The sequence below is a fragment of the Oncorhynchus kisutch genome, linkage group LG10 (genome assembly GCF_002021735.2).
Source record: "Oncorhynchus kisutch isolate 150728-3 linkage group LG10, Okis_V2, whole genome shotgun sequence".
NCBI classification, from domain to species: Eukaryota; Metazoa; Chordata; class Actinopteri; order Salmoniformes; family Salmonidae; genus Oncorhynchus; species Oncorhynchus kisutch.
The window spans coordinates 34,901,954-34,974,042 of NC_034183.2; the positions used below are offsets into that span (position 1 = coordinate 34,901,954).

A 72,089-nucleotide genomic window follows, 5' to 3' on the forward strand; every position below is an offset into this window, starting at 1 on the left:
CATCCAGAGTGATCATGGGCCTCTTGGCTGCATCTCTGATCAGTCTTCTCCTTGTATGAGCTGAAAGTTTAGAGGGACGGCCAGGTCTTGGTAGATTTGCAGTGGTCTGATACTCCTTCCATTTCAATATTATCGCTTGCACAGTGCTCCTTGGGATGTTTAAAGCTTGGAAAATCTTTTTGTATCCACATCCGGCTTTAAACTTCTTCACAACAGTATCTCGGACCTGCCTGGTGTGTTCCTTGTTCTTCATGATGCTCTCTGCGCTTTTAACGGACCTCTGAGACTATCACAGTGCAGGTGCATTTATACGGAGACTTGATTACACACAGGTGGATTGTATTTATCATCATTAGTCATTTAGGTCAACATTGGATCATTTAAAGATCCTCACTGAACTTCTGGAGAGAGTTTGCTGCACTGAAAGTAAAGGGGCTGAATAATTTTGCACGCCCAATTTTTCAGTTTTTGATTTGTTAAAAAGGTTTGAAATATCCAATAAATGTCGTTCCACTTCATGATTGTGTCCCACTTGTTGTTGATTCTTCACAAAAAAATAAAGTTTTATATCTTTATGTTTGAAGCCTGAAATGTGGCAAAAGTTCGCAAAGTTCAAGGGGGCCGAATACTTTCGCAAGGCACTGTATGTACAGTGCCTTGCAGAAGTATTCATCCCCCTTGGCATTGTTCCTATTTTGTTGTATTACAACCTGTAATATAAATGGATTTTTATTTGGAATTCATGTAATGGACATACACAAAATAGTCCAAATTGGTGAAGTGAAATTTAAAAAAATGACTTGTTTCCAAAAATTCAAATAAAAAAAAAAAGTCTAAAAAAGTGGTGCATGCATATGTTTTTACCCCCTTTGCTATGAACCCCTAAATAAGATCTGGTGCAACCAATTACCTTCAAAAGTCACATAATTAGTTAAATAAAGTCCACTTGTGTGTAATCTAAGTGTCACATGATCTGTCACATGATGTCAGTATATATACACCTGTTCTGAAAGGCCACAGAGCCTGCAACACCACTAAGCAAGGGGCACCACCAAGCAAGACCAAGGAGCTCTCCAAACAGTTCAGGGTTATAATAAAATATCTGAAACTTTGAAAATCCCACAGAGCACCATTAAATACACTATAAAAAATGGAAAGAATATGGCACCACAGCAAACCTGCCAAAAGCCCACCAAAACTCACGGAACAGGCAAGGAGGGAATTAATCAGAGATGCACAAAGAGACCAAAGATAACCCCGAAGGAGCTGCAAAGCTCCACAGCAGAGATTGGAGTATCTGTCCAAAGCCTTGTTAAGCCTTGCACTCCACAGAGCTGGGCTTTACGGAAGAGTGGCCAGAAAAAAAGCAATTGCTTAAAGAAAAAAATAAGTATAAACACATTTGGTCGAAAGCCATGTGGGAGACTCCCCAAACATATGGAAGAAGGTACTCTGGTCAGAGACTTAAATTTAGCTTTTTGGCCATCAAGGAAAACACTATGTCTGGCACAAACTCAACACCTCCATCACCCCGAGAACACCATCCACACAGTGAAGCATGGTGTGGCAGCATCATGCAGTGGTGATATTTTTTTTTATCAGCAGGGACTGGGAAACTGGTCAGAATTGAAGGAATGATGGTGCTAAATACAGGGAAATTCTTGAGGGAAATCCTTTTCAGTCTTCCACAGATTTGAGACTGGAATGGAGGTTCACCTTCCAGCAGGACTCAAAGCATACTGCTAAAGCAACACTCGAGTGGTTTAATTAAGGGGGAACACATAAATGTCTTTGAATGGCCTAGTCAAGGCCCAGATCTCAATCCAATTGAGAATATGTGGTATGACTTAAAGATTGCTGAACACCAGCAGAAACCCATCCAACTTGAAGGAGATGGATCAGTTTTGCCTTGAAGAATGGGCAGAAATCCCAGTGGCTAGATGTGCTAAGCTTATAGAGACATAACCCAAGAGACATGCAGCTGTAATTGCTGCAAAAGGTGGTTCTACAAAGTATTGACTTTGGGGGCGTGAATAGTAATGCACGCTCAAGTTTACAAATTTCTTTTGGTCTTATTTCTTGTTTGTTTCACAAGAGAAAATATTTTGTATCTTCAAAGTGGTAGGCATGCTGTGTAAATCAAATGATACAAACCCCCCAAAAATCTATTTAAATTCCAGGTTCTAAGGCAACAAAATAGGAAAAATTCCCCAGGGTGGGGTGAAGACTTTCGCAAGCCACTGTATATTATGTTATATTATGTATTTTATTTGTTGTGTTTTATTTCCTTTTTGGACCCCGGGAAGTGTAGCCGCTACGTTGGCAACGTTGAATTGGGGATCCCAATAAATACTACTGAAGATCTGGAGCGAAAGCCTGCACACCAAGTACCTCTCCAGAACCAGAGTTAAGAAACCCTGCACCACAACATTATTACCAACATGATAATACATCTACTACAACCATGGCACTATTTCACTACAGCTCTTATAGAATCTTCATGGTCTCCGTGTGTAGGAGGACTACCGTCATGTGCAGATAAATTAAGTGCGTTCCCAACTCTGCTTTCTGGAAGAGCAGGAGCGTCGGGAGAGGAGAGAAGACGAGGAGAGGGAGACACTGCTCCGTAAAGCCAAGGTTCATGTTGCAGAGTTAGAGGTTACTAAGAAGATACTAACATGCTGACTAGACCGGTCACGCTGTGTGCGTGAGTCTGTGTGTGTGTGTGTGTGTCTGGAGAGCTACTGGGTGTGCAGGAGCTCTTCCATGAGTCAGCTTTTACTCTTCAATCAAACTGATTTCCAAACAGTTCGAGGTAGGGATTGTCCCAGGCAAGACTGAGTAGACACAGCTCAATAAGGCTCTATGCTGTTACTGCTTTTTCTGCTGAGTGAGCTCCATTTTAGATTGTTCTCCTATACAAAGTTATAGTGCAGTCGGGGAGCTTTTTTTCTTTTACCTTCTCTAAACTAACAAACTCAGCAAAAAAAAGAAACGTCCCTTTTTCAGGACCCTGTCTTTCAAAGATAATTCGTAAAAATCCAAATAACTTCACAAATCTTCATTGTAAAGGTTTAAACACTGTTTCCCATGCTTGTTCAATGAACCATAAACAACTGGCACCTGTAGAACGGTTGTTAAGTCACTAACAGCTTACAGACGGTAGGCAATTAAGGTCACAGTTATGAACGCTTAGGACACTAAAGAGGCCGTTCAACTGACTCTGAAAAGCACCAAAAGAAAGATGCCCAGGGTCCCTGCTCATCTGCGTGAACGTGCCTTAGGCATGCTGCAAGGAGGCATGAGGACTGCAGATGTGGCCAGGGCAATAAATTGCAATGTCCGTACTGTGAGATGGCTAAGACAGCACTACAGGGAGACAGGATGGACAGCTGATCGTCCGAAACAAAACCTGCACAGGATCGGTACTTCCGAACATCACACCTGCGGGACAGGTGCAGGATGGCAACAACAACAACTGCCGAGTTACACCAGGAACGCACAATCCCTCCATCAGTGCTCAGAATGTCTGAAATAGGCTGGACTGAGGGCTTGTAGGCCTGATGTAAGGCAGGTCCTCAACAGACTTCACCGGCAACAACGTTGCCTATGGGCGCAAACCCACCGTTGCTGGACCAGACAGGACTGGTAAAAAGTGCTCTTCACTGATGAGTCGCGGTTTTATCTCACCAGGGGTGATGGTCGGATTCGAGTTCATCGTCGAAGAAATGATAGTTACAACCGAGGCCTGCACTCTGGAGAGGGATCGAGGTGGAGCGTCCGTCATGGTCTGGGACGGTGTGTCACAGCATCATCGGACTGAGCATGTCATTGTAGGCAATGTCAACGCTGTGCGTTACAGGGAAGACATCCTCCTCCTTCATGTGGTACCCTTCCTGCAGGCTCATCCTGACATGACCCTCCAGCATGACAATGCCACCAGCCATACTGCTCGTTCTGTGCATGATTTCCTGCAATACAGGAATGTCAGTGTTCTGCCACGGCCAGCGAAGAGCCCAGATCTCAATCCCATAGAGCACGTCTGGAACCTGTTCCGGCGCCGACAGAGATGACCGCCTCGCTTCGCGTTCCTAGGAAACGATGCAGTGTTTTTTGTTTTTTACGTGTTATTTCTTACATTGGTACCCCAGATCATCTTAGGTTTCATTACATACAGTCGAGAAGAACTACTGAACATAAGAGCAGCGTCAACTCACCATCAGTACGACCAAGAATATGACTTTCGCGAAGCGGATCCTGTGTTCTGCCTTTCACCCAGGACATCGGAATGGATCCCAGCCGGCGACCCAAAAAAACGACTTCGTAAAAGGGGGAAACGGAGCGGTCTTCTGGTCAGACTCCGGAGACGGGCACATCGTGCACCACTCCCTAGCATTCTTCTCGCCAATGACTAGTCTCTTGACAACAAGGTTGATGAAATCCGAGCAAGGGTAGCATTCCAGAGGGACATCAGAGACTGTAACGTTCTTTGCTTCACGGAAATATGGCTCACTGGAGAGACGCTATCGGAGTCGGTGCAGCCAACTGGTTTCTCCACGCATCGCGCAGACAGAAACAAACATCTTTCTGGTAAGAAGAGGGGCGGGGGCATATGCTTCATGGTTAACGTGACGTGGTGTGATCATAACAACATACAGGTACTCAAGTCCTTCTGTTCACCTGATTTTGAATTCCTCACAATCAAATGTCGACCGCACTATCTACCAAGGGAATTCTCTTCGATTATAATCACAGCCGTATATATTCCCCCCCAAGCAGACACATCGATGGCTCTGAACGAACTTTATTTGACTCTTTGCAAACTGGAATCCATTTATCCGGAGGCTGCATTCATTGTAGCTGGGGATTTTAACAAGGCTAATCTGAAAACAAGACTCCCAAAATGTTATCAGCATATCGATTGCGCAACCAGGGCTGGAAAAACCTTGGATCACTGCTATTCTAACTTCCGCGACGCATATAAGGCCCTGCCCCGCCCTCCTTTCGGAAAAGCTGACCACGACTCCATTTTGTTGATCCCTGCCTACAGACAGAAACTAAAACAAGAAGCTCCCGCGCTGAGGTCTGTTCAACGCTGGTCCGACCAATCTGATTCCACACTCCAAGACTGCTTCCATCACGTGGACTGGGATATGTTTCGTATTGCGTCAGACAACAACATTGACGAATACGCTGATTCGGTGAGCGAGTTCATTAGAACGTGCGTTGAAGATGTTGTTCCCATAGTAACGATTAAAACATTCCCAAACCAGAAACCGTGGATTGATGGCAGCATTCGCGTGAAACTGAAAGCCCGAACCACTGCTTTTAATCAGGGCAAGGTGACCGGAAACATGACCGAATACAAACAGTGCAGCTATTCCCTCCGCAAGGCAATCAAACAAGCTAAGCGTCAGTATAGAGACAAAGTAGAATCTCAATTCAACGGCTCAGACACAAGAGGTATGTGGCAGGGTCTACAGTCAATCACGGATTACAAAAAGAAAACCAGCCCTGTCACGGACCAGGATGCCTTGCTCCCAGGCAGACTAAATCACTTTTTTGCCCGCTTTGAGGACAATACAGTGCCACTGATACGGCCCGCAACTAAAACATGCAGACTCTCCTTCACTGCAGCCGACCTGAGGAAAACATTTAAACGTGTCAACCCTCGCAAGGCTGCAGGCCCAAACGGCATCCCCAGCCGCGCCCTCAGAGCATGCGCAGACCAGCTGGCTGGTGTGTTTACGGACATATTCAATCAATCCCTATCCCAGTCTGTTGTTCCCACATGCTTCAAGAGGGCCACCATTGTTCCTGTTCCCAAGAAAGCTAAGGTAACTGAGCTAAACGACTACCGCCCCGTAGCACTCACTTCCGTCATCATGAAGTGCTTTGAGAGACTAGTCAAGGACCATATCACCTCCACCCTACCTGACACCCTAGACCCACTCCAATTTGCTTACCGCCCAAATAGGTCCACAGACGATGCAATCTCAACCACACTGCACACTGCCCTAACCCATCTGGACAAGAGGAATACCTATGTGAGAATGCTGTTCATCGACTACAGCTCGGCATTTAACACCATAGTGCCCTTCAAGCTCGTCATCAAGCTCGAGACCCTGGGTCTCGACCTCGCCCTGTGCAACTGGGTACTGGACTTCCTGACGGGCCGCCCCCAGGTGGTGAGGGTAGGCAACAACATTTCCACCCAGCTGATCCTCAACACTGGGGCCCCAAAAGGGTGCGTTCTGAGCCCTCTCCTGTACTCCCTGTTCACCCACGACTGCGTGGCCACGCACGCCTCCAACTCAAACATCAGTTTGCGGACGACACAACAGTGGTAGGCTTGATTACCAACAACGACGAGACGGCCTACAGGGAGGAGGTGAGGGCCCTCGGAGTGTGGTGTCAGGAAAATAACCTCACACTCAACGTCAACAAAACTAAGGGGATGATTGTGGACTTCAGGAAACAGCAGAGGGAACACCCCCCTATCCACATCGATGGAACAGTAGTGGAGAGGGTAGTAAGTTTTAAGTTCCTCGGCGTACACATCACAGACAAACTGAATTGGTCCACCCACACAGACAGCATCGTGAAGAAGGCGCAGCAGCGCCTCTTCAACCTCAGGAGGCTGAACAAATGTGGCTTGTCACCAAAAGCACTCACAAACTTCTACAGACGCACAATCGAGAGCATCCTGTCGGGCTGTATCACCGCCTGGTACGGCAACTGCTCCGCCCACAACCGTAAGGCTCTCCAGAGGGTAGTGAGGTCTGCACAACGCATCACCGGGGGCAAACTACCTGCCCTCCAGGACACCTACACCACCCAATGTCACAGGAAAGATCATCAAGGACAACAACCACCCGAGCCACTGCCTGTTCACCCCGCTATCATCCAGAAGGCGAGGTCAGTACAGGTGCATCAAAGCTGGGACCGAGAGACTGAAAAACAGCTTCTATCTCAAGGCCATCAGACTGTTAAATAGCCACCACTAACATTGAGTGGCTGCTGCCAACACACTGACTCAACTCCAGCCACTTTAATAATGGGAATTGATGGGAAATTATGTAAAATATATCACTAGCCACTTTAAACAATGCTACCTAATATAATGTTTACATACCCTACATTATTCATCTCATATGTATATGTATATACTGTACTCTATATCATCTACTGCATCTTTATGTAATACATGTATCACTAGCCACTTTAACTATGCCACTTTGTTTACATACTCATCTCATATGTATATACTGCATTCAATACCATCTACTGTATCTTGCCTATGCCGCTCTGTACCATCACTCATTCATATATCTTTATGTACATATTCTTTATCCCCTTACACTTGTGTCTATAAGGTAGTAGTTTTGGAATTGTTAGCTAGATTACTTGTTGGTTATTACTGCATTGTCGTAACTAGAAGCACAAGCATTTCGCTACACTCGCATTAACATCTGCTAACCATGTGTATGTGACAAATAAAATGTGATTTTTTTTATTTTATTTTATTTGATTGGAGGGTGACGGTTAGGGCCATTCCCCCCAGAAATGTCCGGGAACTTGCAGGTGCCTTGGTGGAAGAGTGGGGTAACATCTCACAGCAAGAACTGGCAAATCTGGTGCAGTCCATGAGGAGGAGATGCACTGCAGTGCTTAATGCAGCTGGTGGCCATACCAGATACTGACTGTTATTTTTGATTTTGACCCCCCCTTTGTTCAGGGACACATTTTTCAATTTCAATGTCTGTGGAACTTGTTCAGTTTATGTCTCAGTTGTTGAATCTTGTTATGTTCATACAAATATGTACACATGTTAAGTTTGCTGAAAATGAAGACAGTTGACAGTGAGAGGACGTTTCTTTATATACACTTCGGTTTATACACTTCAGAATGAATGTTTGGGAATTCTATAAAGCCTGCCATTTTTCAGAGTAATTGTTCATTTATTACATCAGTGTGAATGTTTGTTTGGGGGTTATAGGGGATGGATCTCGAGCTTGATGAGACAGAGGCAGATGTAGGTAGTGTGGTTATATAGATCGAGAAGAGGAGATACTGTTTGAGATGTTGTTTTTTTCTCTGGTTGGAGGATCGCTCACAGCAACAATGTGCCCAGCGGTCTCTCCACGGCAACAGCAGAAATCAGCTAAATCTGTTCATTTCCATGCCCAACCAATGTGTGTTTGTTTGTGTGTGCGTCTGTCTCCCCACATCACCCTGTCAGACTCACTCCACACACACACACACACACACACACACACACACACACACACACACACACACACACACACACACACACACACACACACACACACACACACACACACACACACACACACACACACACACACACACATACATACATACATACATACACACTCATCCAAATCCAAGCCCCAGAGAAGGTGCAGCTCTAATTGGAGCTCATTTTAATGGAGTCTGTTTTTGAGGTTGGAGTTGAGGCCTGCGGCAGGCACAAAGCTGAATCAAATTAAAGCACCTATAGAGTGTGTGTGTGTGTGTGTGTGTCTATGTGTGTCTGTTTGTGTGTGTGTATCAGCACGTGACCTTGATACCATTTACATATTCATTTGTTGAGATTTAGCTAGTGTGATACTTTCTTGACCTGACTGTATATCATTTTATAGAAATGACCCTAGCTTCACACTGTTTCAGTTATTCCTTTATGAGCATTCAACTACCCGTCCTTTAGAGAGTTTTACAACCTTCTCTCTCCTGCAGCTGCAACACAGAGAAGCCAACCTCACTGCCCTGGTTGCCATTGGACCTCACAAGACGGGACCACTTGACTCCCCTGGAAACCAGGTACAGGTACACCACTCGCCTGTCTGTGTGTGATTATTCTGAGAGAGTGGATGGAGGTTCTTGGTTATCAGTGGTTTTATGGTGGGTAGGGATGCTTCTATTGGGGAACACCTATGTTAATGTCACTTCTAAGAAACAACTTCAGGGGAGACAAGATCGGTGCAGTATTATAGCAGACATGCGCAGGACTGTTAGTTTAGGTTAACGAGTCTCTAATTGTACTCAGTTTGTTTAATTCCCTGGCCCTGTAGCCGATGGGTTTAGAGATGAAGCTCTGTAAATTGAACACATTAACCATTGCCTTTGAACTCCTTTACCTAGAGAACCCTGCTCCCTGAGGAGCTTTTCCTCTCTTGCCTCCTCTCTCTTTCCTCTGTAGAGCTACAGGGCCTTCCTTTCTGCTCTCTCAGGCATTGCTTCAGTCTGTCAAAATGTGAAGAAGAAACAGGGGAGAAGGGAAACTGTCTGGCATAGTGGTGTTGCCATTTATTTTTATGAGCGTTTTATCTCTTGGTGGTTTCGTCCGTCCGTCCGTCCGTCTGCCCATCTGTCTGTCTGTCTGTCTGTCTGTCCGTTCGTCCGTCCGTCTGTCTGTCTGTCTGTCTGTCTGTCTCAGGTGGGGCCAGCAAACAGTATGTCAGTACTACGGAGGGCTGGGGTTCAGAGGATAACTTGGGTCTTTCTGCCTGGAACAGGACCCTCCTCTACGACACTCTCTCAAGTCCCTGCTTTAGTGAGAACAGTGTGATTAAACAGCATAATACAATCCATCTCTCTTCCACCTTGTGTCGTTGATATTTGTTTTGTATTATTATGGTTATTTTATTTTATAACCATTTGTAGCACTGCCAACAATGTCACTGAGCTCTGCTGGTACATGCTGAGAAATATTACAGTCATGTTGGACCAAAAAACTAAATATTTCACTTATTGACAGGGCAATTCTGTGTGTGAGAGAAGAGGTCAGAACAGTCAGCTCTGTGTCAGCTCTGTGTGTTACAGCCCAAAGCATTGGCCCTCTGCCTTTAGTGTGATTCAGAGAGTGGTCTGCCGTGAGGTCACTGTCTTTTTCCTTGTTTTTCAGTTCAGTTTCATGCTAAAAATATCACAGACTGATTGATGTCTGTGACAGCCATTCCTTACTCTGATTTTTACATGGGTCACCTGATGATTGCAAACCTGTGACAATTCAATTAAGTTTATGGAGGGATTCCATACAAAACCAGGACAAAAAGAAATACAATGATTTTAGGGATTTTCACCAAAAAAAATCACAAAAATGAATCCTTACAATTATCCTTTGAAAGAATAAATATTAACATATATTCAAAATTTGTATCTAAAAGCATAATTGAGAAATAATTTATCAAAGTTGGCATTTTGACCTTACCCAGGCCTCCTTCAAAGAGCGACTGCACTTCCTGATTTGACCTCATTTTAGATTTGGTTCATCAACAAATGTTAGCGGCCATGACTAAGTTGATACGCAAGTTGGTTTCTTGGTATGGTTTGATGCGGAGGTCTCGTGTGTGTTGGTTAGGAGGCTAGAATCACTCTATAGCCAACCAATTTGATTGACTGTATTGTGTACTTTTATAGTATATCAGTGATTCTTTGTTTATTGCCTCATTACTCACATATTGTCATTTACATTTTATGTTGACACCATTAGGTGGTCGCTTGGAGGAAAAATAGCCATCCTTTGGGGCGTGTGTGTGTGGAAATGTGTGTCGGGGAGAGTTGTGGATGTGGGATGTGTTTGAGATGCATTATTCCATTACCTTTAAATATGGCAGAGCTTTAGGCACAGCTTTAGGCACAGCTTTAGGCACAGCTTTACCCCGGGTTATGAAATACGGAGAGAGGGAGGAGAGAATAAAATGGATCAGAATTATTTTAGCTGAAATGACTGCTGACCTCTAACGTAACAGTAAGCTAGGCAAATAAACAGTGTGCCAGTTAAAGCAGGATCTGATAGCTGAAATGAGTGTTGGCCCTTTAATCGAGGTCAGCTATGCAGACTGTTCCAAATAACTGCCAGCTACAGCAGGGGCAAATAGTGTGAGGGTATTTTCATTTGTGTGATTACTGTTTTATTAGGTGATTGTTAAATCATTGATTGTTGTCGTCGGTAATGTTAACAAGCGCATCATCATGTGATCATCACTCTTCCTGTTGCTGTTCCAGATCAAAGACAACCCCCTCCCTCCTCTGACAGCTCGTCAAATCCAGGAAGACAAAAGCAATTCTGAATAATTGAGATTCATAAATTGCTCATGCATATTCATGAACTACTTCCTCTTAAAATCTGAAGCAAGTGAGATATTTACCATGGTGGTATCTAAAGTTAGGCAGTAAAACTGGCCTAATTAAAATAAACATTTGAGTCAATATTCTCATCATTTAGTTTCCTGAATAACAGTTAACACACACACATATTTTGTATGAAACATTTATCAACATTTTTGTGGTACATTCATCCATACAGGTTTTCCTCTAGTGAAACAAAGGGAGACGGCTTTGATACAGACCTCAAATCCTCTCTGCTGCTCTGTAATGATCATAATAAAACATGCATCAATTGAATCTCTGACAAGACACATCTCTTTTATCAATGTGATGAATATAAAATGTTGAAGTCTCATGAAGAACCTCTTCACAATTCCATTTTCATGACAAGTTAAAGACTTAAAACTGGGAAAACCATATTTTTTGGTTTACAACATTTTCTAGAAGAAAAACTTCCATAAGTGCCTCATAATAATAACTGTAGCTTCACAGAACCACATATGACCTTTTATCTATTTAGTTTAGGCTGGGTTAGATTTCCCAGACAAGGATGGCTGTGCTTGTTTGCACTTGTGCTTTTTAACAGTTAACTGCATATCTTCCATGTTCATCAGTGCCGTTTCTCAATTGTTGAGTTTCAGTCATGACCGCATCCCATTTCTATGACTCTTTACATTATTGTAAGAATCTGAATGAATTCTAATTCCAATGAATTATTATGACACTATGAAACAATAATCCTACATGAAAACACGAGTAGTACTATGACGGTGCTGATGTTGCTGCTCTCTGTGTGGTCTAGGTCCCTGCTCGAAGGGAGAGAGGTGCCAGTCACTAGGCAAGTTTCCATTGATCCAGGTTTATTCAACAAAGGATTGCGACATCTGTAATGGAAACGGCAGTTGTAGGATACCTTTTTTCCCCCGAAAGATCTAATACATTTATTCCATTCGAGGGGTGGATGTATTGTGACAAATGATGATGGAATAAATTAAGATTGCAAAGAAAATCAGAAAGGTACGCTGGGCGTGTGACGTTATCGCGTAACTATAAAGCTCCACTCCACATTTATTTCTAAATGCCTACTGCTTGCAACATACATTTAAAAAAAAAAAAAAAAAAATGTTTCTTTGCAAGTAGAGTATTGTTTTGACTTTCAACAATGCCTGAATTGCTTTACATTGGAACTTGAAGTTTCACCATGAAATGGTTTCAAATCTTAACTAGTGCAAGTTACACCCTGACACAGACCACGGCAATAAGTAGGCACATGAGAATGATAAAAATATGGCAAATATTAGTAAATTCTTGCAATCTATCCATTCTGGCTTTTGCGAGCTACCTGAGACATGAAACAGATACGTGGGCACTTTATTAATGCACAATTTGCCAAAATTGATAATTTAAAACCCTTCAACAACCTCATTACATCTAGCTGTTTTTATCAACACAAGACAGTTCAATGTAAATGCACTGGGACGGGCAATTGTTGCATCTACTTCCTATGCAATCTTTCTAAATGTCAACAAAAAATGACTGTACAAGTTAATGGAAACCTAGCTAGTGTCTAGCTGCATACCGCCAGGTTAGTGACTTCCATGGTTCATGGCGGAGAGGTCATAGTTATACTGCGCTCCTATTGGTGTAGGTAAGATCACCATCACCGACATAGCACCGACTATGTAAAAAATAAAAAATAAAACGGTTTACACTAGTTACCTCAGCCACAAAGTAAGAATTGTCTATATAGTAAAAATGAATGAAAACAAAAATGTGCTTTTTTGTCTTAACTTAAGGTTAGAGTTAGGCTTATGGTTAGCAGTGTGGTTAAGGTTAGGGTTATGTTTAAAATCACATAATGTAAGAGAAATTGTAGAATTAGGCGGGGTTTATGAATTTGTGGCTGTCGTAACTAGCGACAACCCTACACATTTAAAAGGTCAGGTCAGACTCTCTTGGTGTTCCCTTGGAGATGGAGGCATGGCTTTCAGCTCCCCTCCTGACCAATCATCCACTGTTACCCCTGACCCGGGTAGGGCTTAGTCCAGTGCTTCCTGTTTGATGCAGATGAGGGTGGGGCCACACTGTCCGTTGCTCTTCCCCTCCCTGCGTAGGACGTACTCGCTGAAATGGGAGGAGTCTATTCCTCCACCACATGCCCCTGCTATCTCGAACCCTCTCTGCTGCAACCTCTCCAATACCTGTCAATCAAACACATATACATTACAGACACAGCACACAAAAACACACACCATTGTGGTCAGAAGTAATTTCAGAAAGGCTCTGATTCAGGATTGATAGTCATACAAGAATACAGTCGGTGGAAGAAAACCAACGTGTGTGTAAATGTGCAAATGTGTTACTAACAATAGCACAAACAGTGCCCAAAATTATAAACACAACATGCAAAGTGTTATACTCACAAAAAGCTTATTTTTCTCAAATTGTGTGCACTCATTTGTTTACATCCCTGGTAGAAGGGACTTCTCCTTTTATAAGATAATCCACCACCTGACAGGTGTGGAATGTTAAGAAGCTGATTAAACAGCATGATCATTACAAAGGTGCACCTTGTGCTGGAGACAAAAAAAAGTCCACTCTAAAATGTGCAGTTTTGTCACACAACACAATGCCACAGATGTCTCAAGTTTTGAGGGAGCGTGCAATTGGCATGCTGACTGCAGGTATGTCCAACAGAATTGTTGCTAGAGAATGATGATTTATCTACTATATGCCACCTCTATTGTCATTTTAGAGAATCCAACCGGCCTTACAACCGCAGACCATGTGTAACCACACCAGCCCAGGACCTCCACATCTGGCTTCTTCACCTGCAGGATCGTCTGAGACCAGCCACCCAGAAGCTGAAACTGTGGGTTTGCAAAACCGAAGAATTTCTACACAAACTGTCAGAAAAGGTCTCAGGGAAACTCAACTGCGTGGTCGTCCTCCTCACATGCTCTGGATCGACGTGTACAACAACGTGTTCCAGTTCCGGCAATTTCCAGCAACTTCCCACAGCCATTGTAGAAGAGTGGGACAACAATCCAGAGGCCACAATCAATAGCCTGATCAACTCTATGTGAAGGAGATGTGTCGTGCTGCATGAGGCAAATAGTGGTCACACCAGATAATGACTGGTTTTCTGATCAAGGCCCTTACTTAAAATACATTTATTTGTGACCAACACATGCATATACACTATATATACAAAAGTATGTGGACACCCCTTCAAATGAGTGGATTCGGCTATTTCAGCCACACCCATTGCTGACAGGTGTGTAAAATCGAGCACACAGCCATGCAATCTCGATAGACAAACATTGGCAGTAGAATGGCCTTACTGAAGAGCTCAGTGACTTTCAATGTGGCACCGTCATAGGATGCCACCTTTCCAACAAGTCAGTTCATCAAATTTCTGCCCTGCTAGAGCTGCCTTGTTCAACCGTAAGTGCCTTTATTGTGAAGTCTAGGAGAAACAACGGCTCAGCCATGAAGTGGTAGGCCACACAAGCTCACAGAACGGGACCACCGAGTGCTGAAGCATGTAGCATGTAAAAATCCTCTGTCCTCGGTTGCGACACTCACTATAGAGTTCCAAACTGCCGCTGGAAGCAACATTAGCACAACTGTTAGTCGGGAGCTTCATGAAATGGGTTTCCATGGCCGAGCAGCAGCACACAAGCCTAAGATCACCATGTTCAATGCCAAGCATCAGCTGGAGTGGTGTAAAGCTCACTGCCATTGGACTCTGCAGTAGTGTAAAAGCGTTAACTTGAGTGATGAATCACGCTTCACCACCTGGCAGTCCGACGGACGAATCTGGGATTGGCAGATGCCAGGGGAATGCTACCTGCCCCAATGCATAGTGCCAACTGTAAAGTTTGGTGGAGGAGCAATAATGGTCTGGGGCTGTGTTTCATGGTCGGGCTAGGCCCTTTAGTTCCAGTGAAGATAAATATTTACGCTACTGCATACAATGACATTCTAGACGAATATGTGCTTCCAACTTTGTGGCAACAGTTTGGGGAATGCCCTTTCCTGTTTGAGCATGACAATGCCCCTTTGCACAAAGCGAGGTCCATACAGACATGGTTTGTCGAGAATGGTGTGGGAGAACTTGACTGGTGTGCACAGAGTCCTGCCCTCAACCCCATCAAACACCATTGGAATGAATTGGAACACTGACTGCGAGCCAGGCCTAATCGCCAACATCAGTGCCAGACTTCACTAATGCTCTTATGGATGAATGGAAGCAAGTCCCTGCAACAATGTTCCAACATCTAGTGGAAAGCCTTCCCAGAAGAGTGGAGGCTATTAGCAGCAAACGGGGACAAACTCCATATTAATGCCTATAATTTTGGAAGGAGATGTTCTACGAGCGTTTTTCCACATACTTTTGGTCATGTAGTGTGTTTATTCCCAGTCATGTGTAACCTATAGATGAAGGCCTAATGATTTCAATCGACTGATTTCTTTATATGAACTGTAACTCAGTAAAATCTTTGAAATTGTTGCATATTGAATTTATATTTTTGTTCAGTGTATATTCAAAAATATATGTTGCCATGTATTTTAATGAATGGAAAATGTAGCTTTTTACATTACATACTGTAGCTCACTATCAAAATAAATGCATAAAACTACAAAGTACAGCACTAAATCACAACAGTGTGTACGGTGTAGTTTTAATGAATGACTCATGACTGAGAGAAATTGATGATACAAATATTGTGGGTGCTGTTTTGTTAGACTTCAGTGCGGCTTTTGACAATATCGATCAGTCTGCTGCTGGAAAAACGTATGTGTTATGGCTTTACACCTCCTGCTATATTGTGGATAAAGAGTTACCTGTCTAACAGAAGACAGAGGGTGTTCTTTCATGGAAGCCTCACCAACATAATCCAGGTAGAATCAGAAATTCCCCAAGGCAGCTGTTTAGGTCCCTTACTTTTAAAAATCTTTACTAACGACATGCTTTGAGTAAAGCCAGTGTGTTTATGTATACAGATGACCCAACACTATACGTGTCAGCTACTACAGAGACTGAAATGACTGCAACACTTAATGACCTGTAGTTAGTTTCAGAATGGGTGGCAAGGAATAAGTTAGTCCTAAATATTTCAAAAACTAAATGCATTTTATTTGGGACAAATCATTCACTAAACCCTCAACTAAATCATGTAATGAATAATGTGGAAATTGAGCAAGTTGAGGTGACGAAACTGCTAACCCTTGATTGTAAACTGTCATGGTCAAAACATATTGATACAACAGTAGCTAAGACGGGGAGAAGTCTGTCCATAAAAAAGCGTTACAGTGCCTTCTTCACAACACTATCAACAAGACAGGTCCAACAATCCCTAGTTTTGTCGCACCTGGACTACTGTTCAGTAGAGTGGTCAGGTCCCACAAAGATGGACTTAGGAAAATTACAATTGGCTCAGAACAGGGCAGCACGGTTGGCCCTTAAAAGTACACTGGGAGCTAAGTTTAATGATATGCATGTCAATCTCTCATGGCTCAAAGTGGAAGCGAGATTGACTTCATCACTACTTGTTTTTGTAAGAAGTGTTGACACGCTGAATGTCCCGAGCTGTCTGTTTAACCTACTAGCACACAGCTCGGACACCCATGCATACCCCACAAGACATGAAACCAGAGGTTTCTTCACAATATCCAAGTCCAGAACAGACTATGGGAGGAGTACAGTACTACATAGATCCATGAATACATGGAACTCTATTCCACATCAGGTAACTGATGCAAGCAGTAGAATCAGATTAAAAAACTGGTAAACATACACTTTATGGAACAGAAGGGACTTTGAAGAGGCACACATAAAGGTACAGACACACGCATACGCACTGTACACACACGTACATTGTAATATTGTTGTATGTTGGTATTATACATTTTGTATTATAGATATGTAGTGGTGTAATAATGTTATGTTTTATATTTAGTTTTAGATGCAATGTAAGTACCCTAATGTGTTTGGGCCCCAGGAAGAATAGCTGCTGCCTTAGCAGCAGCTAATGGAAATCCCTAATAAATACAAATACAACTACAAATGACTGACAAATAAAAGTGTGCTTTCAATAATCTTTATTTTTTTGCTCAAATAGCTTGGTCCATTGTTGAATTGTGTCATGTTAGTCACTGGGAGGTGGAATCTGAAACACAAATTATAATGTACAAATTACCTCTGTGCAGTTAACATCTGTATTTGAACATCAAATTGATACAATGCAGATTCCTTCACCTCCAGTTTACATTTTCAGACTCACAAGTTGAGAGTTACCCTGTGGATAATGCAGACAGATTCAGTGAAATGCTTCCACATAAGATGAAGAATTAGGGGTTAATGTTCATGAACATCAAATTGATACTTACCATGCAGTTTCCTTTACCTTCAGTGTCCATTGCAAACTCACAAGCTGAAAGTTACCCTGTGGATAATTTAGAGACAGAGAGTCAGTGAAACACTTCTACACAAGATGAAGAATAAATAAGGGGTTAATGTTCATGAACAAATTTTAATTGAATTGGGAACTAGCTAGCTAAATGTTCCCATTGACTACTTACATTGGCCGTCCATAGGCAGTTGAGGCTCCAGACCGGAAGGATAACGGATGTTTCGCTAGAGATAATCTAGCAAGTATCAGAGACACCCAACCCTCACTAAAGCCAGCTAAGCTAGCTAGTTAGCAAGCAACACAATGCTTGGTTGGCCAATAACATTTAATAATAGCTTTGGCAATTAAATGTAAAAATAATACATACGGTGCATTAGGAGTATTCAGACCCTTTGACTTTTTCAACATTTTGTTAAGTTACAGCCTTATTCTAAAATAGCTTTTTTTCAAACTCAGCTATCTACACACAATACCAAAGTGAAAACGTTTTTTTTTGTGCAAATGTTTTACTAATAAAAAACAAAGTATTCAGACCCTTTGAGACTCGAAATATGAGACTCGAAATTGAGCTGTGCATTCTGTTTCCATTGATCATCATTTAGATGTTCCTACAACTTAATTGGAGTCCACCTGTGGCAAATTCAATTAATTGGACATGATTTGGAAAGGCACACACCTGTCTATATAAGGTCCCACAGTTGACAGGACTGTGTTGAAGCACAGATCCGGGGAAGGGTACAAAAAAATGTCTGCCAGATTGAAGGTCACCAAGAACACAGTGGCCTCCATCATTCTTAAATGGAAGAAGTTTGGAACCACCAAGGCTCTTCCTAGAACTGTCTGCCCGGCCAAACTGAGCATTCGGCGGAGAAAGGCCTTGGTCAAGGAGGTGACCAAGAACCAGACGGTCACTCTGACAGAGCTCCAGAGTACCTCTGTGGAAATGGGAGAACCTTCCAGAAGGACAACCATCTCTGCAGCACTCCATCAATCAGGCCGTTATGGTAGAGTGGCCAAACGAAAACCACTCCTTAGTAAAAGGCACATGACAGCCCACTTGGAGTTTGCCAAAAAGCACCTAAAGACTCTCTGACCATGATAAAAAATAATCTCTGGTCTGATGAAAACAAAATTGAACTCTTTGGCCTGAATGCCAAGCATCACGCCTGGAGGAAACCTGGCATCATCCCTACGGTGAAGCATGGTGGTGGCAGCATCATGCTGTGGGAACGTTTTTTAGCAGCAGGGACTGGGAGACTAGTCAGAATTGAGGCAAAAATTAACGGAACAAAGTACAGCAATTTACATTTTTTTTATTTAACCAGGCAAGTCAGTTAAGAACAAATTCTTATTTACAATGATGGCCTACCTCAGCCAAGCCCAGATGATGCTGGGCCAATTGTGTGCCACCCTATGGGACTCCCAATCATGGCCAGATGTGATGCTGCCTGGATTCAAACCAGGTACTGCAGTGAAGCCTCCTGCACTGAGATGCAGTGTCTTAGACCACTGCGCCACACGTGAGCCTCAGAAGCAAGATCCTTGATGAAAACCTGCTCCAGAGAGCTCAGGACCTCCGACTGGGGTGAAGATTCACCTTCCAACAGGAGAACAACACTAAGCACACAGCCAAGACAATGCAGGAGTGGCCTTGGGACAAGTCTCTGAATGTCTTTGAGTGGCCCAGCCAGAGCCCGGATTTGAACCCGATCAAACATCTCTGGAGAGACCTGAAAATAGCTGTGAAAATAGCTGCAAAGCTCCCCATCCAACCTGACCGAGTGTGAGAGGATCTGCAGACAATAATGGTAGAAACTCCGCCAAATATGCAAAAATGTCTAATAACCTATTTTTGCTTTGTCAATATGGGGTATTGTGTGTAGATCGATGAGGAAGAAAAACAATTAAATCAATTTTAGAATAAAGCTGTAACGTAACAAAATATGGAAAAAGTCAAGGGGTCTGAATACTTTCCGAAGGCACTGTACATGACATTAACTCTACTTGGCTCTATTCCAAGGCAACTCTTATCAACTTTAATTTTCAAAACAATTCTTACCTTGGGCAGTCACACTGCACGTTGGTGGCAAGCTAAACAAGGAGCTAGGTAGCTTTGTTAACAAATTTATGAAAACTCTTGCTTGCAGTTGAAGAAATTATATTCTTCCTCTGTTACACACCCGGTTAAAAACATATTTTAATTCAATGTTATGAACGTATAATCAAATAAAAGGCCATTAGCAACGAGAAAGCTTTTTGATGGTGGCACCTGCTCTTTTCCTTCTTCTAAAGAAAATTCTAAATTGCAATGGCTGCTCTGTCAGTTGGAGGCGGGCTTGGGAACGTTTCAAATTGTGATTGACAGCTCAGGAAATCTTAAAATATATTTACAGATATGTTCTACGTTTAAGTGACTTTTCGAAATAAACACCTTATTTAAGGTACAGTGCCTTGCAAAAGTACCCTTGGCATTTGTCCTATTTTGTTGCATTACAACCTGTAATTTAAATAGAGGTTGTAATTTAATTGGATTTCATGTAATGGACATACACAAAATAGTCCAAATTGGTGAAGTGAAATTAAAAAAATAACTAAAAAATAAACAAATTGAAAAGTGGAGCGTGCATATGTATTCACCCCCTTTGCTATCAAGCACCTAAATAAGATCTGGTGCAACCCACTATCTTCAGAAGTAACATAATTAGTTAAATATAGTCCCCCTGTGTGCATTCTAAGTGCCAAATGATCTGTCACATGATCTCAGTATATATACACCTGTTCTGAAAGGCCCCAGAGTCTGCAACACCACTGAGCAAGGGGCACCAGCAAGCAAGCCGCACTATGAAGACCAAGGAGCTCTCCAAACAGGTCAGGGACAAAGTTGTGGAGAAGTACAGATTAGAGTTGGGTTATAAAAAAATAGCCAAAACTTTGAACATCCCATGGAACACCATTAAATCCATTATAAAATAATGAATGAATATGGCACCACAACAAACCTGCCAAGAGAGGACCGCCCACCAAAACTCACGGACCAGGCAAGGAGGGCATTAATCAGAGAGGCAACAAAGAGACCAAAGATAACCCTGAAGGAGCTGCAAAGCTCCACAGCGGAGATTGGAGTATCCGTCCATAGGACGACATTAAGCTGTACACTCCACAGAGCTAGGCTTTACGGAAGAGTGTCAAGAAAAAAGCCATTGCTTAAAGAAAAAAAATAAACAAACACGTTTGGTGTTCGCCAAAAGGCATGTGGGAGATTCCCCAAAGATATGGAAGACGGTACTCTGGTTAGATGAGACTAAAATTGAGCTTTTTGGCCATCAAGGAAAATGCTATGTCTGGTGCAAACCCAACACCTCTCATCACCCGAGAACACCATCCCCACAGTGAAGCATGGTGGTGGCACCATCATGCTGTGGGTATGTTTTTCATCGGCAGTGACTGGGAAACTGGTCAGAATTTAAAGAATGATGGATGGCACTAAATACAGGGAAATTCTTGAGGGAAACCTGTTTCAGTCTTCAAGAGATTTGAGACTGTCCTTCCAGCAGGATAATGACCCTAAGCATACTGCTAATGCAACACTCGAGTGGTTTAAGGGGAAACAATGAAATGTCTTGGAATGGCCTAGTCAAAGCCCAGATCTCAATCCAATTGAGAATCTGTGGTATGACTTAAAGATTGCTGTACACACAGTGGAACCCATCCAACTTGAAGGAGCTGGAGCAGTTTTGCCTTGAAGAATGGGCAAAAACCCCAGTGGCTAGATGTGCCACGCTTATAGAGACATACCCCAAGAGACTTGCAGCTGTAATTGCTGCAAAAGTGGCTCTACAAAGTATTGACCTAGGGTTATGCATGCTCAAGTTTTCAGTTTTTTTTGTGTGTCTTATTTCTTGTTTGTTTCACAAGATAAAATATTTTGAATCATCAATGTGGTTGGCATGTTGTGTAAATAACATTATACAAACCCCCCAACAATCTATTTTAATTCCAGGTTGTAAGGCAACAAAATCGGAAAAATGCCAGGGGGGTGAATACTTTCGCAAGCCATTGTAACATATATTCAACATCTTTCATCGGATAGAGAATGTTGTGAGGTGTGAGTGTGTATTTTACACATATATTTGACAAATACGTACATACTGTATATTTTATTTAGTTATATAATTGCTAAATACATTTTCCCAATATATTGAAATATTTTATTGAAATATAGTCCAATATATTATTTTTCCCTATGGGGTCACAGTTTGTTTCTGAGCAGGCAGAAGCCAGCCATCTCACTGTGTCCTTCCCTGATCTAAAAACACACATCCCCTCTCCCATGACAACTCACACATACAACATAGACAAACAGATGCAGACACAGACGCAAAAAATATATATATATAATAATATTGTGTGTGTCCCAAATGGCATCCTATGTAGTGCACTATAGGCCCTTGTCAAAAGTAGTGTACTAAATAGGTAATAATGTGCCATTTGGTAGGCAGACATTCTCTCTATAGCTACAAGATGACATTCCATTAGCATGCCCTGAAGGAGCAGCTGTTACTCTATCCTCTCTGTCTGCCTCCATCCCTGGCTCTCTCTATCTCTCTCTCTCTCTCTTACTCTGTCGCTCTCTCCTTCTCTTTCTGTGTGACTGTCACAGGCAGTACAATAGAAACCTTTGTTTGCCTCCATCTCTCTCTCTCTCTGTTTTTCTCTCTCTCTGCCTCCTTCTGTCGGTCTCTTTCTCACTCTCACTCTCCCTCCCTCTCTCTGTGACTGTTGCACTTTCCTACCATTCCAGCAGACCCGGTAGCCGATGGCTACATTTTTCATATCTAAACAGGATTAATCTCTCTTTCCCCTGGCTGGTCTGGCCCTGTATGATGTTATTTAAGGTTGTACTATGCTTATGCCATGGGTACTGGTTAGTGTGATGTTACGTATACGGAGTTAAAGAGATTTTGTATACTTTTTAGCTAGTAGTTCTGAAAGTAACACTCACAAGCCAAAAGGTTTCCCAGAACATTGCGTACTACATCACATACCATATGTGAAGATATGTACACGGCGTCATTGTGCTCTCTATCGTTCTGCTGTGTGTGCATGATGTGCCTCTTGCTAGCTGTCACTCAAATGGCGAGGGGCTGAAGCTCATTGGTTGAACTCAAATTGCTAGGGGGCTGGCCCACGTGGGAGAAAATGTAGAAAAAATGGCGTAGCACAGCTTCCAGAAAAACGGTTGTTTTCAAACTATGGATTTCATGGCTAATTGAGGCAAAACAGTAACTCTGCTCATAGATTATGCATGTATGAACTACACATTGACACATCCAGAGCAAAGATAAAAAATACTTTGTAGTCGCCAAAGTTCTGGAGCATGTCTTTAAGGCTACATACACAGAGTTGAGGTGGGTTAATGTGATATGAGTTGAGTTGAGGTGACCTTATTCGTCGTGAGTTGAGGTGATGTAATCTGTTATTTTAGGATGTTGGGTAGTTATTTTCATGGTAAGCAGTGGTATTGATTGGGTAGTGTCTGTCTTGTTACCTGTACAGAGTTGAGGTGACAGTATCCATTGAGTGGAAAGCGTATGACGTGAGTAGAGTCATGATTCCAGCCTGCGTTCATGGAGTTGCACATGACGTCCCCAACCTCTGGAAACACATCCTCGATCAAAGCCCTGTCTCCACTCAGAGTGATCCTCTCCCCCAGCTCTGGAGCTACACGCACCACCACACACTCACACACACGCCACACACTCCTGGCCTCACGCTCACTCCTCCAGCGTTCTAATTCTGCTTGTAGTGGGGATAGCTTGAAGAACCTGGCCTCCTCATAGAGTAGAAAGTACTCCTGGAACACGCACGCACGCATGCAATCACACACACACACACACACACACACACACACACACACACACACACACACACACACACACACACAGAATGATACATCAGATTCTTTAAAAAAAGTGAACCCACAAAGTTTCACGCACTATGTTGTCAGAAATTAATTATGGACGAGGTTTTCCAGTATCTCTCACTCAGTGTTAGAGATACTCACTTTGAAGTCGTCAGGGAGGAGCAGTTTGGCCGTCCGCAGGAAGTTGAGGATGTAGCGGAATATATGGCCGTCTCGGTCTATGAAGTAGTGCTGCTTCAGACTATCTAACACTATGGGCTCTGTCCCGTTGAATAGACGACCAATCCTGATGGAAGGTGATATCATCATTGTGATTGTCATCAGAGTGTGCATGTTCATGTTTGAGGGGATCAGTTTGAGAAAGGCAAGGCGCAGAATCGCTAATGTTGATCACATAATGAGCAGTTATTTGGAATGCAATTTCATTTGTAGATCAGTGACTGTTCAATCCACTTCAATGTAGTTGATCTCAAACACCCTATGTGTGTGTGTGTCTTACCGTGACTCGGGGTACTTGGTGAGTGTAGCCAGGCTGCTGGTGTACATGTGTCCTCCTACATCTATGTGTACAGGGGCGTTGGTCTTTGTGAGCTGGGCTGGGGTGGGGATGCCCACGATACCTCCAGAGCCCAGTGGAGAGGCAGGGGACTGGGAGACCAGAGGCCTACTGGCCATGCTGCTATTACGGCTATCCTGGGAGACAAGAAGAAAAATAAGAAGAATACTTTATTGTCCAATGTACACAAATGTCCAACGAAAATTTGTCACACATACTGTAAACCGTTAAACACACGAGGCATTACAGAGTTCTTCCATGAGCGACCAAGTAGAGACAGGACACTAGTAAGGAGTAGTAGACTGAGACTTCATTCATACTGCGTCAACGCTTTGAGCACAGAACTCATGATGCACTGCACTGCATGACGAAGAGTGTATTTACCCTTTTCAGAGTCTGTGTGTATATCAGGGGTAGCTTTTTGTTGCGAAGAGAGATCTGAGAGTAGTAAAAGGAGCTCAGAGACAGATAGGAGTCTGCCTCCTCTGCTCCTCTGCTATACAGGTAAGGTTTTGAGACAGGTGAGGACATAATAGTAACCGGAAGGTTGCAAGTTCAAACCCCCGAGCTGACAAGGTACAAATCTGTCGTTCTGCCCCTGAACAGGCAGTTAACCCACTGTTCCTAGGCCGTCATTGAAAATAAGAATTTGTTCTTAACTGACTTGCCTAGTTAAATAAAGGTAAAATTAAAACATTTAAAAAATAAAACCGAGGAGGGTTTAAAAACCCTTGTAAAAGCTTCACGAAAATCTGCACTTCAGAAAAACTAACAAACTATAAAGTCTACTGGTCAGCATTTACTGTGGTAAGTGCAGTGAGGGAGAAAGACAGCCATGGCCCGCAGGACAGAGTCTGCCTCTTAAAGCTGAGAACACAGTAAATAGTAAGATACTGTAGGTATACAGAGATAAAGGGAGAGAGAGATATAGCTGATAAAGCAGAACTCAGATGAGCAGAGCTGTTGGTAATGCAGTAGACATGTCCATCTCCCCTGGACCACATAACAGGCAGGCTCATTAGAGGAATGGCTCAAAAACATGAAACTCGTAAGAGACTGGACACGCACACACACACTCATTTTGTCATTGGAGGAAAGATACTTACTTGAGACAGCCTGCCATACTTTTTTTCATTATAGTGCCTGTGTCTCAGGAAAATGTGAGCTTTAGGCGAATGGGTATAATAGATGTATGTATGTGTGTGTGTGTGTGTGTGTGTGTGTGTGTGTGTGTGTGTGTGTGTGTGTGTGTGTGTGTGTGTGTGTGTGTGTGTGTGTGTGTGTGTGTGTGTGTGTGTGTGTGAGAGAGAGAGAGAGCTTGCACGCTCTGGCTCTACCCCTGCCGGCTCCACTGTGGTGCATGGTTAATAACTGTGGGCCTGTGGTGCAGTAACCCATGGCAACAGACAAAGTCCCAAAGAAAACTCACTACTGTCCTCTCCTCTGCACTCACATTGTGCGTCCCAAATGGCACCCTAATCCCTATTTTTATTGAACTTTTATTTAATCAGGGGAGCCCATTGAGACCAATGTCTCATTGTCAATTGTGCTCTGAGGACAACAATTTCAACATGGACATTCCAACAACAACAAAAAAAGCAACAACTACAGGTTACAATTTCAAAAACCACGATTTCAACTCCAAAACAAAACAAATGCAATTCTCCTTTAACAAATTCAACATTAGATTCCTAAACTGAATCAAGATGCAGTTGCACTACAACAGGGAATAAGGTGCCATTTGGAATGCAAGCACAATATTCATGACCTCTTTACTGAAGCACCTAGAACACCCAAAGAGAGTACAAAACTCACTCCTACACAATACAAACCCACACACATCCTACAGGTCAATGCTTTCACAGTAAATTGGAAATGATGTAAGACTCTATACACTTAAACACTTCATTAACACAGAAAATGGTGCGTGGCCAAATGGCGACATAACCTATTAGGCACTCATTTAATTTCCGCATTAAATCTGAGGACGTTTTTGAGAGGCTGTCTATAAGTAAGGTTATCCTGCATTTCATTTAAAAATGCAAAAGCATAATCTCTGTCGGTGCACTGTATGAAACTCTATTACCTGCGCGGATACCACGTCAGTCAGTAAAGGAGCGGATTGCTGACCGTGGGGATCCTGGGGTCGGTTGTCCACGGGCTCTGTACCGTCCACTATGACCACAGGGGACATTGCGCGTTCTCCGGGACGCACACAGAGCTTCTTAGGAGAAGAAGGTCCCGAAAAACCGCAGAGAGCACGAGCCTTCCTTGTTGTTCTCTGCGGCTTCAGTTCCACTGTGTCTGTGACCTGTTGGGTGTACGGGATCACGAGCTGGAGATGAGACTGCACGCCACCATTAACTGTTTCCGAAGCAATCTGAAGCGACACCAACTTTGACCCTATACCGGCAATGCTGTTGAGCGTTGCTATGGAAACGGCGCCGATGCAGTGGTTGGTGTAGGTCTTTGACAGTTTGGCAGCACGCGACAGCATCTGCATCCTAGTGCCAAGCAGGTTTTTACCAATGGCTTTGTTCTCATACCATGTTATGTCGCTTGCGCAGCAGTGGTCTCGTGGTCGTTGGAAGAATGCTTTGCACACTGGGTTCCGTTTCGAGACATACCTAACAAAGCTGGCATATGGACAAAACTCAGTTCCAGTCTCATACATGCGCGGCAAAGTATCTTCATCCGGGTCTGGTCTCTTTTTATTCCAACACGCGGAGCGAGACTTGTGATACGGCCCCAGTGCTTTGAAATAGATAAACTTTCTCCCATTCTCGTCTATGGCCAGGCCGAATGAATCCTCCTCCAGCTCGCGCTGATTCTCTCGCCCCCTCGTACAGAAATACATGCATGTCTCGAACCACACTTTGTTGAGCAGCCCGAACGGCGTATCGATGTTAAACACACTGGAGGTGTAGAGTTTTCTCAGGTCCGCCCGCGTGATTGCCTGTTTTTGCACCACGGGACCAGCACCCTGCTCCTCCAGCTTTCTGATGACCGCGGCCAGGGTCAGGTTGGCGCTGCGTAGCTCCGGGTCTTTAGTGAGATCCAGGGTGCGACAGTACGGTGGCTCATTCAGGTAGCGGTTCAGAGAACTCCGAATGCTAATGAGAGAAGACTTGCTGTAGAGCTGGCCGCTCTTAGAGCGTGCCTCTGCGTAGAAGGACTGCAGGACCGCGCACAGCGCCTCCTTGTCCAGAGTTTCAAAGTCAGGACTTTGGGATTTCTCGCTCAGGTACTCCCGGAAGATCCGTACCGCATACCTGGTAGCCAGGCGGGTGTTTTCGCTCAGTCTGGAGCGGTCAGACGGCTGCAGGTCTCCCTCAGGATCCGAGTCCAGTTCGGGGATGTGAAACAGTCCAGGGTCCGCTCCCGGTCCCAACCCGCTGCACTGGTCCGTACTACGCATAAGGACCGCTTCTGTCTCCATACCGGAGCAGCTGCTGGGGTCTGCGCACTCTGCCTCCCACTCCAGTTCATCCTCTCCGTACTCCTCCCCGGTGATCTGTACCTCCTGGATCTCATCATCCTCCTCATCTCCGCTCCTCTCAGTCTCCGGGCAACTCATGTGCTCCTCCCGCTCTGTCCCCGCTGTGTCACTAGAGCAGTCTGCGCTGCCAGGCATTCTCGCCATATTGCAGTCTGTGTAGCAGTCCTCAGGCAGAGCGCATGCGCTATATTGGACCACAGAGATGGGAGAGCTTTGTGTTTAGTGACCTTCAGCTAGGCACGCACTCTTAAAGGTGCAGGGAGCGAGCGCTGCTAGTGGGTAAAGGGAGCGCGCTCCCAAAAAAGGCTGCAGTATTGGACTGCATATTGGACCACTCACAAGCACCATGGGATTTATCTAACAGGGTTTCATATCTCGTTTTATTGGAAGTAACTACTGCAATATCTGACTAACACACACACACACACACACACACACACACACACACACACACACACACACACACACACACACACACACACACACACACACACACACACACACACACACACACACACACACACACACACACACACACACACACACACACACACACACACCTGCTTATTAGAACAGTGTTGCCAGCTCCAACAGCTTGATTTGAGAGGATGCAGCTTTAAAGATCCACAGCTTCTATCTCAAGGCCATCAGACTTAAACAGCCATCACTAACATTGAGTGGCTGCTGCCAACATACTGACTCAACTCTAGCCACTTTAATAATGGGAAAATGGTTGTAATCAATGTATCACTCGCCACTTTATATAATGCTTACATAGCCTACATTACTCATCTCATATGTATATACTGTACGCTAGACCATCTACTGCATCTTGCCATCTTGATGTAATTAAATGTATCACTAGCCACTTTAAACAATGCCACTTTATATAGTGTTTTCATACCCTACATTACTCATCTCATAGGTATATACTGTACTCGATACCATCTACTACATCTTGCCATCTTGATGTACTGTATCACTAGCCACTTTAATGCCACTTTATATAGTGTTTTCAAACCCAACATTACTTATCTTATATGTATATACTGTACTCTATACCATCTACTGCATCTTGCCTATGTCGTTCGGGCATCACTGATTCATGTATTTTTATGTACATATTCGTATTCATTCCTTTACACTTGTGTGTATAAGGTAGTTGTTGTGAAATTGTTAGGTTATATTACTTGTTAGATATTACTGCATGGTCGGAACTAGAAGCACAAGCATTTCGCGACACTTGTAGCGACAAGCATTTTCGCTACACCTATGTGACAAATTCATTTGATTTGATGTTGTGTAACTGCAGTGATATGCGTTCTCTCTCATCTCCCATAAGATAATAACCATGCAGCATGTTCACATAATTCTTGCTGCGCAGGGACATGAGAGATGCGCAGGTCACTGGAGATAATATACATCAACTCTTTATCGGACACGCTTTCCTGGTTGTCGTGTACAGTATTCCATCTCAGTGCTATGTGAGATGTGTTGTTAGACTTGTGCATTGATTTGAGAATAAATGCCAATTCCTCAGAAGTGCAAAGCAATTATATTATATTATTTTTAATATAGAACATCATCACCCTGCTGTACCTCCAGGCTAAGAGCACTGCTTCTCCCCTGGGCACACATGACCTTAATACAGCCTCATACATGGTGTTCTCCATGCGATGCTCCTTTTACAACTTATAAAGGCTATATGAGCTCTTATAAAGGCTCATAGGTTAGCTCTGTTGCCCTTCTGAAGGTACAGTTGAAGTCAGAATTTTACATTCACCTTAGGCAAATACTTTTAAACTCAGTTTTTCACAATTCCTGACATTTAATCCTTGTGAAAATTCCTTGTCTTAAGTCAGTTAGGATCAACACTTTATTTTAAGAATGTGAAATGTCAGAAAAATAGTAGAGAGAATGATTTATTTCAGCTTTTATTTCTTTCATCACATTCCCAGTGGGTCAGAAGTTTACATACACTAAATTAGTATTTGGTAGCATTGCCTTTAAATTGATTAACTTGGGTCAAATGCTTCGGGTAGCCTTCCACAAGCTTTACACAATAAGTTGGGTAAACTTTGGCCCATTCCTCCTGACAGAGCTGGTGTAACTGAGTCAGGTTTGTAGGCGTCCTTGCTCACACACGCTTTTCCAGTTCTACCCACACATTTTCTATAGGATTGAGGTCAGGACTTTGTGATAGCCACTCAAATACCTTGACTTTGTTGTCCTTAAGCCCTTTTGCCACAACTTGGAAGTTTGCTTGGCGTCATTGTCCATTTGGAAGACCCATTCGCGACCAAGCTTTAACTTCCTGACTGATGTCTTGAGATGTTGCTTCAATAAATCCACAACATTTTCCTTCCTTATGACGCCATCTATTTTGTGAAGTGCACCAGTCCCTCCTGCAGCAAAGCACCCCCACAACATGATGCTGCCACTCCTGTGCTTTACGGTTGGGATGGTGTTCTTTGGCTCCCCTTTCTCCTCCAAACATAATGATGGTCGTTATGGCCAAACAGTTCTATCAGACCAGAGGACATTTCTCCAAAAAGTACGATCTTTGTCCCCATGTGCAGTTGCAAACCGTAGTCTGGCTTTTTATGGCGGTTTTGGAGCAGTGGCTTCTTCCTTGCTGAGCGGCCTTTCAGGTTATGTCGATATAGCACTCGTTTTACTGTGGATATATATACTTTTGTACCTGTTTCCTCCAGCATCTTCATGAGGTCCTTTGCTGTTGTTCTGGGATTGATTTGCACTTTTCGCACTAAAGTACGTTCATCTCTAGGAGACAGAATGCGTCTCCTTCCTGAGTGGTATGACGGCTGCGTGGTCCCATGGTGTTTATACTTGCGTACTATTGTTTCTACAGGTTAACATGGTACTTTCAGGCATTTGGAAATTGGTTCCCAAGGATGAACCAGACTAGTGGAGGTCTCCAATTTCTTTTCTGAGGTCTTGGCTGATTTAATTTGATACATCCACAGGTACACCTCCAATTGACTCAAATGATGTCAATTAGCCAATCAAAAGCTTCTAAAGCCAGGACATAATTTCCTTGAATTTTCCAAGCTGTTTAAAGGCACAGTCAACTTAGTGTATGTAAACTTCTGACCCACTGGAATTGGGATACAGTGAATTAATGTCTGTAATCAATTGTTGGAAAAATGACTTGTGTCATTCACAAAGTAGATGTCCTAACCGACTTGGCAACACTATAGTTTGTTAACAAGAAATTTGTGGAGTGTTTGAAAAACAAGTTTTAATGACTCCAACCTAAGTGTATGTAAACTTCCGACTTCAACTGTACATACTTCTGATGCTGCTCTTGTGTAGGTTCATTGTTATGCTGCTACCTTAGGTTCATATGTCCTCCATACGCTGCTGCTATTACAGCTTATGAGGACAGTATGAGCTGTTCCTACTAAGGTTAATAGGTTAACTCTTTTACCCTTGTGAAGGTTCATAGACTTCTTATGCTGCCCGCGTAGGGTTCTTATAGACACTAAAAGTTTCCCTTACTGTCCCCTAACGAGATGGAGTAAAGAGTTGTTAACGACCCTCTTCACCAACTATACCCAGAGTAACAACACAGGAAGACCTGTGAGAAGCCAAGTGCTTAACAAAGCTGTTAGTTAAATTAAAGTATAATATGACAGTTAACAAATCTCAGACTATCTCTGCTGCTCCATGACAGTGCTGGATGTCGCGGGGGATTTGGTGTTATGTTGTAGAGGTGGCAGGGGAGTGTGTTAATGGCATTTATTACAATTGAAAAAGCAGCGTGATCCACTTCAATCCATCACAGTAGTGCAGAGAATAGAACAGAGCAATATAAACATATTTCCTGAGTGAGTGTGTTGTGATGGGATTGTGTCAAAATGTTATGTACAGTATGTGAGGAAATTAATATGAGCACACATTGAGGGCCTTTTCCCAACCCACATTAAGCCTGGTTCTGGACTGAAATCACTTTTAATGGACATTTTTCATGTAGAATGCTATTTTGTCCATGATTCATTTTAATCTGGGTCCATTGTGGGAAGGGGTCAGGTGATGGGGAGAAGAAACCAACAAGTAAACACTGCCCTACAGAAACAGTCGTTATGAGTCCTTCCTTCCTGAAACCTCTTTTCTCTCTGACTGTGTTCCAGCTCCCAGGCATGTCACCAGGAAGGACGGCTGAGACATTTGGAAAATAAGAAAAATAAGAAGAAATACCCACGTTTTAATTCTTGTTAGCAGCACCTCGTTTCGCAACTCCATACCCAATTAGCAATTAGCTAGCTCTTTAAGTTGAGACCTTTGCCGTGGTGTCTGATTCCAACCTGATTTGTATGCTGCTTGTGCAGTTGATGATAAGAAGAGGGCCCCGGAATATGGAGTTTTACATTTCATTTTATGATGATTTGCATGCCAGGAGAGCCTTCGGGGTTTGAGGAAATAACATGGCCGCTCTTCAAAAGAAGATCTATGCGCCGCGTGGCAGCAAAGTGTATAGGATTGCGCTTTTTTGTGTGCAGGCAGGTAATTTACTCCCTGACTAATCTGCAGAGATAGGGAGAAGCTGTAGAAGAAAAAGCACTTACACAAAGAACAAGGCTCTCTCTCGCTCTGAGGCTCCTTGTCAAAAACCTTGGGAAATTAACACCAAGGTGTGATAGCTAGACCTGCTCCCGTAGCCTGGGGCTGGCATGAAAGAGTAGAGAGATGTGTTAGTTTGTGGGGGTATGTTTGTGGGTGTGTAGAAGAGTGTGTGAGCATATCAATTTCTTTGGTGTGTGCGTGTGTGTGTGTGTGTGTGTGCACTCTCTTATAAACAAAAAGTCCTCACTCTACACCTGCCCTTTACACACTGCCCAAATAGAACGTGTTGTGTGTGTGAGCGTTGCAAAATTAATTTACACATACATGTTATTCAGTCACAGCACCCACACTGCTCGTGCGCGCCAACGAGCGTCTGCGTTAACAGGCACTAAAATAGAAGTTGCTTCTATTTGTGACGCCGAACGTGATGCAAGTCCTGCCTCTCCCATCTCCTCATTGGCTTTTAGAAGCATATACCCACGTGCCATCTCCTCATTGGATATATTGTAATACACCTTATTATGAAAGTTAGTTGCCAATCGCCATATAAAGTCCAAAGAAGAAAAAGCCTGGAAGTAGGAGAGATGACTAGACATGATTCGGTTGACCATTTTATGTGTGGATTAATTGTCAGAGTTGAGGAACTTGTGTATTTCAGGTAAAATAACAACTTAATGTTTATATCCCAGGACAAATTAGCTAGCAACAGCAAGCTAGCTAGCTAAATAGGGAAAATGAGCTAGCAACTGCAAGCTAGCCCGCTAAATAGGACAAATTAACTCGCTAAATTGCCATAAATGTTTAATGCTTTTCGACCTGTCCCCAAATTAATATTGGTTCAGAGTTTGTTTGATATTTCAACCTGCGTGTTGTGATCGCGATTGGTGTGGGGGGGACAACATCTATTTCCGCACAACGGCAGACTGACGCACACGTCTGGTTTGGGCATGGTATTACACTCATTATTGTCTAAAACAGCCAATCGTCCCAGTAGTAGTTTGTAACGAGAACACAGTCAGGAACAAACACTCTGTTTATCTGTCTGTCCCATAGGAGAGAACTGCAACACTGTACACATACACCAAATCAAACAACAGGTACACATACACACTAATTCGGAAACTATTTGCACACATACAAAGCCTATTATAGCAATACTTGTCACAACAAAGAATGAAGGGGAAACTTTGAAGACTAGATTACACAGCCAGTAGGACACGTCCCTTACATACCCAACACAATTAAGCAATAAGCTGCGAGGCGGTGCGGTATATGGCCAATATACCACGGCTAAGGGCTGTATCCAGACACTCCACATTGCGTCGTGGCTAAGAACAGCCCTTAACCGTGGTATATTGGCCATATACCACAAACCCCCAAGTTGCCTTATTGCTATTATAAACTGTTTACAAACATAATAGAGCAGTAAAAATAAATGTTTTGTCATACCAGTGGTATACGGTTTGATATACCACCTTCAGCCAATCAGCATTCAGGGCTCGACCCACCAAGTTTATAATGAACATTAATACACAAAATACCTATACAACTGCATAATCATTATTAGTGAAAGACTTTACAACAGTATAATATCCACATGTGAAGTAAGCCTTACCTACTCTCTATCAAATATACTTTCTGATCATATATTTGGTATTCTATCCTTCTGAAACATGCCATTATCCTGAAGAGGTCTAAACAGCTGGAGTACAGAATGTGCATCTATAAGCATATTTCTCTCCCTGCCAGCCGGTGTAAATAGCAAGCTGTCACTTCAGCTTTAATGAGTTCCAGGATCCATTATTAATGACATGCCAAACAACTGGATGGCTCAGGGGTGACTGCATATCCTATACGGTACACATTGTCTGCTCCACTACCTCTACACACAGGCACACAAATGTACATGCACGCACACATGCACGAGTGCAAGGAACCACACATACACACACGTACACCACAAACACCTACACACACACACACCAGGGTTGGCTTTGATTATTTGAAGGCAATAATTTCAGGAAGTTAAAGTTAAAGTAAAATTACAATTCAATAATTGAACATTAATTTGGGCATTTATTTTCAATGACTTCTCAATAAATGGAAAAGTTAAAGTTATTTATTTCCAAAAACATAATTTCAGATTTTTAAAAATTGAAATCACTCCCTGAATTGACACACACACACACACACACACACACACACACACACACACACACACACACACACACACACACACACACACACACACACACACACACACACACACACACACACACACACACACACACACACACACACACACACACAATATGAAACAAAGTATGATGAGATGCTAACTGGAACAATACAACTGCAGTATAACAACAAAATAATGTCATTATTCTATTGCCATATTTAACTTTACATTTGAATAAAGTGTCGTGCCATGATAAGGCATTCCCACATGGGACACACCAGGGAGCTGTCATTTCAGCATAAAATTGACCCGGACAGCAACCCTAGACAAGCCATCAGCACCCTCTACATGTGCAGGACCATGGACAGCGACACATAACAAGGCTACAGAGCTTAGAATTTCCTCACCACAAGTGATGAATAATTTTGGCAGCAAATTGTAGTGCTTGTCCACTACCCTAGCACATGTGTAAAACACCGCTGCTCGCCTAACCAACTCCACAACCTGTACGAGGAAATGAAAAACTAACACAGTCTCAGACAGTTCTTACCTGAAACATCCAACATCAATCCTTGGCTTCCTGATCTGAATCCAGGCGATATGCTGCTTCCCCGGCGCGCCAGAGAGAAAAGGCTAGCGAGGGAGGGAAGACAACCACATACAGTGAACAGGCGCTCCGAGGCTCCGCTAGACCCTCAGGCAAAGATTAGAAAACAAATGTAGGCTATTCCTCCAATCCCTGTACACACACACAAGAGAGACAACAACTTCTATCAAATCAATATTACTGGCTTCCATTTATAGCTTTCATAATAATCAACCCTATACAATAATAGTTAAATTACAGTGCATCCGGGAAGTATTCAGACCCCTTCCCTTTTCCACATTTTATTGAGTTTCAGCCTAATTCCTAATTTTTCCCTCATCAATCTACACACAATACCCCATAATGACAAAAGGAAAACATGCTTTTTACCAATTTTTTCAAATGTATTAAAAATAAAAAACAGAAATACCTTATTTACATAAGTATTCAGAACCATTGCTATGAAGCTCGAAATTGAGCTCAGGTGCATCCTGTTTCCATTGATCATCCTTCAGATGTTTCTACAACTTGATAGGAGTCCACCAGTGGTAAATTCAATTGACTGGGCATGATTTGGAAAGGCAGACACCTGTCTATATAATGTCCCTGAGTTGATAGTGCATGTCAGCGCAAAAAACCAAGCCATGAGGTCAAAGGAATTATTCGTAGAGCTCCGAGACAGGATTGTGTCGAGGCACAGATCTGGGGAAGGGTACCAAAACATTTCTGCAGCATTGAAGGTCCCCAAGAACACAGTGGCCTCCATCATTCTTAAATGGAAGAAGTTTGGAACCACCAATAATCTTCCTAGAGCTGGCCGCCTGGCCAAACTGAGCAATCAGGGGAGAAGGGCCTTAGTCAGGGAGTTGACCAAGAACCCGATGGTCACTCTGACAGAGCTGAGGAGTTACTCTGTGGAGATGGGATAACTATCTCTGCAGCACTCCACCAATCAGTCCTTTATGGTAGAGTGGCCAGACGGAAGCCACTCCTCAGTAAAAGGCACATGACAGCCCGCTTGGTGTTTGCCAAAAGTACTCTCAGACCATGAGAAACAAGATTCTCTGATCTGATGAAACAAAGATTGAACTCTTTGGCCTGAATGCCAAGCATCGCATCTGGAGGAAACCAGGCACCATCCCTACAGTAAAACAAGGTACTGGCAGCATCATGCTCTGTGGATGTTTTTCAGCAGCAGGGACTGGGAGACTAGTCAGGTTCGAGGGAAAGATGAACGGAGCAAAGTACAGAGAGATCCTTGATGAAAACCTGCTCCATATTGCTCAGGAACAGACTGGGGTCGAAGGTTCACCTTCCAACAGGACAACAACCCTAACCACACAGCCAAAACAATGCAGAAGTGAATTCGGGACAAGTCTCCGAATTTCCTTGAGTGGCCCAGTCAGAGCCCGGAGATTAACCCGATCGAACATCTCTGGAGAGACCTGAAAATAGCTGTGCAGCGACGCTCCCCATCCAACTTGACAGAGCTTGAGAGGACCGGCAGAGAGGAATGGGAGAAACTCCCCAAATACAGGTGTGTCAATATTGTAGCATCATGCCCAAGAAGGCTACCAAAGGTGCTTCAACAAAGTACTGAGTAAATGGTCTGAATACTTAAGTAAATGGGATATTTCAGTATTTTTTTTATTTTAAATTTGAAATAATGCATAAAAACCTGTTTTTGTTTCGTCATTTTGGGGTATTGTGTCTAGATGAATGAAGAAAAACATCCATTTAATCAGTTTTAGAATAAAGCTGTAACGTAACAACATCTGGAAAAAGTCAAGGGGTTTGTTTGGATAGGTTCCTCACCATAGAGTCCTGTCTCTTTCGCTCTCCTGCCTTTTAGCTTGCCTCCAGTGCACTCCATGTCGCGGGAGAGACTAGGAATGAAAAGGATCTCGGCCTTGATGTTAATCGTGCTGTGTGGTTTTGACGGAGACCCTCAGCAGGTGGGTTTCTTCTAATGGATGGAGAGCTACTGCTGACGGTGGTTATGTAAACTGTAGCTTGTGTCAACCGCAAGTATTTATCCAAAGCGTTTGATACGAGCAAATGTGTAGGCCTACTGCACATTGGAGAAAAGAGACCTCTTGGACACTATTTGACCAATCAACAGTGTGCATCTCAATCAAGAGGAAGAGATAGGAGTCAGACTGTGTTGACTATTCAGGAAGGAATGGATTAAGTATGTATCAACATCTCTAATTTCATTATTGTGTATGCTGACCTGTATCTATGGAGAAGAGATGATGCTGACCTGACTCATGTTTGCCCTTTGGGCACCTGCACTGTAAAACCCCAATGTTTGCACATTATGCTGGCTCAAAACTTTTGAGGAAAACCTTTGCCCATGATATACAGTTTACTTAAAGTGATTTTGTAGTTATTACTCAAACCCATAGAGTAACTGTGACCCTGTAGGGCACATGTGTCAAACTCATTCCATGGAGGGCTTAGTCTCTGCGGGTTTTCACTCCTCCCTTGTACTTAATTAATCAATTAAGGTCACTAATTTGTAAATAACGCTTCTTATTTGGTTGTCTAGGTCTTAATTGAAAGGACAAACCAAAAACCTGCAGACACTAGGCCCTCCATGGAATAAGTTTGTGTCACCACTGCTGTAGGGGGTCCATATTTGAGTTGCATCAGCTTGAAAATGTTGAGTAACGCCTTCAGTAAGCCACGCCTCCAATATAATTTCCCAGTGTGCTTTGCCTTTTCGATTGAATTGTAGAGTTACCACTCATGACTGTGTTTGTAAATGATATAGATATGGTTGCTGAATTTATTCATTTTCAGTCCTTTGGCCATCACCAAGTGAGTTCCTTGGTAAATATTATCATTATAAATAAACTCTTTATGTCAATACATTACATCTCGTAAGGCCTTGTTCTGAGGACTAGCTTAATTCTAATACAGTGGCCTGAAACTCATGGTTTACAGGCCACATCAAGCTTACAAGTAGAGTCACTAAATCCTGCCAACTTTCCCAAAATTCTGATTGTAGCATTACCTGGAATCTTCCAACTGGGGTTTCTGGAAAACCTGTGAACTCTACCAGAATTTTTCAACCCTACCTGCAAGTAACAGTATGCTGGCTTGCAAAGTGATGTGTAATTACTATTGGAATCCATCCAGAGTTAGAATATCCAGTTGGCATCCTCTCCTGGTCCTTTTGGAGGTTGCCTTGTTCACTCTAGTGTTCACTCTTCTGCGTCCCTACAGGTTACCATGCCGACGATGTACCGCAGGTGGTCCACTTGCTGTTTTTTCCCACCCAGAAGGATATGGTCCCTATTGACCAAATGGATAGTGTTGACTTTGTGATACCATAGCAGCCTTGTGGTGATGTGTTGAATATTGTGCCACAGACAGTCAGGGAGACAGATGGCATGTGGGCAGAGCCACCCTTCAGGCATGTCTCCTTTGATTGGTCTCCTGTGATATCCACCATGGTGGTTAATATTAAACACCAGTCAGTCAGTCAGACATCTTTTAATATTTAAATTGTATACTTCCTCAGTGGAATTACAATGGCTGCACATGGCTGTTTGTGTGCGTGTGCGTGTGTGTGTGCTCAGTGTTTTGTTTTGCCTGTAACTAAGTGAGTTTTAATCTCACATTTTTTTGTAATCATCCATCCTCCTGCCGTCTTTCATTCTCCTTCAGTCTTGTCATCCGGTGCCTTCCATTCACTGTACAGGGAGGCTGTATGATTTCAGATACAACAACTCCCAACATCTCCATTGCCAGCAAAATAATAAGGTATTGACATAGCCCTTTCTGTGTGTCTCTGTCTCTAGTCCTCGTGGCATTTATGTGCAAATACAGTATGTCTGTGTCTTGGTTCTCTGGTCATTTAACTTTTAATGAGAATGTGTTTTTTCTCCCTCCAATTCATGTAAACAGAGCAATTATATAAACACATTTAATAAATAGAAATTGCCGCATGATAGAACACAGCTCTGTGAGGAGAGAGGGGCTTCACTGTACCAACAGCACAGTTTACTAAGCACTTTCCTGGGAATGGCCTACTGTACACACACACACACACACACACACACACACACACACACACACACACACACACGACATGCTCTAACCCCTTATAGAAAAAACACATTACTTTCACATGTGATCACATATGAGTTAGGTGGGGGCAAAATACAGGTGGGCTCATGATAAGGTCTAATAAATATGTACATTAATCATGTAACAATTAACTCATAAGTAACTTGGGGCACCATGGAAAAAGGTTGTTTTAAGAGTTAACGTTTCCTGAATTAACTCAAGAATATATCTGAATATATCGTTATCATACCAGTCATCCATTAATAATTTCCTCATATCAGTCTCATTCTGAACGTCACTGACCTCGTAAATCACACAAACCCTAGCCGAAAAATGATGATCCAGCGATACACAAATTGTCTTCATCATTTGGGGGGCTATCTGTTTGCCCTGTGCCAAGCTGATCTGGGTCCTATGATCCTCACCCAAGAGAGAGAGTCATGACAATGGTTATGCTGATGCAAGTTGAGCACCTTCTTCAACACTGTCTGTTCTGCAAACTTCGTAAAAGCAAGTGTCATTAATGAGCTGCTCTGTAAAAAGGTTATGGTGCATTTTCCAGTCGTTTAAGTGGCAACAAGTTGTCAGTAAATTATTGTGAGACTCACAATAACACACACCAGTAACCTACTGTGCCTTAACTGACTCTTCTGTTGATAAACATTACTTGCTAATTGGCAGCATACTGTAGCAGTGGCAGCCTCTCAGAATATTACAGGTGTGGCTTATTGGAGGCGCCTTGCAATTAGCTCTTTTTGGTCTCCCATGAGAGGTAATGTCATCCCAAATAATTAGCTCTGTTGAATTCTGTACTGAGACAATAAGCTTGAAAATGGTCAGTTTACCAGCCTTGTGAATACCTGGCATAAGTGCACGTGATACAGGTCATTGTAATGCTAACTTTCCTGTCATACCATCAGGTCAGTGAGTGTGGCACAGAAGCTACACTAAGTTCCTTTGATATGTACAGTAACTGACATGCAGCTAGTTGTCAGTGACTTATTGAAAGTTTAAAATTAACTTTATGAAACAGTTGTCATTAAACTGCTGGAAAATGCACAGTAATTTATTCACAGTGCAGCTCTTGATTGCCACAAGATCTTACAAAGATCGCAGAACTCACAGTGTCAAAAAAGGTGCTCAACCTTCATCAACATAATGATAAACCACTTCAACTCGTACACTATTTCTATTGACAGTTGGCACAAATATAACATGAGCCCGAGCCAGCACATTGCCACCACCTAAATTTAAAAGTGTGTTAATGAGTGTACCTTATATTGAATACATTGTGTACAAAAATGTACCATTATGCTAGATTATCCACACATGTCCCCTAAAAGGTATTGACCAGTACCATGTGAATTCCTATGTGTATCTCTGAATGTGCCTTTTGTGTACATTTGGCCTTTTTTAAAACCAGGGAACAACATTGTACCGTAACCATACTCTTATTTTTGAGTGTGTGGATACAGTGGGGCAAAAAAGTATTTAGTCAGCCACCAATTGTGCAAGTTCTCCCACTTAAAAAGATGAGAGGCCTGTAATTGTCATCATAGGTACACTTCAACTATGACAGACAAAATGAGAGAAAAAAATCCCGAAAATCACATTGTAGGATTTTTAATGAATTTATTTGCAAATTATGGTGGAAAATAAGTATTTGGTCACCTACAAACAAGCAAGATTTCTGGCTCTCACAGACCTGTAACTTCTTCTTTAAGAGGCTCCTCTGTCCTCCACTCGTTACCTGTATTAATAGCACCTGTTTGAACTTGTTATCAGTATAAAAGACACCTGTCCTCAACCTCAAACATTCACACTCCAAACTCCACTATGGCCAAGACCAAAGAGCTATCAAAGGACACCAGAAACAAAATTGTAGACCTGCACCAGGCTGGGAAGACTGAATCTGCAATAGGTAAGCAGCTTGGTTTGAAGAAATCAACTGTGGGAGCAATTATTAGGAAATGGAAGACATACAAGACCACTGATAATCTCCCTCGATCTGGGGCTCCACGCAAGATCTCACCCCGTGGGGTCAAAATGATCACAAGAACGGTGAGCAAAAATCCCAGAACCACACGGGGGGACCTAGTGAATGACCTGCAGAGAGCTGGGACCAAAGTAACAAAGCCTACCATCAGTAACACACTACGCCGCCAGGGACTCAAATCCTGCAGTGCCAGACGTGTCCCCCTGCTTAAGCCAGTACATGTCCAGGCCCATCTGAAGTTTGCTTTAGAGCATTTGGATGATCCAGAAGAAGATTGGGAGAATGTCATATGGTCAGATGAAACCAAAATATAACTTTTTGGGAAAAACTCAACTCGTCGTGTTTGGAGGACAAAGAATGCTGAGTTGCATCCAAAGAACACCATACCTACTGTGAAGCATGGGGGTGGAAACATCATGCTTTGGGGCTGTTTTTCTGCAAAGGGTCCAGGACGACTGATCCGTGTAAAGGAAGAATGAATGGGGCCATGTATCGTGAGATTTTGAGTGAAAACCTCCTTCCATCAGCAAGGGCATTGAAGATTAAACGTGGCTGGGTCTTTCAGCATGACAATGATCCCAAACAAACCGCCCGGGCAACGAAGGAGTGGCTTCGTAAGAAGCATTTCAAGGTCCTGGAGTGGCCTAGCCAGTCTCCAGATCTCAACCCCATAGAAAATCTTTGGAGGGAGTTGAAAGTCCGTTTTGCCCAGCAACAGCCCCAAAACATCACTGCTCTAGAGGAGATCTGCATGGAGGAATGGGCCAAAATACCAGCAACAGTGTGTGAAAACCTTGTGAAGACTTACAGAAAACGTTTGACCTCTGTCATTGCCAACAAAGGGTATATAACAAAGTATTGAGATAAACTTTTGTTATTGACCAAATACTTATTTTCCATTTTGCAAATAAATTCATAAAAAATCCTACAATGTGATTTTCTGGATTTTTTTTCTCATTTTGTCTGTCATAGTTGAAGTGTACCTATGACGTAAATTACAGGCCTCTCTCATCTTTTTAAGTGGGAGAACTTGCACAATTGGTGGCTGACTAAATATTTTTTTGCCCCACTGTATTTGTTTTTGGTAAGGATCTGGTGGCAGTGCTGAGACCTTAATGAAATGGTGGTTTTAAAGTTAGCGGTACACAGTTCAGCATAAGTATAAGCCACCTGTGGTTTGAACTCACAACCTCTGGATTGGAGTTGCATTAATCTTTCTGCTGCGCCACACATTCTAGTGTTCTTACACACATTCATTACCTATAATACATCTCTGCATTCAGCGAAAGAGAGCCATCTCCACTGTTATTTTCATCACCAGTTAATCTGACTATTCTCTTATTATTGATTTAATTGACTTAGTTCAGCAATTTGAGGGTTTTCTGTATAGTTGTCGAATGTTGGTGAGGCATATATTATTCTGTTTTAATGTTACTCCTGAATCACTATGATATGAGTATATTTTTTAACAAAGCTGAGATTCACTGTGTAAGTGCAAAAATACAGGTGGAATGAGTTATTAGCACAGGTGTGGTGGTGTAGCAGAAAGATTGTAATACTGTGAACCAAGATATTGTGAGTTCAAAAGTCCTGGATGATTAATTATTTTTGAGGTCAGTTCCGTTTCGGTTTGATTATAAAAACGTTACTTTTTTTTCCAATTTAGTTTTCAATTATTATATATATATATTTTACATGAAATCAAATCAAATTGTATTTGTCACAGACGCCGAATACAAAAACCTTACCGTGAAATACTTACTTACAAGCCCTTATTAACCAACAATGCAGTTTTAAGAAAACAGAGTTAAGAAAATATTGACTAAATAAGCCTAAAGTAAAAAAGCAACACAACAAAATAAAATACACTATTCATTATGCAGATTGAATGCTATAACAACACAGAATAAAACCATGAAAAAAAGTCCCATGATGGTAGTGACTGCCCATTACTGCTTATCAGTCATGAACCATAATTTATTCACATGACTTTGCTTTAATAAAATACTTAAGTTGTGTATATTACATTTGTTTTATTTGATTACTATTATTTAATTCAAAGTCATCATCTCATCTATATAGAGCTACTTCCTATGCTGCCTGACAAAATCCCTATTTTATTAGTTGTTCAAAGTAAATAAGGTATACTTTTATGACTGCTGAATATCAACTATCAATCAATATTTTCAGGTAGAGATACCTCACGACTGCTCTCTATCCCTCCAGAGATCATGCATTCTTGTCTCTCGTCTCTCTCTCCGTGTCTGCCCCACACTAACCTGAGGTCGCATATAAGAAACACACAGACCGTACAAGTAGGTGTGTAATGGATTATGGTCATTGTTGTTCATTTCAATGTTTTCTGCGCTGAACTTTGTAGCTTATTGTTGGAAACTAAATCTCCCTACTACATCGCACAGTTCTGGCTTGATCTGCTTTATCTCTAGAGAAAATGTTCAACGTGTGCATTGAGTTCACAAAAAATAAAATAATAATAAACGGAATTCAAGTAAATTAACCAAAGTCGCTCAATTAGTTGTCACACAAAAATCCACACATTTTGGTTAATGGCTCAGCACTTCAAATCCCATGTGCTTTTCTACATCCTATGCGCTCACAAACGAACATCACGCACATACTGTACGTACATGCTTGCGCTTTCCCAAAAACTAAAACTTCCCACTCAAGCCTTCCTGAGGTCGTTAGTGCCCACTGCTGTTAGACAGCGGTAAGTACACCAGTTTAACTTTGGGGAAAGCGGAATGCAAGTCATTTGTACAACTGAATGCATTCAACTGAAAAGTGTCTTCTGCATTTAACCCAACCCCTCTGAATCAGAGAGCTGCGGGGGGCTGCCGTAATTGACATCCACGTCTTCGGCGCCCGGGGAACCGTGGGTTAACTGCCTTGCTCAGGGGCAGAACAATAGATTTTTACATTCTCAGCTCCGGGGTTTAATCCAGAAACCTTTTGGTTACTGGCCCAACGTTTTAACCATTTCTAGCCTCAAACATGCAGGGGATTTGTTTTGGAAAACATTGTGTCCCATTGTGCTGGGATATGGAAAAAAATTATGAATCATGTTGCTAAATCAGCCAATCAATTAATCAATCAATTTATCAACCAATCCATCGGTTTAACTTTATTAGTTATGATGTACCTCAGTATACTGCAGCACAGCTCAGGGGAGAGACAATTGATATTCAATTCAAGAGATATGTCCAACATATTAACAGTAGAAAAACAACATGAAACAGCTACATTATCTGTTTTTTATACAATCACTCTATAGATTATAGGATTTACCTTAAACAAAGGAAGATCAGTCTGTGAGTGTATGTAAGTGTGTGTGTCTGTGATTAAGGGCTTGAATTTTTTCATATCGCTGAAGCTATAGCGTGATTGCAATTTAAAGGTAATTTCCGATCCAGCTCAGATATGCAGTCTCCACTAACGTGGGAAAATTTCCTTTAAATTCCTATGCCCTGTAGCGCAGCTCTTTGCGCCACGGATTGAATCGAGCCCAAAATATGAGAGGGATAGGAGGGGACGACATATTAACAAAAGCAAAAATCGTAAAGAAGGGGTACAGTAAAAGAGTAAAAGTGAATACAGTAAAAGTAGAATAAATCTGTTCAACCCACCTCCAGTAATCTTTATTCATGAACATTGTTTATCCCTGCCACATCTTATACACGCATGTAAGCAGTGTGAATTGGCTAGCTAGTTAGCGGTGCGCGCTAGTGGCATTTCAATCGATGACATCACTTGCTCTGAGACCTTGAAGTAGTTGTTCCCCTTGCTCTGCAAGGACTGTGGCTTTTGTGGAGTGATACAGTTAAGGTCGGAGGTTTACATAAACCTTAGCCAAATACATTTAAACTCAGTTTTTCACAATTACTGACATTTAATCCAAGTAAAAATATTTTTAAAATATCAATATGAACTTTATCAAACAAAACATACATGTATTATGTAACATAAAGTCCTATGAGTGTCATCTGATGAAGATCATCAAAGGTTAGTAAATCAATTTATCTCTATTTGTGCTTTTTGTGACTCCTCTCTTTGGCTGGAAAAATGGCAGAATTTTTCTGTGAGTTGGTGGTGACCTAACAATCGTTTGTGGTGATTTCGATGTAAAGCCTATTTGAAATCGGACACTGTGGTGGGATTAACAACAATATTACCTTTAAAACGCTATAAAATACATGTATGTTTGAGGAATTTTAATTATGAGATTTCTGTTGTTTTGAATTTGGCGCCCTGCACTTTCACTGGCTGTTGTCATATCGATCCCGTTAACGGGACTGCAGCCCTAAGAAGTGTTTAAGAATGTGAAATGTCAGAATAATAGTAGAGAGAATGATTTATTTCAGAGTTTATTTCTTTCATCACATTCCCAGTGGGTAAGAAGTTTACATACACTCAATTAGTATTTGGTAGCATTACCTTTAAATTGTTTAACTTGGGTCAAATGTTTCGGGTAGCATTCCACAAGCTTCCCACAATAAGTTGGGTGAATTTTGGCCCATTCCTTACGGCAGAGCTGGTGTAACTGAGTCAGGTTTGTAGGGTTCCTTACTCACACAAGCTTTTTCAGTTCTACCCACAAATTATCTATAGGAGTGAGGTCAGGGCTTTGTGATGGCCATTCCAATACCTTGACTTTATTGTCCTTAGGCCATTTTGCCACAACTTTAGAAGTATGCTTGGGGTCATTGTCCATTTGGAAGACCCATTTGCGACCAAGCTTTAACTTCATGACTGATGTCTTGAGATGTTGTTTCAATATATCCACGTCATTTTCCATCCTCATGATGCCATCTATTTTGTGAAGTGCACCAGTCCCTCCTGCAGCAAAGCACCCCCACAGCATGATGCTGCCACCGTGTTTCACGGTTGGGGTGGTGTTCTTCGGCTTACAAGCCTCTCCCTTTTTCCTCCAAACATAAAGATGGTCATTATTGCCAAACAGTTTTATTTTTGTTTCATCAGACCAGAGGACATTTCTCCAAAAAGTACAATCTTTGTCCCCAAGGTTATGTCGACATAGGACTCATTTTACTGTGGATGAAGATACTTTTGTACCTCTTTCCTCCAGCATCTTCACAAGGTCCTTTGCTGTTGTTCTGTGATTGATTTGCACTTTTTGCACCAAAGTACGTTCATCTCTAGGAGACAGAGCGCGTCTCGTTCCTGAGCGATATGACGGCTGTGTGGTCCCATGGTGTTTATACTTCCCTACTATTGCTTGTACGTGGTACCTTCAGGCTTTTGGAAATTGCTCCCAAGGATGAACCAGTTTTCTGGAGGTCTACAATCTTTTTTCCGAGGTCTTGGCTGATTTATTTTGATTTTCCCATGATGTCAAGCAAAGAGGCACTGAGTTTGAAGGTAGGCCTTGAAATAACATCCACAGTTACACCTCCAATTGACTCAAATTATGTCAATTACCCTATCAGAAGCTTCTAAAGCCATGACAACATTTTCTGGAATTTTCCAAGCTGTTTAAAGGCACATTCAACTCAGTGAATGTAAACTTCTGACCCACTGAAATTGGGATACAGTGAATTATAAGTTAAATAATCTGACTGTAAACAATTATTGGAAAATGACTTGTGTCATGCACAAAGTAGATGTCATAACCGACTTGGCAAAACTATAGTTTGTTAACAAGAAATTAGTGGAGTGGTTGAAAAACGAGTTCTAACGGCTCCATCCAAAGTGTATGTAAACTTCTGACTTCAACTGTAGATCGTGATGTTTCTAAGGTGACTGTCATCAATGTGTTCAGAGAGTCCCTGGTTCAAGCCCAGGTTGGGGTGAGGCGAGGGATGAAAGCAACACTGTTACATACATATAAACTCATAAATTAGTAAATCAATATCTTTTAGCTATTAGAGAAACATCTCATATCGATCATTCAGGCCATAAAGGATAAGAAGAGAAAGAGAGAAGCACCCAGTTGAAAGGGTGGAGATTTGAACACGTACACTGAGAATGGAGGACCGCTGCTGTATGTTATCTAGGGGTTGGTCTGTGTTTGTGTCTATATTGCAAGTGTCTACATACAAAGTATGCTGTATGTGTTAAGTCTGTCTATATCTCTACAGAAGGCAAGTCTATTGTTGTGTCTATAGTCAGTCTACAGTCTTTGACTGTCAGTTTGCGTAGCAAGTCAGTCTCCATAAGAGGTCAAGTCAGTCATAAGAGAAAGTCTTTAGGTTGGTCAGCATTAGAGATGTCAGTCCAGCAGAGATCAGTCTCTATAAGAGGTCAGTCTCTTTGAGGGGAGGGTATGGGTTAAGGGACTGTACAGTGGTCTGGTCTTCTCTCCCAGTGCACCTCACTAGTCATACAGAGGAGAGCACCTCCCCTGACGTCTCCCTCTCCCTCTCCTTCTGTTCAGCTCTCTCCACATCCATCACGGTGAAGGGGTGTTCTTTGGCCAGTTGGTCACGGTCTACCCTTAAGCTGCTCTGGACCTCTCGATATTTGGTGGAGGTGAAGGCAGTCTTGGAAAGGACCTCAGTATAACGTCTCTTCAGCTCAGGGTCGGGACAGAACAAGTACTCATACAGAGTTGCGGCTGTCACACCGCCCAGCACTGGGCCTACCCAGTACACCTGAGATGAGAGAGGGAGAACTATTAGTATACTGTATTTACCCGTGTGGGTATGTATGTGTCGGTGTTGTGTGTCTATGGGGGCATCAGTATGAGAGCATAGCAGTGTGTTTGATGTATATGATGTACAGTATATCACAAAAGTGAGTACACCCCTCACATTTTTGTAAATATTTGAGTATATCTTTTCATGTGACAACACTGAAGAAATGACACTTTGCTACAATGTAAAGTAGTGAGTGTACAGCTTGTATAACAGTGTAAATTTGCTGTCCCCTCAAAATTACTCAACACACAGCATTAATGTCTAAACCGCTGGCAGCAAAAGTGAGTACACCCCTAAGTGGAAATGTCCAAATTGGGCCCAATTGGCCATTTTCCCTCCCCGGTGTCATGTGACTCGTTAGTGTTACAAGGTCTCAGGTGTGAATGGGGAGCAGGTGTGTTAAATTTGGTGTCATCGCTCTCACACTCCCTCATACTGACTGGTCACTGGAAGTTCAACATGGCACCTCATGGCAAAGAACTCTCTGAGGATCTGAAAAAAATAATTGTTGCTCTACACAAAGATGGCCTGGGCTATAAGAAGATTGCCAAGACCCTGAAACTGAGCTGTAGTACGGTGGCCAAGACCATACAGCGGTTTAACTGGACAGGTTCCACTCAGAACAGGCCTCGCCATGGTCGACCAAAGAAGTTGAGTGCACGTGCTCAGCGTCATATCCAGAGGTTGTCTTTGGGAAATAGACGTATGAGTGCTGCCAGCATTGCTGCAGAGGTTGAAGGGGTGGGGGGTCAGCCTGTCAGTGCTCAGACCATACGCCGTACACTGCATCAAATTGGTCTGCATGGCTGTCGTCCCAGAAGGAAGCCTCTTCTAAAGATGATGCACAAGAAAGCCCGCAAACAGTTTGCTGAAGACAAGCAGACTAAGGACATGGATTACTTGAACCATGTCCTGTGGTCTGATGAGACCAAGATAAACTTATTTGGTTCAGATGGTGTCAAGCGTGTGTGACGGCAACCAGGTGAGGAGTACAAAGACAAGTATGTCTTGCCTACAGTCAAGCATGGTGGTGGGAGTGTCATGGTCTGGGGCTGCATGAGTGCTGCCGGCACTGGGGAGCTACAGTTCATTGAGGGAACCATGAATGCCAACATGTACTGTGACATACTGAAGCAGAGCATGATCCCCTCCCTTCGGAGACTGGGCCGCAGGGCAGTATTCCAACATGATAACGACCCCAAACACACCTCCAAGACGACCACTACCTTGCTAAAGAAGCTAAGGGTAAAGGTGATGGACTGGCCAAGCCTGTCTCCAGACATAAACCCTATGTGTGGGGCATCCTTTAACGGAAGGTGGAGGAGTGCAAGGTCTCTAACATCTACCAGCTCCGTGATGTCGTCATGGAGGAGTGAAAGAGGACTCCAGTGGCAACCTGTGAAGCTCTGGTGAACTCCATGCCCAAGAGGGTTAAGGCAGTGCTGGAAAATGATGGTGGCCACCCAAAATATTGACACTTTGGGCTCAATTGTACATTTTCACTTAGGGGTGTACTCACTTTTGTTGCCAGTGGTTTAGACATTAATGGCTGTGTGTTGAGTTATTTTGAGGGGACAGCAAATTTACACTGTTATACAAGCTGTACACTCACTACTTTACATTGTAGCAAAGTGCCATTTCTTCAGTGTTGTCACATGAAAAGATATACTCAAATATTTACAAAATTGTGAGGGGTGTACTCACTTTGTGATATACTATATATGAGTTAAGTTCTGAGACAGGATGTTTTTGGTTTTGTTTGAGTGACTGCACGTGGTTGTATATTATTGTGTGTAGTTTGTATATGGTTGTATGTGCATTGTGTATCATTTGTTCTCTCTCACCCAGTGGTTCTCCCAGCTCCAGGTGACCATGGCAGGTCCAAATGATCGAGCAGGGTTCATACTGGCACCAGTGAAGGGGATCTAAACAGAAGAGTATAGAGATATTACACAAATACACTAATTGAGACATTCCAACCCGAGGACTTGTGTAGTGTAGTTTCCCTGGTTAATTTGGCCCCATGTAGCAACATGGCCAGTTTGGCAACCCATCATGGATATAGGATGACCAGACTCCTACACTGGCTATGGCTAGGGTTGCAATGGAACATTCAGTAATTTTGGTAATCTATGGCAATCTATGGTAACTTTCAGAATTTATACTTGAACAACTTGTGTTATTCAAAATGTTTTCATATATACAGTAGTATTCCGGTTTTATATCTGTGTCCATATTGTCCATGAGTTTCTAGTGGATGGATAGACCATATGGTTCAAGAGGAAATCGCCATAGCAGGGCTCTAAAGTGCGACGAAATATTTTGATGTGCGACCAGAAGTTTTATTTTGGGAGCACTGGGACAATGAAAAAATAACCAAGATAATAATTATTGTAATCATCAGGCTACCCTGTACCGTTGTTTCCGAGTAATTTTGTAGCTAGAATCAAATACTTTCTGTGACACACATCAGAATCAAATACTTTCTATAGAACACACTTCAGGCAACCGAAATTAATAATTCATGTATGTGTGTTATATTAAACAGAGGAGGGAGTAAAATGTTGGCAAGCAATACACATTTCAGAACAACTATGGCTGAATTATTATCCTTAAACTTTCAAAAATGCTAGCCGAAAAAGAGATTACGAATTTTAGCAAAGAGATGTATTTATAGACTAATACAAAATCAGTTGCGGATTTAGTTACGGGCAACATGGCCAGCCGTGCGGCCGGGGACGGGCGCTGAAGGGGGGGTTCGCCCAGGGCGCCACATCTACTTGAAACAAATAGCCAAACCGAAAACTGCAGACAAAAATGCTTTCTGCTACTAAGATCAGTGAAATGTAGGCTAAACTGACAACAGAGTGAAGAGCAGAAATCTCAACTAGCAAGCAAGTCACAGCAATGAAGAACGTGAAGGGGAAGGGATAATTCTGTCAGGGGGAGATTTTCGGCACAGCACCGGAGCAACATTTCTATCTTCCTATCGCAAGGATCACATTTTACGTTCAAAAACCATGTCCCGGTCTGTTCTAAAACTACTCGCGCGTCGACGTTGTAAACCATTTGTTTATACTTTCTTCAGTCATGTTACCTCATTGGCTAGCTAGCTCACAACCTGGTAACTTTAACCAATATATCTCAACATTGGGGGGCACAGAAAGAAAGGAAAAGGAGATTTAAAAAAAGGGGGTCGTCACTAGTTACCACAACCACAGAGTCATAATTATACCTAAACCCTGCCTATTTCTACTATTTCTCTTCTTAAGATCCGGTGTTAAATTTAACCATCAATGTAACCCTAACCTTAACCACACTGCTAACCGTATACCTAACCCTAGCCTTAAATTAAGACCAAAAAGCGTTTGTTTTCATGCATTTTCAAAATAAAGCTATTTTTAATTTGTGGCTGTGGTAACTAGTGACAACAATATAGAAACCTAATATTCCACAAATGACTTTGTAATTTCAATAAACATTTTTAGCTTTTAAAATTTACAGTGTTACATATTCGTTTCTATGACACAACATGTGCTTCAAAAATAGCTAGAAACTCATATAGGACTCCACATCTAGTTTCCTACAACTCATCCGAACATCCCTGGATCTGCACTTCATCTCTCCCTGTTACAATAAATATATTGGTTCATTCATTCCTGTTTTCTGGTCTGAGTCTGCTCTTGGGTTCCCCTGTGCTGCTCCGCCTAACACCCACACCCTGCAAAAAAATAAAAATAACTCCCTTGCCGTTTGTGAACTAACACTCACACTTGACTTTTTCCTACTAGCACTGCCTTTGCTGATAACTAATAGCTGAGTAATTTTAAGTCACTCAGGATAAGAGTGTCTGCTAAATTACAATAAATGTAATTTAAAATGTAGCCTAATGAGAAAACACTCTAACTACTGTCTGTTTTTGGTGCCAAAACATTTACTACAAAGACAAATTAACATTGTAAAATATATATAGCGTGTAATAACATATTTCAAACTGAAACACTCATGAATGGTATTCATTAAGTTGATGTTTTATATTTATGATTTACAGCTTTGTCATTACATGTTTTAATCATACTTGATTATTTTGTATATATTACATAATACGTAATAAGGCCACACAGAGGGCCAGAGAATCTGAAGTAGCTACCCAAAAATGGCCACTAGATGTCATGCGATAAAATTCTCCTAATCCTTGAAAACTACCAAAATTCTGATAGTTTACAGGTAAACTTGAAATGTTATCAGTAATATACCCTCACTTTGCAACCCTAGCTATGGCTGAAAGCAGGTTAGGGTTGAGGGCAGGGCTAGAGTTAGGTTTAGGGGTAGGTGTAGGGGTAGTGTTAGGGTTAGTGTTCCTTGTTGACTGATGAAGTGTTGCTAACTATTTTGGCTACCTGAGGTACTACTCACAGCAAACAGGTGTCCAATGCAGACAGAGACGCCGATGGCCAGGGCAGCCGAGCCCTTCAGGTCGCTGCGTTTGGAGTCACAGGTGGCGAACACGGTGAAGACGAGCTCAAAGGTGATGAAGAATTCTATCACCAGAGCGTGACCCACGGAGATACTGGTGTTCACCTGGGGAGAGTCACATGACCTTGGTTAGCCAACAGGAGAGGATGTAATCCCCGTACAGAAGACATGAGGACAAGGTCCCAAATGGCACCCTATTTCCTAAACTTTCCATGGAAAGGGTTCTACATGGAACGAAAAAGGGTTCAAGGATTCCCACTGGGCACACACTAGTTAAATCAACGTTGTTTCCAGATAATTTCAATGAAGCTACATTGAACCAACGTGAAATAGACGTTGAATTGACGTCTGTGCCAACTGGATTAGTTTATGGGGCCAGCCAAATAACATATTTAAGCTCTAGATATAGCACCTTTTTTCAAAGTGCGTAGTTTCTCTTCAATGATGATGAAAACAGCTAATATACCCTATAATAAGTCAACAGAATTCGCTGTCAGACAAAAGACTCTGCACACTCAACTTATATTCATTCTACACTTAAGACAACTATTTCAGTGACATTTAAAGTCCAGAGTTAGTCTCCCCCCTCCTCCTTACTGATGTGACGCCCAACTCGCCCCTGACGGAGCCTGGAGTAACCCCGTAGAGCACAGCCGCCCCCACCACGGCCCCCAGACACTGGGCCAGCAGGTAAAACACAGCCTTTGCCAGGCTGAGTCTACGGGTCACCACCATGGCAGTGGTCACCGCAGGGTTAATATGGGCACCGCTGATGTGTCCGAAGCACTGGACCAGGGTGGCGATACTGAGTCCGAAGCAAAGGGAGATGAGGACCAGGTCAGGGTGGGGTGGATGCTCCTCCTCAACCGCCCAGTTGATGGTGGAACCCAGGCTGAGGAGCACGAAGATCATCATGGCCAGGAACTCCGCCCCGACGCAACGCCAAAACTCCTGCGTCCAGATCCCCTTGAAGGCAGCCATGATCCTGTCACTAGCACAACAAGCAGGCCAGGAAGGAAAAGAGATGGATAGGCACTGTTCGGCACGGAAAGGAATCACACACCGGGACCAACACGTCCTGCAGAGAGGGAGAGAGGAAAGAGGATGAGGTAGATAATGAAGAAGTGGAGTGAGGGAGATAATGAGAGAGTGAGGGAGATAATGAGAGAGAGAGAGAGAGAGAGAGAGAGAGAGAGAGAGAGAGAGAGGAACAAAAACAGTGTGAGAAAGGAGACAAGGAGAAATCAGGTGCCCTCCTGCTTCACTCACGTGGAGTTTAAAAATATCCATCAACATCCCCTCACTGCTGATATAGGCTACACTGCTCAGTTTGGATAGGGAACAGACAGATCATCGCTGTCCATCATGAAGTCTTTCGAGTTCCTCTGCCATTCTAGCTCTAATTTGCGTGTAATTCCTATGGAAATGTGTTCCATTTGAGTGGCTCGCTCTGCGCACTCAACATTCCGGGAAGCACAAGATGGGAGAGAAGCAAGGGGGCAGAAGAGAGATGATGGGACAACAGAGATGATAAACAACCCCCACACCGAATGAGAATGAGAGGTGCAGACCAAAGCCTACCAAAATGGGCAGGACAGAGAACACAACAGAAAAAACAACTAAATAATACAATGCCATTTTCGTTATAAAAATAACCAAGGTTATATATTAGGCTGCAAAAGGGACACATTCTTTTATATTAATGTATGTGGTGAGAATAACTAATAATGCAGGTAGGCTGAAAATAAATCCATATCACCAAGGAATAAATAGGTTACCCTATCAAACAAACTTAACGGAAAATCTATCAATAAACCAATAGTATAGGGCATGAAAGACTAACTTACCGGCAACTTTCACTCCTTACATTTTCTGAAATATTAACGCGGGTATAATCTCCACTCAAATGTAAGCCTATTTGTGATGGCATATTACCCACGAACTATAACCTAAGCTACATATAAAAACAAGTACATCTAAAACTTCAACATTCCAAAGCACATGCACCTGCCACAGACACAAGTCGGAGACATAACTATTGTAATCAAAACCTGCCCTTGTACTCCATTGTAACTACTTACATGGGAATGGCGTGTCTGGAGCTGTGGAGAAGTGCGTGTGAGTGAGTTTGGAAGTTTGGAAGCGACCTTGAAGGCAGTGGTGGAAAAAGTACCCAATTGTCACACTTGAGAAGAAAAGTAAATATATCTTAATAGAAAATGATTCAATTGAAAGGGAAAGAGTACAATTCTACTTGAGTAAAAGTCTAAAAATATTTGGTTTTAAATATACTTAAGTATCACAAGTAAATGTAATTGCACAAATATACTTAAGTATCAAAAGAAAAAAGTAAAAGTCTAAATAATTTCAAATTCCTTATATTAATCAAATCAGATGTCACAAATTGTGTTTATTGTATTTACTGTTAGCCAGGGGCACACTCCAACACTCAGACATCATTTACAATGAAGCATTTGTGTTTAGTGAGTCAGCCAGATCAGAGGGAGTAGGGATGACCAGGGATGTTCTCTTGATAAGTGCGAATTTGGCAATTGACCTGTCCTGTTGAGCATTCCAAATGTAACACATATTTTTGGGTGTCTGAGAAAATGTATGGATTAAAAAGTATATTATTTGGTTTTGTAATGTAGCGGAGTAAAAGTAAAAGTTACTAAAAATATATAAATAAAAAAGTAAAGTACAGATACCCACAAAAACTACTTAAATAGTATTTTTACTTAAGTATGTTACACCACTGCTTTAAGGATATTAATAAAGGTCTAACCACACATTTCCAACCCAGTCATCCCTCGAGGTAGCCCTTGGTCATGACTCTGTTCCATTACATTACACACGAAGGCATCTTCTATACGGGGGAGTTATGTTACGAGCCCAGACGCTAAGTCTGAACAACCCCGTAGAGTCGATTGATGCACTTATACATCATAAGGTAAATTCATTTTAATATTGCATAGCTCCCTGTGTGTTTACGCTAGAGACTTGCCGTTTCTTGTTGTGGCTGCAGCTCAATGCCCTCTTTCCGCTGATATAACGTTTGCTCTTATTCCATATCATGGGGCTTATTAAAGCGTTTTCTACACGAGAGCATCCGGACAAGACAATTATAATGAAACTGTCTGTAAGTTGTTCTGCGCTACAATGCACACAAGCTCCGAAGGTAACCTAGTACCAGGCTGTAACATTTGCTAAAAGTGCATAGGGGGTCAAATGTGTCATAAATAAGGTGACCAGACATGGGTCTAAACATATATATTTCTCCTGTTTTCTTATATCTCTCAGATATAGGACAGACAACCTCTTGGGGCTAGGGGGCAGAATTTTCACTTTTGGATAAATAGCGTGCCCAATTTCAACTTCCTGCTACTCATGCCAAGAATATAAGATATGCACATTATTCATAAATTTGGATAGGAAACACTCTGAAGTTTCTAAAACTGTTTGAATCATGACTGTGAGTATAACATAACTTATGTAGCAGGCAAAACTCAGAGGACTAACTGTTCAGATTTTTTTTTTGTTGCCTCTCTCTGTTCCCTGACCTGTTATTGCCAAGGGATATTTCTTAGGAACCTGTTTTCAGTTCCTACCGCTTCCACTGGATGTCACCAGTCTTTGGAATTTGGTTGAGGTTATTCCTTTGTGCAATGAAGAAGTAGGCCAACTAGGAACTGGGTACACTTTTGTGAGTTGCGCAAGACGTGAAAAGTGGCACTGGTTTGTTTTCATTCCTGTATTGAACACAGATTGCCCCGTCTACAATTTGATCGATTATTAACGTTTAAAAATACCTAAAGTTTTATTACAAAAGTAGTTTGAAATATTTTGGCAAAGTTCATAGGCAACTTTTGAAATATTTTGTAGTGACGTTACATTTTTTGTAAGCTGTTTTTTTCTGGATCAAACGTGCTTTATAAATGGACATTTTGGATATATATGGACGGAATTAATCGAACAAAAGGACCAATTGTGATGTTTATGGGACATATTGGAGTGCCAACAAAAGAAGCTCGTCAAAGGTTTATATTTTATTTCAGCATTTCAGCATTTTGTGTAGCGCCTGCAGGGTTGAAATATGCTAACTCCTTTGTTTACTGCTGTTGCAGATGGAGCAGGCTATCAGATAATAGCTTCTTTTGCTTTTGCCGAAAAGCATTTTTAAAATCTGACATGCTGGCTGCATTCACAACGAGTGCAGCTTTAATTGAGTATCTTGCATGTGTGATTTAATGAAAGTTTTAATTGTATAGTATTTTATTTGAATCTGGCGCTCTGCATTTTCCCTGGCAATTGGCCAGTCGAGACATTTGCGTCCCGCCTATCCCTAACTAGTTTAAAATCCTTGTTCCTTATGATTTATTTTTGGACTGTCTGTGTACAAATGTGTTATTCAATGCATTTCTATGGGCTATAGCATTTGAGGCCAAATTCAATGTTTCATCAAATAATTATTACAAATATTTGTTTTATACCTAATATACCTAACCAAATGTTTTAATTTTAGAGTTAATTTCATGCAAAAATCAATGGCCTTGATAACTACAAGTTTAGATAGCAGGCTGGTAGACTAACTTACCAACCTAAAACATTTTAGCTGGCATGGGCTAATTGTGTGACTATCAGTGAATTGACATAACAAGAGAAAAACTGTTGATGCACAATAGTATTCTACTATTTGACCTCGTAAGTTGAGACTCAGACAAAACAAACTATTTTAAATTGGTCCGAGGGCCTTCAAGAGCTGGGCCACGGGCCACCGTTTGCCCAAATTGATACACACCTTTATGGGGTCAGGGTTAGTGTTACCACATGGCCATATCTCCATGTTAAAGCGTGTTTTTACGGAAGACAGAGGGAAGACAGAGGGACCACCTGTGCTATTGGATATCTGCATGCTCCCAACACCTGTGTGTAATGACAGAATGCCCCCAGAAATGTTTTGTCACAGAAAAATACTGTTGGCTGCAACTGTGATAACACATCTATACACAGTATGTGCAAATGAGGTAGGATAAGGGAGGTAAGGCAATAAATAGGCCATGGTGGCGAAGTAATTACAATATAGCAATTAAACACTGGAATGGTAGATGTGCAGAAGATGAATGTGCAAGTAGAGATACTGGGGTGCAAAGGAGCAAGATAAATAAATACAGTATGGGGATGAGGTAGTTGGATGGGCAATTTATAAATGAGCTATGTATAGGTGCAGTGATCTGTGAACTCCTCTGACAGCTGGTGCATAAATCTAGTGAGGGAGATATGAGTCTCTTGCTTCAGTGATTTTTGCAGTTCGTTCCAGTCATTGGCAGCAGAGAACTGTAAGGAAAGGCAGCCAAAGGAAGAATTGGCTTTGGGGGTGACCAGTGAGATATATCTGCTGGAGCGCGTGCTACGGGTGTGTGCTGCTATGGTGACCAGTGAGCTGAGATAAGGCAGGGCTTTCCTTAGCAGAGACTGTAGATGACCTGGAGCCAGTGGGTTTGACAACAAGTATGAAGCGAGGGCCAGCCAACGAGAGCGTACAGGTCGCAGTGGTGGGTAGATTATGGGGCTTTGGTGACAAAATGGATGGCACTGTTGTAAATGACATTGCTGAAGTTGAGAATCGGTAGGATGGTCAGTTTTACGAGGGTATGTTTGGCAGCATGTGTGAAGGATGCTTTGTTGTGAAATAGTAAGCCGATTCTAGATATAATTTTGGATTGGAGATGCTTAATGTGAGTTTGGAAGGAGAGCTTACAGTCTAACCAGACACCTAGGTATTTGTAGTTGTCCACAATAGTGATGCTGGACGGGCGGCCAAGTGCGGGCAGCGATCGGTTGAAGAGCATTAATTTAGTTTACTTGAATTCAAGAGCAGTTGGAGGCCACGGAAGGAGAGTTGTAATGGCACTGAAGCTCGTCTGGAGGTTAGTTAACAATGTGTCCAAGAAGGGCAAGAGGTATACAGAATGGTGTCGTCTGCATAGAGGTGGATCAGAGAATCACCAGCAGCAAGAACGACATCATTGATGAATACAGAGAAGAGAGTCGGCCCGAGAATTGAACCCTGTGGCACCCCCATAGAGACTGCCAGAGGTCCGGACAACAAGCCCTCCGATTTGACACACTGAATTCTATTAGAGATGTAGTTGGTGAACCAGGCGAGGCAATATTTTGAGAAACCAAGGCTGTTGAGTCTGTCGATAAGAATGTGGTGATTGACAGTCAAAAGCTTTGGCCAGGTCGAAGAATACGGCTGCAGAGTAATTTGGCTGAGGTGCACCCATGACCAGCTCTGAAACCAGATTGCATAGCGGAGAAGGTACAGTGGGATTCGAAATGGTCGGTAATCTGTTTGTTAACCTGGTTTTCGAAGGCCTTAGAAAGGCAGGGTAGGATAAATATAGGTCTGTAGCAGTTTGGGTCTAGAGTTTCTCCCCCTTTGAAGAGGGGGATGACTGTGGCAGCTTTCCAATCTTTGGGAATCTCAGACGATACGAAAGAGAGGCTGAACAGGATAGTAATAGGGGTTGCAACAATTTCGGCGGATCATTTTAGAAAGAGAGCGTCCAGATTGTCTATCCCGGCTGATTTGTAGGGGTCCAGATTTTGCAGCTCTTTCAGAACATCAGCTATCTAGATTTGGGTGAAGGAGAAATGGAGAGGCTTGGGCGAGTTTTGGGCGAGTTGCTGTGGGGGGTGGAGGGCTGTTGATCGGGGTAGGGGTAGCCAGGTGGAAAGCATGGCCAGCTGTAGAAAAATGCTTATTGAAATTCTCAAATATCTTGGATTTATCAGTGGTGACAGTGTTTCCTAGCCTCAGTGCAGTGGTCAGCTGGGAGGAGGTTTTTGAGTTTGTGCTACAGGATGCAAATTTCTGATTGAAAAAGCTAGCCTTAGCTTTCCTAACTGCCTGTGTATATTGGTTCCTAACTTCCCTGAAAAGTTGCATATCACGGGGGCTATTCGATGCTAATGCAGAACGCCAAAGGATGTTTTTGTGCTGGTCAAGAGCAGTCAGGTCTGGAGAGAACCAAGGGCTATATCTGTTCCTGGTTCTACATTTTTGAGTGGGGCATGCTTATTTAAGATGTTGAGGTATGCACTTTTAAAGAATGAACAGGCATCCTCTACTGACGGGATGAGGTCAATATCCTTACAGGATACCCTGGCCAGGTCGATTAGAAACACCTGCTTGCTGAAGTGTTTTAGGGAGCATTTGACAGTGATGAGGGGTGGTCGTTTGACCGCAGACCCGTTATGGATGCAGGCAATGAGGCAGTGATCGCTGAGATCTTTGTTGAAAACAGCAGAGTTGTATTTGGAGGGCAAGTTGGTAAGGATGATATCTATGAGGGTGCCCGTGATTACAGATTTGGTGTTGTACCTGGTGGGTTCATTGATAATTTGTGTGAGATTGAGGGCATCAAGCTTAGATTGTAGGATGGCCGGGGTGTTAAGCATGTCCCAGTTTAGGTCACCTAGCTGCACGAGCTCTGAAGATAGATGGGCGGCAATCAATTCACATATGGTGTCCAGGGAACAACTGGGGCAGAGGGTGGTCTATAACTAAAGAAACAACTGGCCTAATGAAACAACAGTGACAACCATACAATACACCAATTGTTTCTAAATACTATTACATTTGGGTAATTTAGCAGATGCTCTTATCCAGAGTAACTTACAGTAGTGAGTGCCTAAATTTTCATACTGGTTCCCTGTAGTAATTGAACCCACTGCCATGGTGTTGCAAGTGGCATGCTCTTTTAACTGAGCTAAATGGGACTAGAATGTTTGTAAACTAATTCGACTGTCTTTACACAAGCAGCTCAATTAAACACAAAATGTTCTTGTAAAAAACAACCTTTATTTAACTAGGCAAGTCAGATATGAACAAATTCTTATTTACAATGACAGCCTACCAAAAGGCAAAAGGCTTCCTGCGCGTATGGGGGCTGGGATTAAAAATCTAAATACATGAAATAAAAATATAGGACAAAACACACATCATGACAAGAGAGACAGCACAACACTACATAAAGAGAGACCTAAGACAACAACATAGCATGGCTGCAACACAGAATGGTAGCAACACAACATGACAACAACATGGTAGCAACACAAAATGATGGCAGCAGCACAACATGGTAGCAGCACAAAACTGGGTACGAACATTATTGGGCACAGACAACAGCACAAAGGGCAGCAATACAACAAACAGACACAACTGTCAGTAAAAGTGTCCATGATTGAGTCTTTGAATTAAGACATTGAGATAAAACTGTCCAGTTTGAATGTTTGTTGCAGCTCGTTCCAGTCGCTAGCTGCAGCGAACTGAAAAGACGAGCGACCCAGGGATGTGTGTGCTTTGGGGACCTTTAACAGAATATGACTGGCAGAACGGTGTTGTATGTGGTGGATGAGGGCTGCAGTAAATTTCTCAGATAGGGGGGAATGAGGCCTAAGAGGCATACAGAGAGGACCAGGGTATACAGACCAGATGACCAGTATAGAGTGCAGTGATGTGTCCTATAAGGAGTATTGGTGGCTAATCTGATGGCCAAATGGCAAAGAACATCTAGCCGCTCGAGAGCACCCTGACCTGCTGATCTATAAATTACGTCTCCGTAATCTAGCATGGGTAGGATGGTCATCTGACTCAGTGTTAGTTTGGCAGCTGGGGTGAAAGAGGAGCGATTACGATAGAGGAAACCAAGTCTAGATTTAACTTTAGCCTGCAGCTTTGATATGTGCTGAGAAAAGGACAGTGCACAGTACAGTCTAGCAGTCTAGCCATACTCCCAAGTACTTGTATGAGGTGACTACTTCAAGCTCTAAACCCTCAGAGGTAGTAATCAAACCTGTGGGGAGAGGGGCATTCTTCTTACCAAACCGCATGACCTTTGGTTTGAAGGTGTTCAGAACAAGGTTAAGGGCAGAGAAAGCTTTGTTGTAGAGCGTTTAACTTCTTCGATATAGGGGATATATTAATTCAATATACATTTTTGGATAAAAAAACGTTCCCGTTTTAAACAAGATAATTTGTCACGAAAAGATGCTCGACTATGCATATAATTGACAGCTTTGGAAAGAAAACACTCTGACGTTTCCAAAACTGCAAATATATTATCTGTGAGTGCCACAGAACGGATGCTACAGGCGAAACCAAGATGAAATTTCAAACAGGAAATGCCCCAGATTTTGAAGGCGCTGTGTTCCAATGTCTCCTTATATGGCTGTGAATGCGCCAGGAATGAGCTTACACTTTCTGTCATTTCCCCAAGGTGTCTGCAGCATTGTGACGTATTTGTAGGCATATCATTGGAAGATTGACCATTTTACACTACATCTACCAGGTGCTCGCTTGGTGTCCTCCGTCGCAATTATTGCGTAATCTCCAGCTGCGTGTATTTTTCCATTTGCTTCCGAGGAGAAACCCAACTGCCACGAATGATTTATCATCAAATAGATATGCGAAAAACACCTTGAGGATTGATTCTAAACAACGTTTGCCATGTTTCTGTCGATATTATGCAGTTAATTTGGAAAAAAGTTTGGCGTTGTAATGACTGAATTTTTCTTTTTTTTTCTTAGCCAAACGTGATGAACAAAACGGAGCGATTTCTCCTACACAAATAATATTTTTGGAAAAAATTAACATTTGCTATCTAACTGAGAGTCTCCTCATTGAAAACATCCGAAGTTCTTCAAAGGTAAATTATTTTATTTGAATGCTTTTCTTGTTTTTGTGAAAATGTTGCCTGCTGAATGCTAGGCTTAATGCTATGCTAGCTATCAATACTCTTACACAAATGTTTGTGTAGCTATGGTTGAAAAGCATATTTTGAAAATCTGAGATGACAGTGTTGTTAACAAAAGGCTAAGCTTGTGAGTGAATATATGTCTTTCATTTCATTTGCGATTTTCATGAATAGTTAACGTTGCGTTATGGTAATGAGCTTGAGGCACTCCCGGATACGGGATTGCTCGACGCAAGAAGTTAACACAAAATCTGGGGAGGGGCCACCTGAGTATAAGACTGTATCATCTGCATATAAATGGATGAGAGAGCTTCCTACTGCCTGAGCTATGTTGTTGATGTAAATTGAGAAGAGCATAGGGCCTAGGATCGAGCCTTGGGGTACACCCTTGGTGACAGTCAGTGGCTGAGACAGCAGATGTTTTGACTTCATACACTGCTGCACTCCTTGAGAGAGGTAGTTAGCAAACCAGGCCGAAGACCCCTTAGAGACACCGTTACTCCTTAGCTGGCCCACAAGAATGGAATGGTCTACCGTATCAAAAGCTTTGGCCAAGCCAACAAAAATAGCAGCACACATTGCTTAGATTCAAGGGCAATGATGACATCTTTGAGGACCTTTAAGGTTGCAGTGACACAGCCATAACCTGAGCGGAAACCAGATTGCATACCAGAGAGAATACTATAGACATCAAGAAAGCAAGTCAGTTTATTATTGCCAAGTTTTTCCAACACTTTTGATAAACAGGGCAAGTTAGAAATAGGCCTATAACAGATAGGATCAGCTTCATCTCTCCCTTTAAAGAAAGGACGAACAGTGGCTACCTTGCAAGCAATGGGAACCTCCAAAGAGAGGATGTACAGGTTAAAAAAGGTCTGAGATAGGCTTGGCGATGATAGAGGCAGCAACTTTGATGAAGGAAGGGTCTAAGCCATCTGATCCAGATGCTTTTTGGGGGTCAAGTTTAAGGAGCTCCTTTAGCACCTCAGAATCAGTGACTGCCTGCAGGATGAAACTTTGTAGCGGGCCAAGGGAAAAAGAGGGAGAAGTATCGGGAATAGTCGCATTAGAAGGGGTGGGAGATGAGGAAATATTGGACGGCAAGCAGGCACGGCTGAGTCAAATAGGAATCCTGACTTTATGAAGTGGAGGGTTTATTCTCCAGGTCTTTAACCATTTTCCAGAACTTTTTGGGGTTAGACCCACAGAGTCTGCTCCTTAAAGTAACTAACTTTGGCCTTCCGTATAGCCTGAGTGCACTTATTTCTCATTTGCCTGAATGAGAGCCAGCCAGCCTGAGTATGCGTGTGCCTAGCCTTTCCCCGAATGCAATTCTTGAGGTGGAGTAACTCTGCAAGATCACGGTCGAACCAGGGGCTGAACCTGTTTTTAATTATATTTTTCTTTATGGGGAGTGTTTGTTAACAATATTACTGAAAATATAAAAAAGAAGGTCCACGCGTCTTCGACAGAGGGGTCAAGCTGATTCTATACCAATTTATAGAGGCCAGGTCATGAAGGAAGGATTGCTCATGAAAGTTTTAAGTCAGGACAGGTCATTTCACTGAGCAGCCATTACGAACACAGGCTGTAAAACAGTGATCACTAAGGTCATTACAGAAAACACCAGACTGATACCTATGAGGATTGTTTTTGAGGATAACATTTCCTGGGTGTTTGGAGTCATAATTTGTGGGATTGGTAATAATCTGAGAAAGATTTAGGGAGTCCCATTGCTTTAGGACTTTTGACCAATCAGATTAGCTCTGTAAAAAAGCTGACGTGAAAAGATTTGATGTGATTGGTCAAAAGAGCAATTAGTGGAACCAATGTTAGAATTGGGCTGCCTGTGTAAACACAGCCAATGGGTTGCCATTTGTGATGCAAGGTAACAACCTAAAACCACCACAATAAGCCTAATGAATCAACAAATAAAGATGACAATTATAGGGTAGGCTAATTAGGGTTGCCATTGCTATGGCAGCAGGATGACAGCAGGTAAAGCATAACTCGAAGTGATAGGTGCATTAGGCTACATGTCATAAAGAGTGCAACAGGTGGCATATTTGTCCATATTCAATATGTACTCATATATAGATTTTTTAAATAATTAACCATAAATCCTTCAATCAAATTAATATAATTAATGTTTATTTTTAATTGCAATACTATTTCGATTGAGGGACACATAGGCTTTTTCTCAAGAAATTCGCATTGTACCAAGAGATCAGAATTGTTCATAATTGACTAACATTGAGCAACCATACATTGTCCTTCAAATGTATGACAAAATTGTATTTACACCAAAAGCAAATAACATTTTCATTGGAATGTAGCCTATTCTAAGGGGTGTAAAAATAAATACAAATAAAAACATTCAAAGGGACACACTGTCAAATTCCTCTGACTCGTGATACAAAGTCGTAATCAAAGCTTCACAAACACTGTATAGGCCTTTATCTCAGACAGACCAATCATCAAACACACCAGACAAGCCCACTTAAATAATTATATCAATTTTCTAAAATCTGAAATGCACCATATCAAAAAAGTATCCAGATAATCAACCCAAGGCGATGCATGGAAATATCATATAATAACATGTTAACCTGTAAAAACCCGTTCCCAAACACAAGCATTCCCATGACGCACCGTTCCGCCCTACTCACCTCAGGCGTTCTGCTGCCCCGCTCTCAGTTGTCATACCTTGCGATGCAGCCGACACCGGTTGTGTGTGTGTGTGTGACTTTATAGGTTGGTCTATGTTCTGTGTTCTCCCCATCCCTTTGGCTCCTCTCATCTTTCTCACCTCCCTCATCTCTCCCCTCCCCCTGCTCCCATCACCGTGCAGCTGCACCCCTCTAGAGGAGCCATGGACACAAACAAAGAAAGTTTGAGCAGAACCAACTTTGACAGGACAGAATGAGTGTGAGAAGGGAGAGTGATGGAGGGGCGAGAGATACAAGGGGTGTAAAGAGGGAGAAATAGAGAACAATAAAGAGAGAGAGGTGGAGAAGGGGACAGAGAGGGTGTGAGGGAGAAATCGGGAGGGGGAGAGAGAAGGAGGGAGAGAGACCAATAGAGAACAGTACTGTAGTGGGGAGAGGGAAGAGATTTTCCAGGTTCAGTCTGCTTTTGTCTTCTCTAATACATATTGATGCTGTCCTTTATGACAGAAGAGTTTATCGTATTCTCTACTTATCCATTCATTCTAGTTTCAGGGCTATCTTTGTGTGTTTGAGGAGTTCAATATGTGTTAGAGTGTGTGTTTTAGGAGTATTTTCACTTCAAAGTGGGGTCCACAATGTACATGGCTTGTTGAGTGTGTGTCTGATTGGTGTGTGTATGAAGACTGAGGCAGCAAAGACACATTACTCATCTGCCTGCTGCAGATTCCTGAAAGAGTGAAACCCCACAGAATGAAACACTGGCTGGTCCAGTCAGCCAAATCAATAGTTCTGAATAGAGGGGAGAGAAGAGAGAGGAGAGAACTGAAAAGGGTTCTCTCACACCCCTCTCTAGTCCCATCAAACCCCTTACCTCCTCCCTCTTTCCCTCCCCTTCTCTCCCAACCTCAACCCCTTACAGAGCCCCACTGTTGCATACTGCAGAGAAGCTTGGCAATAGCAGTTGCCCTAGTGTACACCTCAGATAGCGAGAGAGGGAAAAGAGGGAGAGAGAAGACATAAGAAAAAGAGTTAAAGGGATAATTCATCACACCTTTTTATTGTTCAAGAAATCAAGAAAGTCAAAACCTTTCAGCCTTTATCTGAACTGAAAGCCTGGTCTCAGACTAGACGTAACATAGTAAACGTAAATCCGGGACACTCAAATTAGGCAAAGAGAAAGGTGGATATCTAGTCAGTTGTACAACTGAATGCCTTCATCTGAAATGTGTCTTCCGCATTTCGTCTTCTCATCCACCCCGGCCAACCACCCTACTTTCATTTTTTGTCCTAAATAACCATCTGTCTTACATAACCCTACAAAATGTAACCTATCATACTAACCTCAGAGGCGGAATGACAGATTTTTACCTTGTCATTCGATCCAGCAACCTTTCGGTTAAGTATGATAGATTACGTTTTGTAGGGTTACACAACACAGATGGTTACTTAACCTCTCTAGGCTAGGGGGCGGTATTTTCACATCCAGATGAAAAGCGTGCCCAAAGTAAACTGCCTGCTACTCAGGCCCAGAAGCCAGGATATGCATATTATTAGTAGATTTGAATAGAAAACATTCTGAAGTTTCTAAAACTGTTTGAATGATGTCTGTGAGTATAACAGCACTTATTTGGCAGGCGAAACCCCGAGGACAAACCATCCAGGATTTTTTTTGAGGTCACTCTCTTTTCAATGGGTTTTCTATGGGGATCTAGATTTCTAAGGCACTTGCTTGCAGTTCCTACTACTTCCACTGGATGTCAACAGTCTTTAGAAATTGGTTGATGTTTTTCCTTCGTGTAATGAAGAAGTAGGGCTGTTCAGAACGAGGCTTGAGTCTAGTGTACTGTTTGTTAGAGGCGCATGAAAGCACGCTCCACTTAGTTTTTGTCCGGTATTGAACGCAGTTTATCCCGTCTTAACTTCTTGCGTCCCGTATCCGGGAGCGTAATCATAGCCTCAAGCTCATTACCATAACGCAACATTAACTATTCATGAAAATCGCAAATGAAATGAAAGAAATATGTTCACTCAAAAGCTTAGCCTTTTGTTAACAACACTGTCATCTCAGATTTTCAAAATATGCTTTTCAACCATAGCTACACAAGCATTTGTGTAAGAGTATTGATAGCTAGCATAGCATTAAGCCTAGCATTCAGCAGGCAACATTTTCACAAAAACAAGAAAAGCATTCAAATAAAATCAGTTACCTTTGAAGAACTTCGGATGTTTTCAATGAGGAGACTCTCAGTTAGATAGCAAATGTTCAGTTTTTCAAAAAATAATATTTGTGTAGGAGAAATCGCTCCGTTTTGTTCATCACGTTTGGCTAAGAAAACCCCCCGAAAATTCAGTCAGTAACTCCATAATATCGACAGAAACATGGCAAACGTTGTTTAGAATCAATCCTCAAGGTGTTTTTCACATATCTATTCGATGATAAATCATTCGTGGCAGTTGGGTTTCTCCTCGGAAGCAAATGGAAAAATACACGCAGCTGGAGATTACGCAATAATTGCGCCGGAGGACACCAAGCGAGCACCTGGTAGATGTAGTGTAAAATGGTCAATCTTCCAATGATATGCCTACAAATACGTCACAATGCTGCAGACACCTTGGGGAAACGACAGAAAGTGTAAGCTCATTCCTGGCGCATTCACAGCCATATAAGGAGACATTAGAACACAGCGCCTTCAAAATCTGGGGCATTTCCTGTTTGAAATTTCATCTTGGTTTCGCCTGTAGCATCAGTTCTGTGGCACTCACAGAATATCTTGTTTAAAACGGGAACGTTTTTTTATCCAAAAATTAAAAGAGCGCCCCCTATATCGAAGAAGTTAAATTGAATTGATTATTTAAGTTAAAAAAATACCTAAAGTTGCATTAGGAAAGTTGTTTGAAATGTTTGGACAAAGATTACAAGTAATTTATCAGATATTTTGTAGTCATGTTGCGCGAGTTGGAACCAGCGTTTTTCTGGATCAAACGCGCCAAATAAATGGACATTTTGGATATATAACGACGGAATTAATCGAACAAAAGGACCATTTGTGATGTTTATGGGACATATTGGAGTGCCTACAGAAGAAGTTCTTCAAATGCATGAATTATATCGTTATTTCTGAGTTTTGTGTCGCGCCTGGCAGGATGAAATATGATTGTCTGTGTTTGTTTGATGGGATACTGTCCTCAGATAATCGCATGGTTTGCTTTCACCATAAAGCCTTTTTGAAATCTGACACCATGGCTGGATTAACAAGAAGTCAAGCTTTAATTTTACATATTGCATGTGTATTTTCAAGAATGTTAAATATTTACAATTCTGTAGTTTGAATTTGGCACCCTGCACTTTCACTGGATGTTGGTCAGGTGGGACGGTAGCGCCCAGTCTAGCCTAGAGAGGCTTTAAGACAAAAAACTATAGTAGGGTGGAATGGTAGGCATATAATGCGAACGTCTAGCAACCCAAATGTTATGAGTTCGAATTTCATCACAGACAACTTTAGTATTTTCAACTACTAACTAGTTTTTAGCTACTTTGCAACTACTTAGCATGTTAGCTAAACCTTAACCCTTTTTGCTACAATTCCCCTAACCTTAACCCTTTAAACTAACTGCTAAACTCAACCCTAACCGATAACCCTAACCCCTTGCCTAGCTAACGTTAGCCAACTAGATAACATTAGCCACCTAGCCACCTAGATACAATCTGTAACATACTGTATCGTAGGTTTGGCAAATTTGTAACATATTGCAAGTTTTGTAAATTCATAACATATTGAAGGTTTTGCAAAATGTAATACAAATTGTAATTTGTAACATATCATATGTAATGGGTGATGGCAATCCACAAATTAATTATTTCCATACGAAGCGTAACATACTAAATTGAGTGTCTCGGATTGCGTACCGAATAATACGAAATGCTCTGAGGTTGTTGGAGTCCACCTTGACCCGAAAAATAGTCATATAGCCATGGAGAGTCATAGAGAGAAAGAGTCCTATGAGTTCACTGCCTTTGATCCTGCAGTTAGGTAGTCTATGCCTGTTCAGACATCATCATTGGCCTTTCATCATTACATCGATGATGGTCTTCAAATACTCAGTGATTGCAGGAATCCACCATGCTGAGTTTGATTTATCTGTCCTGATGGTGTAGGAAGTGTCTGAGCGTTAACTCATTATCAAACCACACACGGTCTCTCTCCCTCCACCCCTACAGAGAAGCTATTCTGGGGCTGACTCTGGGCCAGAACACACATATACATGCAAATACGTACACACACACACAGAAACAGGCACAAAGAAACGCATGCACACAGACATGTACACACATTAGGGGTAAGTGTTTAAATAGTTGGGTTGGCTGAGAGAAGGGTGAGGGTTGGAGGAGGGGAGTTGGAGGTACATTGGTTCCAAGCAAACACAATGGAGTGTAAGATTTTGCACACACACAACAACAAAAACACTCTTTAATGCACCATAATGGGGGACATTGTTGGGTCATCCCCACTTTCCTGATATGTGCAGAGATGTCCACGTTATTAGTGTGAAGAGTTTTACATTTATTTGAATTGTATTCCCATGGTGTTGTGGTTGAATTTCAAGGGACATATGGCTCTCTATGGCATTCTGTATTCATCAGTATAAAAGGACACTAGCGACAGACGATCACATTACATCAGGGATCATCAACTCGATTCAGCCACAGGCAGATATTTTCTTAAGCGGATGGTCAGGGGGCCGGAAGATAATTGCAAATAATTGAAAACTGACCACAAGCCTCCCAAAGAGATATAATATTTGACTAAAACATAATAATTTCAAACCTAGCTTGTATATACAGTACATAACAAAAATATGAACACAACATGCAACAATTTAATTAATTTTACTGCGTCACAGTTCATATAAGGATATCAATCAATTTAAATAAATTCATTAGGCCCTAATCTATGGACTTCACATGACTGGGCAGGGGAGCAGCCATGGGTGGGCCTGGGAGGGCATAGGCCCACCCACTGGGGAGCAAGGTCCAGCCCGATCAGAATCAGTTTTTCCCCACAAAAGGGCTTTATTACAGACAGAAATACTCCATAGTTTCATCAGCTGTCCGGGTGGTTGGTCTCAGATGATCCCACAAGTGAATAAGCCGGATGTGGAGGTCCTGGGCTGGCGTGGTGACCTGAGGTCTGCGGTTGTTTGGTTGGAAGTAACGCCAAATTCTCTAAAACAACGTTGGAGGTGGCTTATGGTAGAGAAATTAACATTCAATTCTCTGGCAACAGCTCTGGTGAACATTCCTGGAGCCAGCATGCCAATTGCTGACTCCCTCAAAAGTTGAGACATCTGTGTCATTGTGTTGTGTGAAAAACTGCAAATTTTTGAATGACCTTCATTTCTGGGATCTTTTATTTTTACTTGTTGCGTTTATATTTTTGTTCAGTGTATATGATCACGTCTCTATTATGCATGGGAATACTTTGGAACAGAGTTCCAAAATTCAAATCAATTGGGGGTGATTTCCTGGTGTTTTTACAGTCTTTTATGTCCAACAATTAAAATTATTTTTTTAGCTCAGAAAACTTGGGGAGCCAAATAAAACCATTTGGCCCACGGGTCGCCAGTTGGGGACCTCTACATTACATGAAAGAGTTTGACTAAGAGCTATACCTATAGAGGGCAGCAGAGTTCTTTAGAAAGTACATTCACTGAACAAACTCATTGTGGTGGTAAAGTGATGACCATCTCTCTCGCTCTCTTTCTCGCTCTCATTCTCTCTCGCCACTCCCTCCTCTCCCTTATCCCTCTCTCTCTCTCTGGCTATAAAGAATGTTCGACTCGTCAGGGACAGGCTAATTGATCCTGACATTTGCACAGCCTGATCATTGATAATTTCCTCCTGTCCTGAATATAAATGTGTGTAAATGTCTTTCTGAGTTTGCATGTGACTGAGTAGGAGTGTGGTGCATAGTGTGTGCCAGTGGAGGCTGCTGAGGGGAGAACGGCTCATAATAATGGCCGGAACGGAGTGAATGAAATGGTATCAAACAGTGTTTGATACCATTCCACCTATTCCGCTCAGATTTTAATTGAGAATGACACAAATTCCAATTCAACACTTGAATTTGAATTTAAGTAGTAAACAGGATACATAATTGCAATACAAATTTGAAAATTCAAACGCCTCTCCTGTTCTATATTAGGTATTCTATATTAGGTGAAGCTTACACACATATAATGTACATCTCATACATAAAACATCAAACACGTCATTATATACTGGCTGGGATTAAAAAGAAAAATATAGGACAAAGTACACATCCTGACAAGAGAGACACCACAACACTACATAAAGAGAGACCTAACAACATAGCATGGCAGCAGCACATGTCAACACAGAATGGTAGCAACACCACATGACAACATGGTAGCAACACAACATGGCAGCAGCACAACATGGTAGCAGCACAAAAACATGGTACAAACTTCTACAGACAACAGTACAAAGTCAAGAAGGTAGAAACAACAATACATCCCAAGATGCAGCCACAACTGTCAGTAAGAGTGTCCATGATTGAGTCTTTGAATGAAGAGATGGAAATAAAACTGTCCAGTTTGAGTGTATGCTCGTTCCAATCGCTAGCTGCTGCGAACTGAAAAGAGGAGTGACCAGGGATGTGTGTGCTTTGGGGACCTTTAACAGAATGTGACTGGCAGAACGGTTGTTGTATGTGGAGGATGAGGGCTGCAGTAGGTAATACTTCATGGTTATAGTGAGTCGTTTTTAATTATTTTCTTTTAAGACTTAATTAAGACTTGTTTCAAACTGTTGACCTTAGAATTGTTTCTGTAACCACGCAAAATTTATGGGTCAAAAATAAATGTTCATCCTTAATATGTCGAATTTTGAAGATCTTGTTGTGATCTTGTTGCCGCTGGGAGTTGGGACTGAGTCAGTGCTTTGAGCTTATACAATGTTTATACATTGTTTATACAATGTTGGATAGGCAGAGTAGCGTAAAATCAAGATTACAACTTCAGCACTGTGATTGGCATAAATGCAGTTGAGGACTGATGGGAGATGTGCTATAATAATCTAAGTAAAATTATTGGGTTATGAATTAGTAACGAAGATGTTTGAGAGTGTGTGTGTATGTGTGTGTGTGTGTGTGTGTGTGTAACTACCTGCTCCATTCTCAAATTGGGCCAGGGTGTCACCACAGTGTCTACTGCAGACTGGGTCCTGCCTCCAGCCATACATAATAGAACAGGACAGGTCAATAGAGACTAGAGGTGGTGCTACAGTGTGTGTGTGTGTGTGTGTGTGTGTCTGTGTACTGGTAGTATATGGACTACTTGGCCATTCAGATTCCTCGGCAACATTAGTCGCCTGATGATTGACTGAGAACGTCTGCTTCAATAAGACATCTATTCCCTCATACAGTAGGTGCAGGGACATCAAATCTATATATTCACAACCACATGAAATTTGGCTGATCTCTGGGGGTACTGAAAAGAGGGCAATCTCAGCCACTCAGAATTACCTTTTATGTC

The 72,089-nt window shown here is 42.2% G+C and overlaps 2 protein-coding genes across 2 annotated transcripts; both read right to left on the reverse strand.

Annotated features, from left to right (window-relative positions):
* Positions 1-11,286: 11,286 nt before the first annotated feature.
* LOC109897201 (uncharacterized) lies at positions 11,287-27,734 on the reverse strand. Its single transcript, XM_020491756.2, has 5 exons — positions 26,118-27,734; positions 23,975-24,168; positions 23,617-23,761; positions 23,101-23,406; positions 11,287-13,334 (listed from the first exon to the last, which is right to left on the reverse strand). The coding sequence occupies exons 1-5, from the start codon at positions 27,672-27,674 to the stop codon at positions 13,173-13,175; spliced, it is 2,364 nt and encodes a 787-aa protein (XP_020347345.1). The 5' UTR covers positions 27,675-27,734; the 3' UTR covers positions 11,287-13,172.
* Positions 27,735-46,618: 18,884 nt separating this feature from the next.
* aqp4 (aquaporin 4) lies at positions 46,619-54,247 on the reverse strand. Its single transcript, XM_031833596.1, has 5 exons — positions 54,187-54,247; positions 52,703-53,183; positions 52,046-52,210; positions 49,474-49,554; positions 46,619-47,584 (listed from the first exon to the last, which is right to left on the reverse strand). Coding segments are annotated over exons 1-5 (1,002 nt in total). The 5' UTR covers positions 54,189-54,247; the 3' UTR covers positions 46,619-47,311.
* Between the last annotated feature and the right edge of the window lie 17,842 nt (positions 54,248-72,089).

What these genes read in the sequence shown, in the direction of transcription:
- LOC109897201 (XM_020491756.2), bottom strand. Translation starts at nt 27,674, where the DNA reads ATGGCGAGAATGCCTGGCAGCGCAGACTGCTCTAGTGACACAGCGGGG. An exon ending in CTGACGTGGTATCCGCGCAG is followed by an intron (nt 24,169 to 26,117) that starts GTAATAGAGTTT and finishes CTTGTCTCCCAG; the next exon opens with GATAGCCGTAATAGCAGCAT. An exon ending in TCCTCCCTGACGACTTCAAA is followed by an intron (nt 23,407 to 23,616) that starts GTGAGTATCTCT and finishes TGCGTGTTCCAG; the next exon opens with GAGTACTTTCTACTCTATGA.
- aqp4 (XM_031833596.1), bottom strand. An exon ending in GCATTGGACACCTGTTTGCT is followed by an intron (nt 49,555 to 52,045) that starts GTGAGTAGTACC and finishes TCTTCTGTTTAG; the next exon opens with ATCCCCTTCACTGGTGCCAG. An exon ending in GGAGCTGGGAGAACCACTGG is followed by an intron (nt 47,585 to 49,473) that starts GTGAGAGAGAAC and finishes CTCTCATCTCAG; the next exon opens with GTGTACTGGGTAGGCCCAGT.